Consider the following 72,089-nt stretch of genomic DNA (forward strand, 5'->3'; position numbering starts at 1 on the left):
CAAATTGGTTTTAGAAAAGGGAGGCATATAAAGGATAATATCTATACGGTAATAAACTTTGTACATCAATGTAAGAAAAGTCGGGGAGAGGCTGCCCTGCTTGCTCTGGACGCAGAAAAAGCATTTGACAGGGTATCTAGAGAATACTTATATGCTACACTGGAAAAATTTGGGTTTGGTGAGAACTATATCAGCAGGATTAAAAAATTGTATACAAACCAAACCGCATGTATAAACATAAATGGTTTTCACTCAAAGAATTTAAGACTGACAAATGGAGCTAGGCAGGGCTGTCCTCTCTCCCCTAGTTTATTTAATCTGGTACTGGAAACATTTATCCAGACTATACAGAAAGAAGAAAAGATTAAAGGTCTAAGAATGGGCAGGGAAGAATTAAAGATATGTGCGTACGCAGACGATGTAATTTTGACACTTAAAAACCCCGGTATATCTATAGAAAAAACTTTCAAAATAGCAAAAAGCTTTGGGGACCATTCAAATTATAAAATAAATATAGAAAAAAACCACGGCGCTCAATTTAGGCTGCAGTAACGAGACTAAAAAGAAAATTAGGGAACAATATAAATTACAATGGCATAATGACCATATTAAGTACTTGGGGATATACATATGTAGTGAAACTCGGAATCTCTTCAACAGAAATTTGGGTAAAGAATTGGAAACCTGTACTAACACCTTAAAAAAATGGGACTTACATTGCTTTAATACCCTAGGAAGAATAGATATAATAAAAATGAATTTATTACCTAAGATACTGTTTAAAGTACAAAGTATCCCGGTAGAAATTCCAAAAAACTGGTTCTCTGCGCTACATAGACTTTTCTCAAAGTATATCTGGAGAAATAAAGCAGTAAGAATATCATATAAAAAAATAACAATGGATAAAAAAAATGGGGGGTTAGCAGCGCCGGATCTATTTAAATATTATCAAGCTATATTATTGGGTAGAATGTTGGAGTGGAGACAAGGAAGATGTGATAAAATATGGATTATGATGGAACATGAGAGTGTGAATATGAAAGACGTATTGTCATGGAACAAAACACGAATCAGGCAAGTAGCGAAGAGGACAGATCATCCATTTATTACCCCCTCTCTTAAAGAAATTCTAGACTATATTAAATATAAAATTGTAGAACCCCCACCTTTAATGTTAATTGAAAATAACTCAGAATTTGCACCGGCAAGAGAACTAGGATGGCTAAAAAAGAATAAATTGGAGGAAGATACGAGGATAATTAATTTAGTACAAGGAATAAGGCCTGCCACTGAGTTTGGAAAGCTACAAATACAAAATTTCCTTGGAAGACAAAAACTAAACGATAGATTGATAAGAGATAAAATGAACAAATTAGAAAATTTCTTTTTAGAGAAAACAGTCCCACAGAATATGCTATCATGGCTATATGACCATCTGGGAACAATTGAGGATGAACAAAGCACAATTTGGTACCGTGATAAATTGGAAAAGGAGCGGGGAGAAAAATTAGAGGATTCGGAGTGGAAGAAGATTACTTCATATATCTGGCTACCCAAAAATACTAGCATTCAGTTACTACAATATAAAATAGTGACTCGATGGTACTTTACGCCTGAGAAACTCTTTCAAAAAAAATTAAAAGAAAACAATCACTGCTGGAGATGTGAGGCTGAGATGGGGAATTTGTCACATATGCTATGGGATTGCCCAGTAATACGATCCTTTTGGTCAGAAATACAGATATTCATAAGAAAATATGTTGTCCCAGATGGTGATATAAATGAGAGGGTAGCAATTTTCGGATTGAGCCAAAAAGGGGAAAACAAGACAGTGGAATTGTTATTTTATATTCTCTCACTGGCAGCCAAAACTATTATAATAAAGAAGTTTATAAATAAACCCTCAAAAAAAGAATGGTTGAATTTATCATCTTATTTGCTATTGACAGAATCAGGGGAGGAAGGAGTTCTGGAAGGCGAGCCACAGAAAAATTTTCAGACGGCCAGAAAGTTGTGGGAAGAGGCAAGGGGGAGATATGATGAGAGAAAGGAAGAATGAAGATTACGGAATAGCAAAGTGGGGAAAACTGGGGAGGTGTCGAGCCCTGGGAGCGGTGGATGACCTGAGGCACAGATGTGACTGTGGCCCGGAAACGGCCAGAGCTGATAGACCAGATATATGTTAGAATGGGTGGAGAAAGGAAAAGAGAGAATGTATAAAGAGGATGGGTACGAATGTAATTAGGGAAGGAGAGTGCGCATGTTTAGGAGACTGAATGGAACTTGGAGTACATAAATTTAGAATCTAAAGTGTGAAGTACGAATCTGGAGACAGGGGCTTTCTAGGTCACATGCCTCTTTTTGTCCTTTACTCATTTTTGTTCTCGCTTTATCGTTTAATTTTTCTTGTTTAACTATATATATATATATATATATATATATATATATATATATATATATATATATATATACAGATGTACGTATTCAAGAATTAATAAATTGTCAAACGATGATACAAAATAAACCCAACATAAGAGGGCTCCGGTGAAGCGCAGCTAACCTAGTTGGGGCCTAGTACAAATTTGTACGCTGAGTTTGAAAAAAAATAAATAAATAAAAACATTTCTAAACAAAATACCAAATATTCAGAACAAATGTCACCAGATTTCTACCAGATTATATGCAAGCTTAGAAATGTCCATCTTAATTCCATCATCACTAACTTCAATGGTGGCTCATTTGTGCCTTTTGAACCCTGAACGTTTAGCTCTGTTTGACTGGACTAAGCTAACTGAATAGAAGCATATAAAGGCAGTTTTCTTCAACATTATTAGATACAATCCGCACTTCCCAGCACTGAAAACAGACTAGCTAATTCTATATGAAGTGGTGACCACTATTACAATTACCTTAAAAGGTATTTTCTCTTTTTTCTTCCTCTCAGAAAATTTAATGGTGCAGGATAGATTGTAAATTTCTCAAATTTTTTTTTAATTAAAGGGGCACTATGGCTAATATCTTCCTTTTAAGTGCCTTTAACATAAGTATTAGTATGTGAAACATTGTTAATGACATTTATTTTGGCTGATCAAAAGGTTTTTTTTTACACTGCCACTAGCCATTTATTCCTAAGGAGGCACGTCGGAAGATTTACCTTCCTGACGCCGTATCGGCATAATCCATCATCATGTAGGAGGCATCTGTAACTGTAGAATGTGTTGCTAATACTCCCCCCCCCCCCCCCTCCGCTCAGCGAGGATCAATCCAACTGTAACTGCACTATCGTGCCGTTACTGAGATCTGTGTAGGCTGCAGCTGCTGTATGTCTTGTAATGATCCGCTCAGCTTTTGACCACTGTTCAGGTCTGCATTCTGCAGGTCTCTGGAAAAGAGGCCTTTTGTCAGTTTTGCAGCTTGCTGCTGCTGAGGAATTTTCATACGTTTGTCATGCAAAATGCCTAGCCGCATCCTTTGTAGGCTGGCTCTATATATACTATGTGATTCCACAGTACTTCGCTGGTCATAAGGGTTTGTCCTGTGAAACACTCCTGGAGTGTCAGCCATGCTTATTGTTTGAAGATTAGCTTAGAGTAATTCCTGGGACTGCGCTAGGCATCCTTGCTAGAGCAGTCAGGATTGTATTATTTGTATTGCCTGTTTTGTCTCTCTTGCTGTACTTGGATCGCACTTGCTCTGGCGGAAAGAGCAGTGGATTCAGCTCACTCTGTTTCTATACTTGGATCACACTCGCTCTGGCGGAAAGAGCAGTGGATCCTGCTAAGCTATCTTGCTATACTTGGATCACACTCACTCTGGCGGAAAGAGCAGTGGATCCTGCTAAGCTATCTTGCTATACTTGGATCACACTTGCTCTGGCGTAAAGAGCAGGGCATCCTGCAAGCTCTGTTGCCTTACTTGGATCGCACTCGCTCTGGCGGAAAGAGCAGTGGATCGTATCTCTCACTTATTCCTGTTTTCGTGTATCTGTCTGGTCTGATACGAACGCTTGCAGGAGGCTCGGTGAGGTAACCGTTAAGCATGCGCTCGCGTCCTCTGTTTCGTGTTTGTCTGTCGGTGGTTAGTTAGGCGTGCTTGTCTCTGTTGTGCTTAACATGTGGAGACCACGCAGTAAACGCGTTCGCTGTTGTGAATGAGTGCGGTGTTCGCGTTTAGTTAGCGTTTATTATTTTCCTTATCTTCTCATTGTATGATTTGCTGTGCCTTTGCTACTCTCGTGCTCTGCCTTGCTGTAGGCTTGTGTCACCTCTGGCAATCGCCTCTCTCGCGATTGCGTTCCTACTTCGTTTCTGCTGTTGTGTGTGCACCGTCGCGGGTTGGCGACTAGATTGGGGCACATACATACTGTACATTCTGTCCCTGTGCTCATTCTCTTTCGCAATCGCTTCTCTTGCGATTGCGTTCTCACTTGGTTTCCTCTGTTGTGTGTCCGCCGTCGCAGGTTGGCGGCTAGATTGGTGGACATACATACATTCCTCATCTGTGCTTATCGGTCTTGTGTCGCTGTTAGCAATCGCCATCTCTGGCGATTGTCTTCTCACCTGATCTTCATGGTTGTGTGTTCATCGTCACAGGGTGGCGACTAGATTGGTGGACACACATACCCTCTGTTGCTTTGATCTCTCTCTTTCAGGGCTATCTTGCCCTGCGTTTCTTCCCTTCGTGCAATTCCTGTCTGGCGTCTGTGGCAGGGCAGAGGAGCTGTTCCTCTGCACACCACAGCTCCACCTGCCGACAGGAATTTCCCTCTACAGGTGCGTTGCACCTTTTGCTGGGTTCCCTCAAATTATACGCTTGTGGAGGATTTCCGCAGTGTCAACGCACGTCCTGTGCGCTGATCACGGAGAGAATTCCACAAGCGTTACACATCTCTATTGCTTCACGCTGCCCACTGAGGACCCCTGGCACAGCGACAGACACCTATTATTGTCCTTTGCGTGCTGGTTACCACAAAAACGGACTACAATAGGTGTCCGTTGCTGTGCCAGGGGTCCTCAGCGGGCAGTGTGAAGCTACAGAGATGTACAGCAGCTGCAGCCTACACAGATCTCAGTAACGGCACAATCGTGCTGTTACAGTTGGATTGATCCTCACTGAGCGGACGGGGGGGGGGGATTTAGTATTAGCAACACATTCTACAGTTACAGATGCCTCCTACATGACAATGGATTATGCCGATTTGGCATCAAGAAGGTAAATCTTCCGACGTGCCTCCTTAAGAATAAATGGCTAGTGGCAGTGTAGAAAAAAACCTTTTGATCAGCCAAAATAAATGTCATTAGCAATGTTTCACATACTAATACTTATGTTAAAGGCACTTAAAAGGAAGAAATTAGCCGTAGTGCCCCTTTAAATTATGATCAAATTTCCAAATGTGTGTAACATTTGAAAGATCTTACTAATGTAGTGAATAGTGTAGTAGTAATGTAGTGTTTGATTTTTCCTGAATTGTGAAAGAAATGATTGAACACTCAGTCAAGAAAACTACAATTACCATTTAATTTTCTGAAGAAAATGTATCATAATCACAATCAACATTACGTTTTCTGAAAAATGTATCATCATTATCATCATTTTCCACCACAGCCAGTAAAAAAAAAATATATGTATATTTTTGAAAAGAAAATTTATATATATATATATATATATATATATATATATATATATATATATTTTTTTTTTTTTTTTTTCCCAATCCTTTTTATAGAAAATTCTAAATTGATTGTATCACGTAAAACATAAAATAACTCCTGCGCTAAAATAGTGAATAAACTTCAATTTTTAATAAAATGTAATATACATTATGCGTATTCAACAACGCTGGGCACTATTCAACCACGCATCTCACATCAACACACCAATCATAAAACTCCATGAATGTGCCTGAATGACCACAGTCATATGTTCATATGCAAATCCTCCATACATGGAAAAATGATCGTTGTTGATCATGTGTAGCTACCTTGAGCCTCTCAGTTTGATTTTTCATAGATGCATTAGTTCTAGCAAAAAGAGAGTGCAATCAAACTTTTGTGCAGTAAAAAGATGTGTGGCCAGCATAACATTCCATTTGATAACTGATTACTAAAAGCTTGCTGTGAGCCCACGTCACCACGTGCACTAACTTGGTGGCATGAGAAGTAACATAGTAAATATTTTTCTTTTTTTATATTTGACTTAAGTGAGCATCTATCTTGCTCTAAAAGCATTCTATAAATTGTTCCAAAATGTCCCCAGAAATTGCAATTGCTCCAAAAACTGGAACATTCTCCTGACTGTGTAATAATTTGTTATTGGTGGCAATTTGAAAAACAAGGTTTAATCTCACTTAAAATGTTTGACTAAAAAATCTGTCATATTTTGTACAGTTTATCTAACTTACAGTCAAATATTATTAAGGTTGATCATTTGTTTACTTCCATCTCTGAAAGGTTGTGAGATCCTGTTACTGTAGCTACATGAGCTCCTACTGTCTCCTAAATGGCACCCATTTGACTTGGCTGCTTTGGCCTCTTATTGAAAAGGCTGTTTCAAGCTAGTTAAAATAGAGCACTTCAAGCACTCTGAGCTTGGCCTTGTGAAAAGCAGGAAATCTAAGTTTATTGCACAATTTTCCTCATTGATAGTGCAGCAGCCTCCCAAAATAAAGGCAATTACAGAGAAGTGCCCTTGGTTAGTGTTTACGGTGAAGTAGAACCAGAAATCAATGCTCTGAAATATAGATCAGCCTTACCGAAGGCTGCAAGGCAATTTTGTTCCCTGAGAACTAGGATATCACTTTCCAGTGCTATACAAACTAATAAGTATTTTATCAGTACATCAGTCGAAATTGCCTTTTTTTTCCATTCCTGTTTTTTTTTTATCAAAACCACTAATATCTTGAGGACTGAAAACTTTTCCTTTTAAAACCGCAAAAACTACCTTTAGGGCCATTTCACTGTGAGTAAACTGTATTGAAATTAAATTGCAACACAACAAAGCCAATACGTTGCACCACGAAGTAGTATTGCAGTGCGACCATGCAGTGAGGCAAAATGCAATTATGCCTCATTCCCACTTTAAACACACTGTATCACAAGACATCTTGGGATGTATTCACAAAATTTTGGAAAAATGGCCAGGTGCTGAGAGGGATCAACAATTTATATGTAGCCAAGGTACTATTCAAATAGCATATTGAACGATACCCTGCAAGGGTCAGCACAGTGCAACATGGTGGCCTAGTGCTTAGCACTCTCACCTTGCAGTGCTGGATTTCCAATTTTAATCCCAGCCATGACAACATTTGCATGGAGTTTGTATGTTCTCCCCGTTTCTGTGAGGGTCTTCTCTGGGCACTAAAGTTTCCTCCAACTTCCCAAAAACATACAGATAAGTTAATTGGCTTCTCCCTAAATTGTCCCTAAATTGTCCCGAGACTACTATACATACACTACACTATACTTAAAAATTGGCCCTAGACTATGATACATAAATAGATATACTGTATGACTATGGTAGAGATTAGGTTGTGATCCCGTCTGAGGGACAGTTAAGTTACAACACAAAATTTAATCTGTATAGCGCTGCTGAAGATGTCAGCACTATATAAATATGAAATACTACTACTACTACTACTACTACTACTACTACTACTACTACTACTACTACTACTACTACTACTACTACTACTAATAATAATAATAATAATAATAATAATAATAATGTTATTATTATTATTATTATTATTATTATTATTATTATTTTATGATTAAATAATAATTAAATTAAAGGGTCACACTACCTAACCTTTGGAAGTACCAGTAAAATTGCTGTGTGCTCTCTGTGCATGCTGAGTTTACTGACTTGAACTAGTAGTAAATATGTTTCTACCTTTACATGCAGGAGGGGATGAAGTGATTCCAGTAGTTTAAACTATAAACAACTCTTCTTTCTGTCTACCTTCCCCTTTGGTTTATTATAGTGGTCCTTTGCCATGATTCACAGGGATGGACAACACAGTCAATCTTTTCACTCATCTCTATTGTCTAATTGGATTTCCATGTGGAACTGCTGTTTAACTAAATTACGACACTATGGTCCATATGCAATTCACTTTTTTCTCCTGAAATATCTCATAGGAGATAATTTTCATCTTCTCTTTAAAATAATATTTCAGCATTTTACAATTGAAAAAGTACCCAAAAGTTGGTGAAAAAGTACTACCAAAATGATTTTGAGTATTTTCTTGCTTAAATGCTGTAGCCATAAAAGCTAAAATGTTTTTCCTCCATGCACAGATCATGTCCCGTAGTCCTTTCTAAAAGCATAGGGACACAAAGCTAATCTGCCAAGCTTTTATAATACCCTCTGATGTATTTATAAGGCATCTTTTCTCCACACTAAATAAGCCCAGTGTATCTAACCATTCCTGGCAAATTAGAACTTCCATCCCTTTGATCAATTTTGTTGCTCGTCTTTGCACCTGCTCTAAAACTGCAATATCTCTCTGTAATGTGATGCCCAGAACTAAATTCCACATTCCAGATGTGGCCTTACTAGAACAATATGCTAGCATCCCAAGTTTGTATTTCTCTTTTTACGCTCGCAGTACTACATTTTCACACTTGGTTACTTGTTTACTTGTCAATTCTTAAACAGCACTTTCAGAACTTTCTGTGAGCTCTGCAAATTACTCTTGAATGCTGTTGCATTATTAAAGCCCAGTCTAACTCAGTTCATCATAGAACTTTTCAGGTTTGCTGACAGTGTAGTTGGAAGCCCTTTATTAATCAAGGTCAAATTAGGACATTTACAATGGTGAAGAAATTAGACAGACATTAATTCTCATCTATATTTTTTTCCTTTCATCATGGCTTTAATCCCTTTATTTTCCAGACAACACAAATCAATGAATACTTCATTCTGACTTAAATAAATGACTACAGCAGATGGGTTTTAGCATAGCATTATAAAAGCTATTAATCATTTTTTATAAAGGTTTTGTTAGAATAACTTCCCTTGTAGAGAGCATCCTGGCTGCATCCAAAGTCATTAAAAATGGTGCTGATAAATTACTTGCTGTTGTTTTTTGCTGACTTTATGTTCAGGAGAACTGTCAGACAATGAACTCTTAACACTTCTAAAGGCCAGACTTATGTTTTGTGGCATCATTTATAAAATTGAATTACCTTATATACTTGTGTATATGCCTAATTTTTCAGCACAAAAAATGGGCTGAAAAGTGACCCCCTCAGCTTATATGTGAGTCAGTGGAGCAGAAAAATTGTGGAGCATGTTTTGTTACTGGCATTGGAGCGTAAGGATCATGTGCTAGTGATCCTGCTCTGTCCATGCCCCCCATCCCCAGCAAAATGGTGTATAGAGTGCGCTGCTCAAGACTACCTGTGTTCCCTGGCTAGTGGAGCACGGCATGCAAGCAATGTGTCAGCGGTGCAATGATTGGGGATTCTTCCTGTCTGGCAAACGCTGTGTCTCATATCTATGACGCCATCTAGTGGCATCTTGAAACACAGCTGTATCATCCTTGTGGCACATCTGGCTATGGGGAGGGGTATTGACTTGTATTGGGGGCACATATGGCTACTATGGAGGGGACTATACTGGGGAGGAGGCTTATACATGAGTCCTGGTTTCTGAGGGAAAAGTGAGTGCCTCTGCTTGTATTCGCATATATACGGTATATATATGTGAATACACTTTTTCTGCTCTTGCTGACAACAGAGGTGATAGCTACCATTAAAATCATAGCAGGAACGAGAGCCAAGGGAACAAAATTTGTGATTTCTACTTATATTTCTACAATGAAAATGATACCGAGGTAAACTGTATTTGTATGAGAATAGAGTGACCAGATTTTCCTGGGCCCAACCTGGTATGGGGAGGTGGTGATGTTTTATTATATTATTCAATTATTTTAAAATAAAAATATCCAGAAAATTACCTCTTCTGCTTTTTCACTTAGGTGCATGTATAAGTGTGGAGTGGGGACATCTTGCAAACCTTTTATAGAGGGGATAACTAGATACCACCATAAGTGTCTGTTTTTTGATCACCACCACCTTCTCTGGGAAGTCAGGCAGGGTTTCTTGTTCTTTAGCATTTATACAATTGTGCTCTTTAAGGAGTGGGCAGGTCTGCTGATGTACAGATAGGAACGCTCTTGGTGTATTTCTGCTCATATGGCCAATACACTGTGCAAATAGGTATTAGTTGTCTTCAGCTCTAGGTGCTTCATCTTTGCACCAAAATAAAGCACCTAGTAATAAAAACAACCAATAACACCCACTGAATTACTAGTGCCAACGTTATACATGTTAGGCCGGATTCACAGTAATGTGTTGCATAATGCATGTATTAAATTGTAAACTGCAATGGAGACTGGACTCAGATGCTAAATCAAAGTCTGCATGCATTGAACTAGAATTAAGCAATCTATTGCAAAGCAGTACTGTGGACTGAGTCGGCTTGTCTGCTGAGAGCTTATCTGCTGAGAGTGTCTCACTATTTTTGGAGTATACAATAAAGTTATTGCCTGATACGAGACATCTAGAGTCAATGGGAAGGTAGGTCCACCACTACCTCTCATTTTTAAACAGTTTTTAGTACCTTTTAATCTTCCGAGCACATCTGTTTTTCTCTTTTTCGAGTACTGTGAACAGGTTCATAGAATTGTAGGGGCAGTGAGTTAACATGCAGAATTCTTCTGCAATACAACTGATGTGCTGTGAAGTAGCCCTTAAAGAGAAACTCCAACCAAGAATTGAACTTTATCCCAATCAGTAGCTGATACCCCCTTTTACATGAGAAATCTATTCCTTTTCACAAACAGACCATCAGGGGGAGCTGTATGGCACATATTGTGGTGAAACCCCTCCCACAAAGAAATTCTGAGTACGTACTCTTGGCAGTTTCCTGTCTGTGAACCCTGTTGCATTGTGGGAAATAGCTGTTTACAGCTGTTTCCAACTGCCAAAACAGCATGCAGCAGCTACATCACTTGCCAGCAGTAAAAATGTCACCATGTGATAAATGCCAGGATATAAATCAGGGTTTTAAAACATTTTACAATGGGCAAACACTGACTAAATCATTTATACATCATTTATTATTTATTACATTATTTTCACTGGAGTTCCTCTTTAAGCCTAAATTATGACTCAACACTGTTAGTACTGGCTATTGAAGATGACTGTATGTGAGTATCCATATCAGTTTGGGTTAGTGGACGAGGTTAGGCATCAAGGAGGAGGGTTGGGACTAGGAGGTAAGGGGAACGTGGTTTCTTAGTTTCAGTTAATAGGGTTACATTGTAAATTATGTTCAGATTTTAATTTCTTGTCACCCCAAAACAATATTTAAACAGCTACAAAGATCAAACACAGTTAGTTAATATAGAATTAAAACATCCACACTTTTTTCCAGCATACTCCCAAAGCATGTAGAAAGTAGCATTGCATTATTTTTGAACCTTCATCTACATTAATCAGCATAAAGCACATTAAAAGTTCTTAAGCACTTCTCATTAATTTCTCACCCTATATCGGCGCAAAACTCTCAATAAATATAATAAATGAGATAGCATGTAACCCTTTTTCTAAATTACTTTTTAGATCCTTTGAGAATGTGCTGGAAATAGTGTGAATGTGCTAATTGTATCCATCGGGGAGTGGTTGTTCTAATTACTGAACCCTATATTGTATGGCTGTCTGATCTTCGTAGTGTATATTCAGCTTTTCATATAAGCGACTCTTGTGGAGATGAGAAGTAGGTGGAGAGATAGAGAAATTGATTTTTATAGGATTTTTTTTACATTAAAATACATGAGAATGATCAATATATATACAGGATCTTCTCAAAAAATTAGCATATTGTGATAAAGTTCATTATTTTCTGTAATGTACTGATAAACATTAGACTTTCATATATTTTAGATTCAAATACACACAACTGAAGTAGTTCAAGCCTTTTATTGTTTTAATATTGATGATTTTGGCATACAGCTCATGAAAACCCAAAATTTCTATCTCAAAAAATTAGCATATTTCATCCGACCAATAAAAGAAAAGTGTTTTTAAAACAAAAAAAGTCAACCTTCAAATAATTATGTTCAGTTATGCACTCAATACTTGGTCGGGAATCCTTTTGCAGAAATGACTGCTTCAATGCGGCGTGGCATGGAGGCAATCAGCCTGTGGCACTGCTCAGGTGTTATGGAGGCCCAGCATGCTTCGATAGCGGCCTTAAGCTCATTCAGAGTGTTGGGTCTTGCGTCTCTCAACTTTCTCTTCACAATATCCCACAGATTCTCTATGGGGTTCAGGTCAGGAGAGTTGGCAGGCCAACTGAGCACAGTAATACCATGGTCAGTAAACCATTTACCAGTGGTTTTGGCACTGTGAGCAGGTGCCAGGTCGTGCTGAAAAATGAGATCTTCGGGGGCGTGGCTTGGCACCGCTCTGAGATGGCTGCTTGCTAAGAGAGCTCTGTCCGTGCACCCACCAAATCCTGGTTTCCAGCCAAATCCCAACGATGAAAGAGGACAAAAAGACTACCGGGACCTCTAAGAACCCGGGGGACTCCACAACCCGACCACCGAAAAACGTTCCGGAGATGTTTAGAGCGCAGAAGAGCGGAAACACAGGGCGCTCCTCTCCCATTATGGCGGCAATTTCGCCCAGCCCTTCAGAAGACTCTTCTTCAGGCACAACCCGGGGACAAAAAGACTCCAAGGTACTTGAGAAGCTAAATAACATGCCGACAGTGGCAATCATGAAAGAGATAGCTGCGGACATAAAAGAATCATTCGCCTCCGCCATAGCAGACCTCAGAGAAGATGTGACGCAGATTCACTCTAGACTGTCCTCTCTAGAGAAGGAGGGAAAAGACACTCGCACACAAGTAAGCGACTTACAGACCAAATCAGAAAAGCAAGATAATAGGATGTTTGAATTTCAGCAAAAACTGGAGGACTTAGATAACAGAGGACGTCGCAACAACATCAGGATAAGGGGCATTCCAGAGGTGGTATCCCAAGAATCCCTCCTAGAGGCGGTAATCGCCATCTTTAACCAACTCCTAGAAAGGCCCAAAGACAGCCCCATAGCAATTGAAAGAGCGCACCGTGCACTCCGCCCAAAGGGACGAGAAGAAGGCCCTCCGCGCGACATAATCTGCTGCCTATCGAGCTTCTCGCTGAAAGAAGAAATCATGAGGAAAGCTAGACAGCAAGATGAGATCTACTTTAAGGATGTCACCATCCACCTTTTAGGACCTGTCGATTATCACCTTGCAGAATAGGAGAGTACTGAAGCCTTTACTACAGATCCTAAGAGAAAACGGCATTGTTTATCGCTTGCGCTTTCCCTTCTGCCTACAAGCAACGAAGGGCTCGATCACTGCTAACCTGAGGCACCCCTTAGATCTGGAATACTTCTGCAGGGCATTCCATATCCCTACGGTTGAACTCCCAGACTGGCAACACCTCACAAACGGAGACGGACCCCCGACCCTGACAGCGGCCGACCGTATAGGATCCGCAAGGAGACGTGACCGCGCTTTGAGTAACTCCAGTGACCAACAACAGGCCCATAGGAGACGCTTCAGTCAAGTCTCTGAACCCGCTGAAGATGACTTACAGGAGGACAATACAAGGTCTGCATCTGAGGAGAGTGACGCTGATCAAGGCCCAGACCCACAAGACAACGCTGATGGGTGACTTTTTCCTCTTTTCCATCCCAGTACCCTGGTGAACCTTTAGACCATCTCTTGGCTTTATTTGCCTATTTAACTCCCGAGTAGACTCACTAGGCCAATGTTCACTTAATTCTTTTAGCACCATACCCTGCATAACAGATATGACAGTTAAATAGCCTTTTTGTTCTCCCCCCGTATACTTACCATCCCAGGATAGCAGAACTGGGTTATCCATAAAGAACCAAACAATGTTATACCTACCTTGCTCAAGGCGCAAACTACATTATACTTGTTATACTACTACGCACCCCCTGTTTATATGTGTGCCACAACGTTATAAACTTAAAGGTTCAAAGGTTAATTTAGTTTATAGTTCTACGTAGTTGGGTTAATTATTGAATATATACTAATCATCTGTCTAAGCTTTAATAAGGTACTTTCTTCCTTTCAGGGCGCGTACTTTCTCATTTGGTGCCAATAGTAAACTTGGGAGATGATCAGACCAGCAACTACGGATGACCTCAATATTAAGAGCTCCCTATTCCTGGCTCTGCTAGACCCTGGGTTCCCCGGGAATAAAACTACCTAAGGCGCACCTCTCATACGCACCCTGAAACCAGGAAACCGTGGTGGGTCGACACAGGATAATTCCTCGAGCTCCATTGACTCGATTCTTGTCGTCTTAACCCCCACACAGTGTATACAACTGCACTGACACTCAATCGGTTAACTTACTAGACAGGTCACTAGCTGATCTGTCTACACCGTAATTGCTTCTAATCACAGTTAAAGCACATAAGATTCTTCTGGCATTTAATTCACGCTAATTTGTGCTTGTGCTCATGTTAACTATCTCTCCTTCTTCCTTCATTTCCATTTTCATTCTTTGTTCTATCCCTCTTCTCTCTTTCTCCTCCAGTAGTGAAGAGGCGGTCAAGTGGAGTGGCAGCTTAATAGATCTCTACACAATGTCCTTACAAAAGGACTCAGTCCTTTGGACAGTAACATCCCACAATGTCAATGGGCTTAATACTCCTGAAAGGCGTTCAGCTCTTTTGCATCTTCTCCAAAGCCAAGACATCATGATCGCTATGATTCAGGAAACACATTTCTCCAACCGACATACACCCTATTTAAGGGATAAAAACTATACCAGGAGCTACCACTCCACTTCTCCAGCAGGTAAAACCAGAGGAGTATCTATCATTCTACATAAAAGGTGTGAACTACAGGTAAAAGACCACCTAGCAGACCCTGAGGGTAGATTTATATTTGCCAACTGCACACTAGGTAACAGAGATATCACTCTAGCCTTGGTCTATGCGCCCAATGACAAACAAGAGGCTTTCCTAACTACTACTGCTAACAAACTACTTGACTACGCTAAAGGCATGATCATTTGGGGAGATGATTTGAATATACCTCTGCACCCGCCAATTGACACCTCAAATGGCAAAACCCAACTCCCCTACAAAATGATAAAAAGGGTTAAAGACAAGCTACATGATCTCTCCTTGGTGGATGTCTGGAGGACTCTGAATCCCCAGGGCAAAGACTTTACATATTACTCTGCCCCACACGGGAAATATTCGTGCATTGATCACTTGCAAATTACTCAACTTGACATAGAATATGTTGCAAAAGCGTATATAGGCTCTATAGCCTTCTCTGATCACGCACCAGTGTTTCTAAAGCTTAAAATCCCCTTTCTAAAAACTTCCCAATTTAACTGGAAACTAAACCCAGAGCTTCTGGAAGATTTGGAGTCCTCCAGGGAGATCACTAGGATTTTATCAGATTACATGAAACATAACTTAACATGCGAAGCTTCGCCCCTGGCCATTTGGGAAGCCCATAAAGTGGTTGTAAGGGGAGAACTTATTAAGCTGGGAGCGCGAAAGAAAAGAGAAAAATACCTTCGAGTACAGACCCTACTAAAAGAAATTGCGCAATTAGAACAAGCTCACCAAAAGAACTCTAGGGAAGACACCCTTGCCACCCTCCACCACAAGAGACAAGACCTCAAACAGGTTTTAGAGAGGAAAGCACAATCCTCTATCCTCCAATCAGAAAAAGCCTTCTATGAATGGGATAACAAAATAGGCACCTTTTTAGCAAGAAAACTTAAACGTAGGAGGGCTAGACAACTAATATCAATAATTACCAACTCCAAAGGTCAGAACCATATCACTACCCCGGCAATCTTAGAAGCCTTTCGCAATTACTACCTGGGCCTATATAACCTTCACTCAGCTAGTAAAGATACACCTCCACAAGCAGATAAAAATAGGCTGATCCAGGAATACCTACAAAAATACGGATTCAGCCCGTTAAAAACGGATGTGGTGAAAGAATTAGAACTCCCAATAGACCAAGGGGAATTCCTGAGCATTGTTAAAAATCTAAAATCAGGAAAGAGCCCAGGGCCTGATGGGCTGACCGCCCAATATTACAAGCTCTTTGCCAAGGCCTTGGCACCTTGCTTCACTAAGGCCTTCAATAGTGTATCAGACCAAACTGTGCCCTCAGTGCAGCTTTTAGAAGCTCATGTGACGGTAATTCATAAGGAAGGAAAAGATTCTACTCTCTGTAACAATTACAGACCAATCTCGCTTCTCAATTGCGATATCAAGATATTTGCCAAGGCCTTGGCAAACAGAATCACACCACTCCTTCCACAGCTCACCCATCAAGACCAGGTCGGATTTGTCCCTGGAAGGGAAGGCAGGGACAACACGGCAAAAGCTATTGGGATTCAGTACTGGCTCGCTTGGCATCGGTCGGAGGGCTTTTTGCTGTCGACCGATGCCGAGAAGGCATTTGATAGGGTCTCCTGGAACTACATTAAGGCGGTACTTGCTAATCTAGGATTAGGCACGCAGCTCACCTACTGGATTAATTTGCTTTATAATAATCCATCGGCAAAAGTAAAGGCGAACCTCTCTCTCTCAAAGTCCTTCCCTATCTCAAACGGCACTAGGCAGGGGTGCCCCCTATCCCCTTTAATTTATATTCTCTGCTTGGAGCCCTTTCTAAATCAGGTTAGATCAAATGCTGACATTCAAGGTATCAAGATTGGTCGGGATGAATATAAAATAGCAGCTTTTGCTGACGATATGTTATTTTTCCTGTCAAACCCCTTAACCACTCTCCCGAACCTGATACAAGCCCTTCACAGTTTTGGTCTAATCTCCAATCTAAAAATCAACTATGACAAATCCTTTGCACTCAACATTACCCTTAAAGCAGAAACAGTGACGATTTGTAGAGAAAGATTCCCCTTTAAATGGGAGACAAAAGCAATCCCATACCTGGGTATCAAACTACCTGCGAACCTAGATGATCTCTTTGACCTCAACTATGGCCCTCTTAGAGATAAAATTCAAAAAGAATTAACAGACTGGAACAAGCTCAAAGGCCTATCTTGGTTTGGGAGGATGGCATCTATTAAGATGACAATCCTTCCACAACTCTTATACTTTTTTCAGACGGTCCCTGTCCACCTACCTCCAACCTTCCTGAAAAAACTGCAAACTTCACTCAACCAATTCATATGGGGATATAAAAAAGTAAGGCTTAACAACAGTACTCTTTCTCTACCCTTAGATAGAGGTGGCTCAGGCCTCCCTAACCTAAGACTATATCACCTTGCTTCACATCTAGTATGAATTATTGACTGGACATCCTCATTAGGCCAGAAAGATTGGGTTAAGATAGAGCAGGAGATTATAGGCACTCAAATAGGGGGCTTCCCATGGGTACCATCCAGTCCCACTAGAGGTAGTAAACTAGACCACCCTCTCATAGTAACAACAAAACAAGCCTTCTTGACATGCTGCAAAAAATATAAAATCTCCCTTTTAAACGGGCCTATGACCCCACTGATAGGACATCCTCTCTTTACACCAGGTAATGATTCAGCTTACCTTAGAACCTGGGCAAAGGTAGAACTCCCCAGGGTACACCAATTTATGGCATCCGGAAAACTTAAAACCCGGGAAATCATAGCACACCCTACTTCAGATCAACCCCTGCCTTATTGGACGTTTTTCCAGATCCGCCACTTCTTAGAGACACCTGTTCTTAAGCAGGGAGCAACCAGCAATCTCACACAATTTGACCAAAGATGTGAATCTAAAACTGTGAAGTGTCATATGCTCTCATGGAACTACAATCTTTTGCAATACGCCCAATCTCCACTTACTCCTATTTTCAGGAAAAAGTGGGATAAACTCCTAGGTTCACCATTATCAGAAGATCAATGGCTCACTATATACTCCAACACACATAAATCCTCAAGGAATACAAGAATTAGGGAACAGAACTACAAATTTCTCACCCTATAGTACAGGACCCCGGAAATTTTAAGCAAATTTATGCCCGACTTATCTAATACTGGCTGGCGTTGTGAAAAAGGCCCTGGCAACTTGCTCCACTTGATGTTTGACTGTGCTCTAATAAAGAGATTCTGGAAAGACGTCCACAGGCTTACCCAACAAATCTCGAGTTGCAATATGCCTTACAGCCCAGATGTTTTTCTTCTACACAACTCAACCTATTCCCCTGCCCAGTATAAGAAATCTATAGTCCCTCACATGATCTCAGCGGCCAGAGCAACTATACCAGCACTCTGGAAAACAAAACTTGTCCCTACCCTGAAACAGTGGTTTTCGAGAATCGAAAAGGTGAGAGAGTTGGAAGAACAGATCTTTATAGCCCAGGAACAAGTTGACAAAATCTCTAAAATATGGGCTTGTTGGTACGAGTTCAAAGATTCTGTCGAGTACAAAGGTATAATGTCATAACCTAACCCCAATCCCAGAGCCTTATCTCTGGAATACTTGTCGTCGCAGTTAAAATGCCACACTCCACTCTCCACCTCATAGCTTACCACACACCTACCTAAGCACTACTTTCCTCTGCTCTCCTTTTCTCTTCCTCCCTTTCCTTTCCTATCTCCTCTTATCTCTACCTACTCTTTTCTCCTTTTTCTCCTCTTCTCCTCGGCGCTGCACTCTAACTCTAGTAGCTCATTCTAAAAGAGGAGTGATACCCTAACTAACAAAAATGGAATTTGTAAACAATCTCACCTGAATGGCTAACCAACTGTGTTATAAATAATTTTCTTGCTCTACCATGTACACTGTTATAACCTGTTTGCAAATCTCATTCAATAAAATATATTGGAAAACAAAAATGAGATCTTCATCTCCATAAAGCTTTTCAGCAGATGGAAGCATGAAGTGCTCCAAAATCCCCTGATAGCTAGCTGCATTGACCCTGCCCTTGATAAAACACAGTGGACCAACACCAGCAGCTGACATGGCACCCCAGACCATCACTGACTGTGGGTATTTGACACTGGACTTCAGGCATTTTGGCATTTCCCTCTCCCCAGTCTTCCTCCAGACTCTGGCACCTTGATTTCCTAATGACATGTAAAAGTTGCTTTCATCTGAAAAAAGTACTTTGGACCACTGAGCAACAGTCCAGTGCTGCTTCTCTGTAGCCCAGGTCAGGCGCTTCTGCCGCTGCTTCTGGTTCAAAAGTGGGTTCATGCTTCCATCTGCTGAAAAGCTTTATGGAGATGAAGATTTCATTTTTCAGCACGACCTGGCACCTGCTAACAGTGCCAAAACCACTGGTAAATGGTTTACTGACCATGGTATTACTGTGCTCAATTGGCCTGCCAACTTTCCTGACCTGAACCCCGTAGAGAATCTGTGGGATATCGTGAAGAGAAAGTTGAGAGACGCAAGACCCAACACTCTGGATGAGCTTAAGGCCGCTATCGAAGCATCCTGAGCCTCCATAACACCTGAGCAGTGCCACAGGCTGATTGCCTCCATGCCACACCGCATTGAAGCAGTCATTTCTGCAAAAGGATTCCCAACCAAGTATTGAGTGCATAACTGAACATAATTATTTGAAGGTTGACTTTTTTTGTTTTAAAAACACTTTTCTTTTATTGGTCGGATAAAATATTCTAATTTTTTGAGATAGGAATTTTGGGTTTTCATGAGCTATATGCCAAAATCATCAATATTAAAACGATAAAAGGCTTGAACTACTTCAGTTGTGTGTATTTGAATCTAAAATATATGAAAGTCCAATGTTTATCAGTACATTACAGAAAATAATTAACTTTATCACAATATGGTAATTTTTTGAGAAGATCCTGTATATATATATATATATATATATATATATATATATATATAAATATATATATATATACAGGATCTTCTCAAAAAATTAGCATATTGTGATAAAGTTCATTATTTTCTGTAATGTACTGATAAACATTAGACTTTCATATATTTTAGATTCAAATACATACAACTGAAGTAATTCAAGCCTTTTATTGTTTTAATATTGATGATTTTGGCATACAGCTCATGAAAAGCCAAATTTCCTATCTCAAAAAATTAGCATATTTCATCCGACCAATAAAAGAAAAGTGTTTTTAAAACAAAAAAGTCAACCTTCCAATAATTATTTTCAGTTATGCACTCAATACTTGGTCGGGAAACCTTTTGCAGAAATGACTGCTTCAATGCGGCGTGGCATGGAGACAATCAGCCTGTGGCACTGCTCAGGTGTTATGGAGGCCCAGGATGCTTCGATAGCGGCCTTAAGCTCATCCAGAGTGTTGGGTCTTGCGTCTCTCAACTTTCTCTTCACGATATCCCACAGATTCTCTACGGGGTTCAGGTCAGGAAAGTTGGCAGGCCAATTGAGCACTAGAGTTGGGCCGAACCTCCGATTTTAGGTTCGCGAACCTGGTTCGCGAACTTCCGCGGAAGGTTCGGTTCGCGTTAAAGTTCGCGAACCGCAATATACTTCAATGGGGATGCGAACTTTGAAAAAAAAAAATAATTATGCTGGCCACAAAAGTGATGGAAAACATGTTTCAAGGGGTCTAACACCTGGAGGGGGGCATGGCGGATTGGGATACATGCCAAAAGTCCCGGGGAAAAATCTGGATTTGACGCAAAGCAGCGTTTTAAGGGCAGAAATCACATTGAATGCTAAATGACAGGCCTAAAGTGCTTTCAAACATCTTGCATGTGTATACATCAATCAGGTAGTGTAATTAAGGTACTGCTTCACACTGACACACCAAACTCACCGTGTAACACACCGCAAACAGCTGTTTGTGTAGTGACGGCCGTGCTGGACTGGTGCGCACCATGGCGAGAGTGCAGGTTTTGGTGGCTTTACAGCCCATATGGTCGCCTGGCTGATGTAGCTGAATGACAGAACAGTGACTGTCCAGCTGATCAAATTTGGTCTGACCACAATGAGGCAACGACCTTATTATCGTGGGTGTGCCCCCCGAGACACTCATCTAGGCGCCGGTCATTGCTTCATTGTGATACGCAAGCCCCTTCACCACGGCAAGGTAATGATCACGAAGGGGAATGGGCGCATGTACATGCCTTTTCTTTTGTTGTTGCAGCTGCCCGCAGTGCAGCCAGAAAAATTAGGCAGTCATGTACACACACCAGAAAAATTATTACAGCGGCCGCTGCTAGCAGCGGCCTAAAAAATTCAGCAATCCGCCTGGAGTCCCGGACCCTGTTGGTGGTGGCGGAGAAGGTAGTCAAGCGGCCTGCAGGCAGACATGCTGTGTGGAGGGACTGGCAGCGACTTAGTCTTCTTGGGGCAGGCCAGGCAGCCAGTCACACGGCGTGCAGGCAAAGATGCTGTGTGTGCGGGGACTGACTTAGTCTTGGGGCGGGCAGCAGCCCTCCGGGATCCATGCCTCATTCATTTTGATAAAGGTGAGGTACTTAACACTTTTGTGACTTAGGCGACTTCTCTTCTCTGTGACAATGCCTCCGGCTGCGCTGAAGGTCCTTTCTGACAGGACGCTTGCGGCAGGGCAGGAGAGAAGTTGGATGGCAAATTGGGACAGCTCTGGCCACAGGTCAAGCCTGCGCACCCAGTAGTTCAAGGGTTCCTCATCGCTGTTCACAGCAGTGTCTACATCCACACTTAAGGCCAGGTAGTCGGCTACCTGCCATTCCAGGCGTTGGTGGAGGGTGGATCCAGAAGGGCTACGGCGAGGCGTTGGACTAAAGAACGTCCGCATGTCCGACATCACCATGAGATCGCTGGAGCGTCCTGTCTTTGACTGCGTGGACACGGGAGGAGGATTAGTGGCAGTGGTACCTTGCTGGCGTTGTGCCGTCACATCACCCTTAAAGGCATTGTAAAGCATAGTTGACAGCTGGTTCTGCATGTGCTGCATCCTTTCCACCTTCCGGTGAGTTGGTAACAGGTCCGCCACTTTGTGCCTGTACCGAGGGTCTAGTAGTGTGGCCACCCAGTACAGGTCATTCCCCTTGAGGTTTTTTATACGGGGGTCCCTCAACAGGCAGGACAGCATAAAAGACGACATCTGCACAAAGTCGGATCCAGTACCCTCCATCTCCTCTTGCTCTTCCTCAGTGACGTCGGGTAAGTCAACCTCCTCCCCCCAGCCGCGAACAATACCACGGGAAGGTTGAGCAGCACAAGCCCCTTGCGATGCCTGCTGAGGTTTTTCTCCTGCCGCTGTCCCCTCCTCCTCCTCCTCCTCCTCCTCCCCCAAAGAAACACCTTGCTCATCATCCTCTGAGTCTGACTCGTCTTCTGCACACGACTTCTCTTCTTCCTCCTCCTCCCCCCTCTGTGCTGCCGCAGGTGTTGAGGAAACAGCTGGGTCTGATGAAAATTGGTCCCATGCCTGTTCCTGCCGTAACGGTTCCTGGTCACGCTCATTTACAGCTTCATCCGCCACTCTACGCACAGCACGCTCCAAGAAGTAAGCGTAGGGAATTAAGTCGCTGATGGTGCCCTCACTGCGGCTCACCAGGTTGGTCACCTCCTCAAACGGCCGCATGAGCCTGCATGCATTTTCCATCAGTGTCCAGTTGTCGGGCCAGAACATCCCCATCTTCCCAGACTGTTTCATTCTACTGTAGTTGTAGAGGTAGTGGGTCACGGCTTTCTTCTGTTCTAGCAGGCGGGAGAACATGAGCAGGGTCGAGTTCCAGCGAGTCGGGCTATCGCAAATGAGGCGTCTCACCGGCATGTTGTTTTTGCGCTGAATTTCCGCAAAGCGTGCCATGGCTGTGTAAGACCACCTCAAATGCCCACAGAACTTCCTGGCCTGCTTCAGGACATTCGCTAAGCCAGGGTACTTTGCCACAAATCTTTGAACCACTAGATTCATCACATGTGCCATGCAGGGTATGTGTGTCAGCTTCCCCATATGCAAAGCGGCAAGCAGATTGCTGCCGTTGTCGCACACCACATTGCCTATCTCCAGGTGGTGCGGGGTCAGCCACTCATCCACCTGTTTCTTAAGAGCAGCCAGGAGAGCTGCTCCAGTGTGACTCTCCGCTTTGAGACAAGACATGTCTAAGATGGCGTGACACCGTCTTACCTGGCATGCAGCATAGGCCCTGCGGAGCTGGGGCTGTGTAGCTGGAGAGGAGAACTGCCACTAAGCCAAGGAGGAGGAGGACAGCGAAGAGCATGTAGCAGGAGGAGAGGAGGTGGCAGGAGGCCTGCCTGCAAGCCGTGGAGGTGTCACAATTTGGTCCGCTGCGCCCCGCTTGCCATCGTTCACCACCAGGTTCACCCAATGGGCTGTGTAGGTAATGTAGCGGCCCTGCCCGTGCTTGGCAGACCAGGCATCCGTGGTCAGGTGTACCCTTGACCCAACGCTCTTCGCAAGAGATGACACCACTTGCCTCTCAACTTCACGGTGCAGTTGGGGTATGGCCTTTCTCGAAAAATAAGTGCGGCCTAGCATCTTCCACTGCGGTGTTCCGATGGCCACCTATTTACGGAAGGCCTCAGAGTCCACCAGCCGGTATGGTAACAGCTGCCGAGCTAACAGTTCCGCCACGCCAGCTGTCAGACGCCGGGCAAGGAGGTGACTGGCCGAAATTGGCTTCTTCCGCTCAAACATTTCCTTCACGGACACCTGACTGCTGCTGTGGGCAGAGGAGCAGGAACCGCTCAAGGGCAGAGGCGGAGTGGAGGAGGGTGCCTGTGAAGGTGGAAGGGAGAAAGCGGCAGAAGCAGATAATGCACCTGATGGAGGAGGAAGAGGAGAAGGAGGGTGGCTTTGCTTTTGTGTGCTGCTGCTGCTTTTGCTCAGGTGGCCATCCCATTGCTGTTTGTGCCTTTTCTCCAGGTGCCTTCGTAAGGCACTTGTCCCTACGTGAGTGTTGGCCTTTCCACGGCTCAATTTTTGTTGGCAGAGCGAACAGATGGCTTTGGTCCGATCTGAGGCACACACATTAAAAAATTTCCACACCGCTGAGCCACCCTGGGATGTGGGCACTATGGGGACCTCAGCAGCTGATGCTGAAGGGCAAGTTGGCTGGCTGTACATAGGTGGCGATACATGGTGCCGGACTCTGCCACCAGCTGTTTCTGACGAAGAGCTGCCCCAGCTTCTTTCAGCAACTTCTCTCCTCCTACTACTCTCTGACTCCCCCTCTGAACTGTCCCCCTCTTTATCTCCTCTATTGGGAACATACAGAGGATCCCTATCATCGTCATCATCGTAATCATCCTGCCCAGCTTCGCTTGCCTCAGACAAATCCAAACATGCACCATCAGTAGGTCCTTCATCCTCCTTACACGTTACATCCATAGTGTTGCCGGGTAACTCAAATATATGAGCTGGTGAAAATTCATCTGGCTGTAACAACAATGGCTGTGCATCAGTGATTTCAACACTAAATAATTCTTGCGAAGTGTCAAATGCAGCGGAAGTGGTGCTAGTAGTAGCGCTGGTGGCTGAGCAAGATGAGGTGTTCTGTGTCGCTAAATACTCAACCACGTCCTGACAATCTTGGGAGGTGATGGGACGTGCCTTCTTCCGAGCACTGTACTGTGGGCCAGGTCCACACGAAATTACATTTACACGACCTCGCGCAGACCTGCCGGGTGGCCTTCCTCTGGCTCTGGCACTACCTCTTCCTCTACCTGTTTTGTCCATATCGGGTATGCACGGAGTGGTATATCACACTGCGTGCACTCACGTAGGTAGGTGGGTTCACTTAACTGCACAGGTATGCGCACTGATGCGGTGGGTTCACTGAACAGAACAGGTATACAGTGGCGGGTTCACAGAACAGGTATGCAGTGGCAGGTTCACTGAACACAACAGGTATGCAGTGGCAGGTTCACTGAACACAACAGGTATGCAGTGGCGGGTTCACTGAACAGGTATACAGTGGCGGGTTCACTGAACAGAACAGGTATGCAGTGGCGGGTTCACTAAACAGAACAGGTATACAGTGGCGGGTTCACTAAACAGAACAGGTATACAGTGGCGGGTTCACAGAACAGGTATGCAGTGGCAGGTTCACTGAACACAACAGGTATGCAGTGGCAGGTTCACTGAACACAACAGGTATGCAGTGGCGGGTTCACTGAACAGGTATACAGTGGCGGGTTCACTAAACAGAACAGGTATACAGTGGCGGGTTCACTAAACAGAACAGGTATACAGTGGCGGGTTCACAGAACAGGTATGCAGTGGCAGGTTCACTGAACACAACAGGTATGCAGTGGCGGGTTCACTGAACAGGTATACAGTGGCGGGTCCACTGAACAGAACAGGTATGCAGTGGCGGGTTCACTGAACAGGTATACAGTGGCGGGTCCACTGAACAGAACAGGTATTCAGTGGCGGGTTCACTAAACAGAACAGGTATACAGTGGCGGGTTCACTAAACAGAACAGGTATACAGTGGCGGGTTCACAGAACAGGTATGCAGTGGCAGGTTCACTGAACACAACAGGTATGCAGTGGTGGGTTCACTGAACAGGTATACAGTGGCGGGTCCACTGAACAGAACAGGTATGCAGTGGCGGGTTCACTGAACAGGTATACAGTGGCGGGTCCACTGAACAGAACAGGTATGCAGTGGCGGGTTCACTAAACAGAACAGGTATACAGTGGCGGGTTCACAGAACAGGTATGCAGTGGCAGGTTCACTGAACACAACAGGTATGCAGTGGCGGGTTCACTGAACAGGTATACAGTGGCGGGTCCACTGAACAGAACAGGTATGCAGTGGCGGGTTCACTGAACAGGTATACAGTGGCGGGTCCACTGAAAAGAACAGGTATGCAGTGGCGGGTTCACTAAACAGAACAGGTATACAGTGGCGGGTTCACAGAACAGGTATGCAGTGGCAGGTTCACTGAACACAACAGGTAGGCAGTGGCGGGTTCACTGAACAGGTATACAGTGGCGGGTCCACTGAACAGAACAGGTATGCAGTGGCGGGTTCACTGAACAGGTATACAGTGGCGGGTCCACTGAACAGAACAGGTATGCAGTGGCAGGTTCACTGAACACAACAGGTATGCAGTGGCGGGTTCACTGAACAGGTATACAGTGGCGGGTCCACTGAACAGAACAGGTATGCAGTGGCAGGTTCACTGAACACAACAGGTATGCAGTGGTGGGTTCACAGCACAGGTATGCAGTGGTGGGTTCAATGAACAGGTATACAGTGGCGGGTCCACTGAACAGAACAGGTATGCAGTGGCAGGTTCACTGAACAGGTATGCAGTGGTGGGTTCACAGAACAGGTATGCAGTGGTGGGTTCACAGCACAGATATGCAGTGGTGGGTTCAATGAACAGGTATACAGTGGCGGGTCCACTGAACAGAACAGGTATGCAGTGGCAGGTTCACTGAACAGGTATGCAGTGGTGGGTTCACAGCACAGGTATGCAGTGGTGGGTTCACTGAACAGGTATGCAGTGGTGGGTTCACAGCACAGGTATGCAGTGGTGGGTTCACAGCACAGGTATGCAGTGGTGGGTTCACAGCACAGGTATGCAGTGGTGGGTTCACAGCACAGGTATGCAGTGGTGGGTTCACAGAACAGGTATGCAGCCAGACAGGAACAAGTTAAGCCTAACTAATCTTTCCCTGAGAGACAGTCTGCTCGCCCTACTCTCACTAACGCAGGCAGCACACGAGTGACCGTAATGGCCGCCGCTGCCTGCCTTATATAAGGGGGGGTGGGGCTCCAGGGGCTAGTGTAGCCTAATTGGCTACACTGGGCCTGCTGACTGTGATGTAGAGGGTCAAAGTTGACCCTCCATGTGCATTATGGGGCGAACCGAACTTCCGCAAAGGTTCGCCTGCGGGACGCGAACGCGAACCACTGAAGTTCGCATGGAACCGTTCGCAGGCGAACCGTTCGGCCCAACTCTATTGAGCACAGTAATACCATGGTCAGTAAATCATTTACCAGTGGTTTTGGCACTGTGAGCAGGTGCCAGGTCGTGCTGAAAAATGAAATCTTCATCTCCATAAAGCTTTTCAGCAGGTGGAAGCATGACGTGCTCCAAAATCTCCTGATAGCTAGTTGCATTTACCCTGCCCTTGATAAAACACAGTGGACCAACACCAGCAGCTGACATGGCAAACCAGACCATCACTGACTGTGGGTACTTGACACTGGACTTCAGACATTTTGGCATTTCCCTCTCCCCAGTCTTCCTCCAGACTCTGACACCTTGATTTCCGAATGACATGCAAAAGTTGCTTTCATCCAAAAAAAGTACTTTGGACCACTGAGCAACAGTCCAGTGCTGCTACTCTGTAGCCCAGGTCAGGCGCTTCTGCCGCTGTTTCTGGTTCAAAAGTGGGTTCATGCTTCCATCTGCTGAAAAGCTTTATGGAGATGAAGATTTCATTTTTCAGCACGACCTGGCACCTGCTCACAGTGCCAAAACCACTGGTAAATGGTTTAATGACCATGGTATTACTGTGCTCAATTGGCCTGCCAACTCTCCTGACCTGAACTCCATAGAGAATCTGTGGGATATTGTGAACAGAAAGTTGAGAGACGCAAGACCCAACACTCTGGATGAGCTTAAGGCAGCTATCAAAGCATCCTGGGCCTCCATAACACCTGAGCAGTGTCACAGGCTGATTGCCTCCATGCCACGCCGCATTGAAGGCGTCATTTCTGCAAAAGGATTCCCGACCAAGTATTGAGTGCATAACTGAACATAATTATTTGATTATTTTTACTTTTTTTGTTTTAAAAACACTTTTCTTTTATTGGTCGGATGAAATATGCTAATTTTTTGAGAGGAATTTTGGGTTTTCATGAGCTGTATGCCAAAATCATCAATAATAAAACAACAAAAGGCTTGAACTACTTCAGTTGTGTGTATTTGAATCTAAAATATATGAAAGTATAATGTTTATCAGTACATTACAGAAAATAATGAACTTTATCACAATATGCTAATTTTTTGAGAAGATCCTGTATATATATATATATATATATATATATATATATATATATATATATATATATATATATATATAAGAAAAAAAAACAAGACGGTTGAAGAAGTGGTATTGGATGTAGAGAAAGTATGTAGCTGAATGGAGAACTAGTTTATTTGGAAGTATACCCTATCACAGGATTTAGAAGAGTCAACAAGACAGCAAATGGTATTAGGGTAGACAAGGCCTGGGCAAACTTTGCACGGCCTGGGCTGCATTCTGCAGACCGTGGTCCGAATTCCTTGCTTCCTCCCTGCTCCCCCTCCCTCCCTGCAGAGTCGCGAGTGAGTGGTTAGAGGGAGTTAAAACTCACCTACTGTCCGCTTCCTGCATGACATGCTATCACACTCTGGGTGCCAGCGTGTAATACACGGCCATGTCCTGATGGCATGTCCTGTTCCCATAGAGACACAATGCTGGAATCAGCAAGCAGGTGAGTTTTAACACCCGCAAATCGCTCTTGATCTTGATTCTGCAGGGAAGGAGGGGAGGGGGGGGGGGGGAAGAGAGGAATCCAGCCCACTGATAGTTTTCTTAGCACTGGGGTAGACCCTGAGTTTTCTCACAAACTAAACTCAGGAAATATGATGGAACAAGTAGTTGTACAGCATCAAACGCACCTAGTCTTTCTAGATGATTAAATTAATGAAATTGAAGAAAGACTTACTATTTACTATTGCTTATCTACAGAAGTAATTAAAATGGATTCATATATCAAAGTCGCAGGAGATATAATTACAAAAAAAAAAAAAAAAACAATAGAAGAAAGGGAGATGGTTCGCTACATGCCTTGTCACCTCTTACTACACAATCACTGAGTATGAAAAGGGGCTGACGGACAGTGAGGAGGCTTTGAAGAGGAATCATAATTGAACAATGGCAAATTAATTTTATCATGAAATGCATGAACTCTATTTTGAGAAATAATATATTCTGGTACAATTAGACTTATAACAAGAAAGGGCTGTAGGCATTTAGAATGGAGATTGAAGTGATGGAAGATGTTTATAGATGACTGTTTCCTTATAGGAGAGAGAACTGAAACAAGTTTGAAATTTTTTTTTGATCATTTGAAAGATAACAATTGGAGTGTACAGTTACAGCACACCTGAATAGAGAGAAATATGGAGGCTGTCTTATGTATTTACTTTTAAACAATGATGATTGTCTAGTTGTCCTGCTGATCCTCTGTCTTTAAGGTGCATACAAATTACTTTCTGATGTTGCCGATCAGGGATCAGGAGCTGATCCCCTTGGGTGACATCGCTGGGTCGGGCTGCAAACACGCGAGTCAGCTGTGTAGCTGACGACGTACTGTGTTGCTGTAAGGAAACGCGGAAAGGCCGCCGTCTCTCGAAGTGAGGCGGCTGTTTCCGCGTCCAGCATGGCGTCGCAACGCGGAAAAAACGCTGCATGCCGCATAGGCAGTGCGGCGGAATCCGCATTGGTAACGGCGGAATCCGCATCAGAGGCGGCCCCCGCACTAGATACATTGCATGACAGTACTGGTGTGGCTGGGACTGATAGTCCACCAAGATTCAGACTTACACGCGCGCGAGCACAGAGGCAGAGTTTAAATAGCAGTTAGAAGGGAGTCGGCTGACCAGCTGGGTCAGCTGACAAATTCCACTGCTCCCATTGGACCAGCAATTAGGGAGGTCCTGGAAAGGTCCTAGAGTATATATACTGCTGGTTGTTCACTTGCTCTTTGTCTGGCATGCGATCACATACGTGGGAGCACCCAGATCCGTAGTCAGATCCGTTAGTGTGGCGGGACCAGCTGGAGCTGTAATCCTACACTAAGCTAGATTCTGTTGATAGCTTAAAGTACTAGTTTGATTGTGATTATCTGTTATGACCTTTGCCTGCCTTGACTATCCTTCTGAACTCTGATCTTGTACCTCGATATTTCTGACACTCTGTTGCCGACCCCCGGCTCGTTTCTAGACTCCGCCTCAGCCTCCTGATTCTGTACCTCGATATTTCTGATACCCCGTTGCCGAACCCTGCTTGTACTTAGACTCCGCCTTTGTCTCCTGATCTTGTACTTTATCTGTCTGTGTGTGTACGACCTGGCTTGTCCGACCTTGAGAACCGACCTTACCATTAGAGGCGGTTCCTCGCTCTGTTAGCGACCCTTCCTCCTGAGGGTCACTTCCAGACATCCTTCCTACTGTCAGTCTGACTCCTCCCGTCTTGGAGAGCTCAGGTCTGCGGAAGGAATCTGTGCAGTACTCCTTGCTGCACTGAGGCCTAATCCTCAAAGTGTTACTGTTACACCAAACACTACACTCTACTCAGGTGAACAGAGGTTAGCTAGTATATCGGATTATCGGTGAGACTGCAGATCACTTATAATCTGGTATATATCTGTATTCCCAGTGATACTGCAGATCACCGGTAATCAGATACTCTCTGTGCTCACCGATCGTTACAGAACGCCAGACCAAAAAATGCAAATGGACGCACACACTGACCGTCTGGGCGCACTTGCCACTTCGGTGGAAAACATCAACCAAGTGCTGGGTAGCCACAAGACTATGATTGATGTCCTATCAGGCTCTGTGCGAACCCTCCAGACGTCAATTGATTCAGTGCGATCCCCTCCTAGTGCTGACATACGTATGCCCGTACCAGATAAATTTTCCGGCCACAAGTCTGACTTCCGGAATTTTAAGAGTAGAGTGTTATCGTACTTCGAGTTGAGACCCCGATCTTCGGGGACTGAGACCCAACGGGTCACCTTTATTAAAACTTTGCTGACTGGTGACTCCCAGTCATGGGCATACAACCTGCCTCCTACCGATACTGCTCTGACCTCGGTAGAGGAATTCTTTAAGGCCATGGCCATAATTTACGACGACCCTGACCTTGCGGCAACCTCTGAGCGGAAGCTCAAACTTTTGCGGCAAGACAGGGGTTCAGTCGAGGATTACGCGGCAGAATTTTGCAGATGGTCAGTCACGGCCAGATTTGATCATTTTGCCCTCATGGATTACTTCTTGTCTGGGTTGTCGGAGGAGGTCTCCAATTTAATGCTAACCTTGCCCGAGCCCAGGACAGTCGATGAGGCCATCACATCGGCCATTCGAGTCGACCGTCGATTACGCCATCAGAGGCAGATTCGGGGCAGTCACCGTGCCAGGGTAACATCATATGTGGCACCCTCCGCTGCACCCTTAGTAACGCCATCTCTGTCTGTCTCATCTGAGGCAATGAGGCATTTGGATTCTAGACTACTCCTTACGGATTAGGGCCCCTAAAATGCCAGGGCAGAATAGGAACCCCACGAGTGACCCCATTTTAGAAAGAAGACACTCCAAGATATTCCGTTAGGTGTATGGTGAGTTCATAGAAGTTTTTATTTTTTGTCACAAGTTAGTGAAAAATGACACTTTGTGAAAAAAACAATAAAAATCAATTTCCGCTAACTTTTGCCAAAAAATAAAATCTTCTATGAACTCGTCATACACCTAACAGAATACCTTGGGTGTCTTTTTTCTAAAATGGGGTCACTTGTGGGGTTCCTATACTGCCCTGGCATTTTACGGGCCCAAAACTGTGAGTAGTCTTGAAACCAACTGTCTCAAAATGACTGTTCAGGGATATAAGCATCTGCAAATTTTGATGACAGGTGGTCTATAAGGGGGCGAATTTTGTGGAACCGGTCATAAGCAGGGTGGCCTTTTAGATGACAGGTTGTATTGGGCCTGATCTGATGGATAGGAGTGCTAGGGGGGTGACAGGAGGTGATTGATGGGTGTCTCGGGGAGGTTAGAGGGGAAAATAGATGCAATCAATGCACTGGGGAGGTGATCAGAAGGGGGTCTGAGGGGGATCTGAGGGCTTGGCCGAGTGATCAGGAGCCCACACGGGGCAAATTAGGGCCTGATCTGATGGGTAGGTGTGCTAGGGGGTGACAGGTGGTGACAGGAGGTGATTGATGGGTGTCTCAAGGTGTGATTAGAGGGGGGAATAGATGCAAGCAATGCACTGGCGAGGTGACCAGGGCTGGGGTCTGAGGGTGTTCTGAGGGTGTGGGCGGTGATTGGGTGCCCTAGGGGCAAATAGGGGTCTAATCTGATGGGTAGCAGTGACAGGTGGTGATAGGGGGTGATTGATGGGTGATTGATAGGTAATTAGTGGGTGTTTAGAGGAGAGAACAGATGTGAACAATGCACTTGGGAGGTGATCTGACGGCGGGTCTGCAGGCGATCTGATGGTGTGGGTGGGTGATCAGATTGCCCGCAAGGGGCAGGTTAGGGGCTTATTGATGGGTGGCAGTGACAGGGGGTGATTGACAGGTGATTGACAGGTGATCAGTGGGTTATTACAGGGAAGAACAGATGTAAATAATGCACAGGCGAATTGATAAGGAGGGGGGGGGTCTGAGGGCAATCTGAGTGTGTGGGCAGATGATTGGGTGCCCGCAAGGGGCAGATTAGGGTCTGATCTGATGGGTAACAGTGACAGATGGTGATAAGGGGTGATTGATGAGTGATTGATGGGTAATTAGTGGGTGTTTAGAGGAGAGAACAGATATAAACAATGCACTTGGGAGGTGATCTGACGGCGGGTTTGCAGGTGATCTGATGGTGTGGGTGGGTGATCAGATTGCCCGCAAGGGGCAGGTTAGGGGCTGATTGATGGGTGGCAGTGACAGGGGGTGATTGATATGTGATTGACAGTTGATTGACAGGTGATCAGTGGGTTATTACAGGGAAGAACAGATGTAAATAATGCACTGGCGAATTGATAAGGGGGGGGGGGGGGTCTGAGGGCAATCTGAGCATGTAGGCAGGTGATTGGGTGCCCGCAAGGGGCAGATTAGGGTCTAATCTGATGGGTAACAGTGACAGGTGGTGATAGGGTGTGATTGATGGGTAATCGATGGGTAATTAGTGGGTGTTTAGGGTAGAGAACAGATGTAAACAATGCACTTGGGAGGTGATCTGAGGTCGGGGCTGCGTGAGATCTGATGGTGTGGGTGGGCGATCAGATTGCCCGCAAGGGGCAGGTTAGGGGCTGATTGATGGGTGGCAGTGACAGGTGGTGACAGGGGGTGATTGATGGGTGATTGACAGGTGATTGATAGGTGATTGACAGGTGAGAATAGATGTATACAATACACGGGGGGTCTGGGGGGGTCTTGGGAGGATCTGAGGGTGTGGGGGGTGATCAGGAGGCCCCAGGGGGCAGTTAGGACCTAACCTAAAAAAATAGCGTTGACAGATAGTCACAGGGAGTGATTGATGGGTGCTTAGGCGGGTGATTGGGTGCAAACATGGGTCTGGGGGGTGGGCAGGGGGGTCTGAGGGGTGCTGTGGGCGATCAGGGGGCAGGGGGGTGGAGATCAGTGTGTTTGGGTGCACAGTAGGAGGGCTGCAGCCTGCCCTGGTGGTCCATCGGACACTGGGACCACCAGGGCAGGAGGCAGCCTGTATAATACGCTTTGTATGCAATACAAAGCGTATTATACGCTTTGTATGCGGCAGATCGGGGGTTAACATCCCGCCGGCGCTTCCGTATGGCCGGAGGGATGTTGCCGCGGGTGGGCGGAGCCAGTTGCCAGGGGAAGCGCGCGTCATCAATGACGCGATCGCTCCCCCGGCATGCCGAAAGGACGCAACGCCGATGGGCGTATTGCGGTCCTTTCGGCGTCCACTTTGCTGCCGCCCATCAGCTGTGGGCGGTCGGCAAGTGGTTAATATGTATTGAAGACTCAAACAAGTGTGAAGGAAGCTCAAATAATTCAAATCTCAAGAAGTGATCAACACACACTGTGTTTGGCTCACTATTCATAAAGAAAAAAAATAGTATATTCTTTATTTACTGGAGGTGCCATGATAATGTTGTAGAATGGGTCTAAAAGTGCAATGGTATTGTTCAAACTATGTTCCATTATCTATCTACTAATATATTTTAAGCATACTTAAAAAGGAACTTCAGCCTAAACAAACATACTTTCATTAAGTTACATTACTTATGTTATTTAAAATAGATAGGTAATGTGGGCCATATGCAATTCACTTTTTCACCTGAGTTTTCTCCTAGGAGATAATTTTTCATCTTCGATTTAAAATAACTTCCAGAACTTTATAATTTAAAAAGTACCAAAAAGTAGGTAAAAAAGTACTATCAAATTTATTTTCAGTATGTTCTTGCTCTCTAGTGGCTTAAAAGGCATTTTATTGACAAGTTTAAAATGATCACCTAGGAGAAAACTCTGTTGAAGAAGTGAATTGCATATGGGCCATAATCTCTTACCCACCCTGTTTTAAAAGAATAGGCAAATGTTTGATTTCATGATGGCAGCCATCTTTTTGGTTGTAATGAGGTGACAGGGAGTATGATACACAGTTCCAACTGTCCTGTGTCCTGATCACCCCTCCCAGTTGCTAAGCAACATGAATAACAACATAGCAAATTCCATCATGCTCTGCACAGCATCAGGGAAAAAAGCCCGTGCTATTTTTCTTTGATGGGTGGAGCTTAGATAAAAATACAGCAAAAAATTATGCTTTGGTAAGAAAAACAAAGTTCTGATGCTGCAAAACTGTTAAAGAAGCACCAAGCCTTTTCAGTTCTGCTGAGTAGATTTTTAGTCCAGAGGTTCACTTTAGTATAAATATGGCAATACGGCAAGAACCTTGTTGCTGGGCATAAGTGCACTATACAACATTCATTATAAATTAAATCAGGCCTCCCATACATCACATTAGCATACTCATGGACACTTTTTTCACATAACCTTTTTACTTTGATGCCCAATAAGCCATTAGTGTAAATAGATAGTGCCTCGTAAACACAGAGGTTCTGCAGGCAGCAGTGGTGAGGAGATGATGTACAGCAGAATGCACCTCTTTGAACCAAGAACAGTGTGAATAGGTACTAAACACCAGCACATAGTTCCGTTCAGTAAATCAGACTAAATGTTATGGCACATGATTGTACGGATACGGAAATTACTTATACTATACTTTTCTTTATTACAGTTGACAGGAATAAAACATCCCTCCGGGGCTTACAGAAGAGAAATGTTGCTCTCGGCAGTGACAGGCTAAACCTGTATGTATTTTTAGACTGAACATCCGGCAAGTCATTACATGGAGCTTGTGACATGGTAATTAAATACTAAAGCAACAGACAAGTGAAGTATTTATTTTAAACCACAATGTCCCAAGTCATCCGGGATGTCATGTAGACTTAGTGGACAGGATTTTGCATATTTCTGCATAATTTAGCGATGTTACAATGCATCTTCATATAGTTTGTGCAGACGCTCACCTAGTTTCACCTTTCTGAACTAGGCTTTAAGAACACTGCTGCCAGGTGCAGATAAACATTAGTTTAAATCAGGGAGCTCACATCTATAATAGCATTTACGGGATGGTAGCAATTCATGTTAGTCACGTGAGAAAGCAATCTTGTTTTCTGAAAAAGCAAGAATCATATCCATAAGTATGAAAGCATATAGCTAAAGCTGGTATGACTTTTTCCGAACATAATATTATACATTAACATGAATGTTTACTCAGAATCATAATTCCATTACTATTCTCTGTAGAACATCATGTCAACACTGTTCAGACCTTACAAACTGCTACAAAGAAAACTCTATGACCAGCGGCATAACTAGAGGAGTCTGAGGGGAGCAGTACCTGAAATCGTAGAGGGGCACAGACAGGGGCGTAACTAGAAATCACTGGGCCCCCCTGCAAAAATTTGGATGCCCCCCCTGGGGCCCACTCAGGGCTGTTTTGGGGGGCAGAAGCTCTCCCCTCAGCGCGCTCCCCTCCGCTGAGGTCCGCTCTCTAAGTGCTACACGCTACATCCTGTTTATCATGGGAATAATAAACAGGAAGTAGCATGTAGCACTTAGAGATCGGACCTCAGTGGTGAAACACACAGGTATTTCTGTGTTCCTGCAGCAGCTGCCCCACCTATTTCATGCAGGAGGGGAGTGTGCTGAGGGGAGAGCCCAAGGTGAGGGAGGGAGGGAGTGGCCCCCTCCCCACCGATGTGGGGTCCAATGCTCTCCACTCATGCTGTGACCCCTCCTGTCCCCTAAAACGGTCCTGAGCGGGCTGGACCCCGGGCCCCCCCCCATGGGTGCAGGGGCTGAAGCCCCTATTGTTACGCCAATGAGCACAGAGCTGTGGGGGCCCCAACTACTAACTTTCCCTTCCTCTGATACACGGGCCTATACTTCAGATCAGGTGTTTGTGTGGCTACACTTGTTATGGGTGTGATGATGGCCACACTTGTTTTATGAGCCTTGTGAGATGGGCGCCCAGGCTGTGAGGATTAACAAGAAATGGCAAAGGAAGGGTTGTAAACTTTAAGGGTCCCCATCAAAGTTTTGCTTGGGAACCCCACCCTTTCCCACCCCTGGTGACTCTCACAGCTTGGGGGTCCATCTTGCAAGGGTCTTAAAACAAGTCTACACATCATAATCTTCACACCCAGACCAATGTAGCTATAAACACACCTGATCTGAGGGATGCGTTGCTTTATCAAAGGGAGTAAAGTAGTAATTGGGGCCCCCTTACAGCTCTTGCCCCTTCTGCAGTTGTAGGAGTTGTAGGAGCAGCTCCCCTGTCGTCAGGCTCGGACTGAGCCACCGAAGCACCAATTTTTCCATTGGGGGGCCCCGGCCGCCCCGCCTCCCAGAGACCCCAGTGCTGAACAGGAGGGGGCAAAGCGCAGGAAGGGGGAAAGTGGGCACAGAGTGGCGGGGAGGGGGGGAAGCCTCCCCCCTCCCTCAACTAGGGCCCTCCCTTCCGCGCTCCCCCCCACCTCCAGAATTGCAGCCAGCCAGCCAGTGGAACGGCTTACGAGAGCGATAGCTCTGCGTGCCGCTGGTCTGGTCTTCTGTACTGACACTGTCCAATCACGCTCTCGCAGTACTTTCTGTGAGAGCATCATTGGACAGTGCAGTGCAGGACACCAGACCAGCAGTGGCACACAGAGCTCTTCTCTTGGTAAGTGATTCCCGCTCACTGCCGCTGCTGGCTGCAATTTTGGAGGGGGTAGAGCTTGGAAGGGGGGGCCCTACGTGAGAGAGGGGGGAGGCTTCCTCCCTCCCTGCTGCTCTGTGCCCACTGCCCCCCCTTCCAGCATGGGGACACTCAGACCTGTCTACCTAAACTGGGGGGGGGGGGGGGTTACAGAAGGGGGGGAGGCCTAGGTGAGGGAGGGGGGAGGCTTCCCACCCTCCCCGATGCTCTGTGCCCTCTGCCCCCCTTCCAGCATGGGGGCCCCCACTAACTGGGGACCTGCCTACCTAAACTGGGGACACCTATAGACCTGGGTATATCTATACTGGGGACACCTATATACCTGTTTACCTAAACTGGGAAATCTGTCGGCTGCCGCCAATCTGATTGCATTTTGTGGGGATATCTGCCTCCAATCTGATTGCATTTTGTGGGGAAATCTGATTGCATTTTGTGGAGAAATCTGACGCCAATCTGAATGCATTTTGTGGAGAAATTTGTCGCCAATCTGAATGCATTTTGTAGGGAAATCTATTGCCAATCTGATTGCATTTTGTGAGGAAATCTGCCGCCAATCTGATAGCCTTTTGTGGGGAAATCTGATTGCATTTTGTGGAGAAATCTGCCACCAATCTGAATGCATTTTGTGGGGAAATCTGTTGCCAATCTGATTGCAATTCGTGGGGATATCCGCTGTCAATCTGAGTGCATTTTTTTGGGGAAATCTGCTGCCATTTGACTACTTGACGACCCTGCCTGGTGTTACACCCCTGCTAGAAGAGTTAGGAGGGCAGAGCCCAAATCCATTAACATGCTGACGTGTGTGTGTGTGTGTGTGTGTGTGTGTGTGTGTGTGTGCGTGCGTGCGTGCGTGCGTGCGTGCGTGCGTGCGTGCGTGTGTGTGTGTGTGTGTGTGTGTGTGTGTGTGTAGGGGGGAGCAGATGTGCTTGGCACAGTTGCCAGTCAACAACCATGACTTTTTCCTGTTTCATTTCATAATGAGGCTACCATTCCACAGGAAAGGAGGTTATGGCAAGGGGAAGGGGATGTGCTTTAGAAAATTAGAGACCCTGTATATATTTGTAGCAGAATTTTGCCTTCTTAAAACAGAAGCTATTTGATATTATTCAGGAGGAGTGAGCATTTGAGGTGCTCCACAATGCATCACCTCCAAATATGCAAATCACCCCTTTGTTGTTGCAGATAGCTAAAAAAAATACCTCGAGAACTGATGGAATGCAATGATGTGTCAGCTTGTCAGTACAGAGCCAAATTAACCACTTCAGTCCACAGGCCACTTTACCCTTACTGCCAAAAGCCATTTTCACCTGTCAGCGCTCCTTCCATTCATCCGGCCATAACTTTATTACTGCTTATCACACCTGAATGATCTATATCTTTTGCCACAAATTAGGCTTTTTGGGGGTAATACTTGTTTTCAGTAATTACTTTATTTTCTATGCATTTTATAGGGAAAAACAAGAAAAAAATACACTATTTCTCCAATTCCAACTCCTATAGTTTTAAAATAATCAATGCTATGATAAATAAAATTCACACATTGTATTTCCCTAATAATCTCGGTTATCACGACATTTAAATTATGTTCCTATTACAATGTATGGCAACAATATATTATTTTGAAAAAAAAAGTGTATTTTTTTCTGGTTTGGTTTTTTTTTGTATCCGTCCAATAATTACAAGCACTTATTACTAAAATAACAATAATATACCCATTACATACATATAAAAAAAGCTCCGTCACTACTTTTTTAAACTGTTATTTATTTTTTTTACAATGTTTGGTAACTGGGGTGGGGTAGAGGCTTTGAAAGGGATTACTTTGATTAACCTCCTTGCCGGTTACCCCGAGCTGAGCTCGGGGTAACCTGAGCAGGAGGATTGCTCAGACCCCGCTGGGCCGATTTTCACAATTTTTTATTGTACGCAGCTAGCACTTTGCTAGCTGCGTGCATAACTCGATCGCCACCGCTCACCGCTGATTCACCTCCGATTCGCCGCTACCCGCCGCGCCATGCCATCCCCCCCAGACCCCTTGAGCAGCCTGTCCAATCAGTGCCAGGCAGCGCTGAGGGGTGGATTGGGATTCCCTCTGACGTCACGACGTCGATGATGTCTCGTCGGTGACGTCATCACGATCGTCACCATGGAGATGGGGGAAGCCAAGCAGGAAATCCCGTTCTGAATGGGATTTCCTGCTTGCGCAGATCGCCGAGGCGATTGGAGCGGGTGGGGGGACGCCGCTACTCAGCGGCTATCATGTAGATAGCGCTAGGCTAGCTACATGATTTAAAAAAAATAAAATTAAAAAAAAGTGCTGCGCTGCCCACTTGCCGCAATAATTGGAACGGCAAGGAGGTTAATTTATTATTTACAAAATGTATTGTAACTGCAATTTTCTGGGCCACTAGAGGGTGCTAGAAACACTATCCTGGGTAACCATGAAGTGTTCAATTTTTTTCCTGTTTTTTTTTTTTTACTTTACTTAGTATGAAAGGACATAGCCGTGAATGGGGTCATGTCCATTCATTACAGACACTGCGATTGGCTCAGGGAATACTTGCTCCCCTTCACCAATTGCCACCTCATAAAAATGGCTAGAAATGAGTGGCGGGTGCGTGCTACTGTGCAGGCACATACCGTAGTAACGCTGGATGCAAATATGTGTCCAGTTAGAGTTTAACAGCTTCTATCTGGATGACTATAGTTTGTGAGACTCCAAATGACTATAGTTTGTGGGATTCCAATTTCCGCCAATGCCAACTTCTGTTTTTCTGGTTTCTGATTTTCTGTTTTTTCGGATTTTCCATTTATCCAATTTTTGAGGTGTGTTCTATTAGTAATTTTTTGCATCATAGAATGCAAAAAATAAAAAAAAAAGATTATAAAAATGGAAAATGGAAATCAGAAAAACGGAAACTGGAAAAATGGAATGTCTTTGTAATTGGTCTAAAATTACCACGAAAAACCAATTTTTGCAGAAAAATTCAGCATTCTCTGATTGGTCCATTGCTTCTGAGTTCTGTGATTGGGCTAAAATTACAGAGTTGTGGTAAATTCGGATTACTGCGTAATTGCAATTACCGTTTTCTGATTACCGAATCCTGATTGTAATTGTGGAAATTTAAATTCCGCTGAATCTGAATGAGCATCTTTATATGAAGCACCCAGAGTTATAGATTATCGAGCTAGCTCATGGCGAACCTGAACTATTAGGTGTGTGTAAGGAGCTGAAAAAGATCAAAAAGCCTCATTACTGAAATGCTATGTAAAGCACAAGTGTGCCTGCCATGAAGTTCTCGTTCACCATGAGCTTTTTCTGTAATCTGAATATATTTAGAGAAACCCATGCAGTCTGCCTGGTCGCAAGACGTACTGCATTATTGAAACAATAAAGGATTTTACATCTATGTGTAGCAGTTGCTAGTGCTAAATCAGTGATCAAAGGAGGGGTCATACATGTTTTTCTGCCCTTACCTAGACAACGGGGACCGAATTTGCCCCAAAACATTTGTCAGTGTACGGTCAGATGTCTGTACGTGTTTTGAAGGAACATCAAACTTGCATCATTCCTAATTGAAGTCTGTGTGCAGATCCCTCCTTTGATCGTTTGTACTGCTTTATCAGACTGCATGAAGTACTTTACTAAATTTGAATACCTTAACTACTTTACCCCCAGTGGTACGGATTTCTCCGTCTCTTTTTCCATCCTGTTACCACCAAGGGACGGAGAAATCCGTATCTGCACCCGCTCCCGCCACAGTCCGCGCTCCCGCTCGCCCGTCCGCATGCCCCCGCGCTTGTGCACACCGCCCGCTCGCCCGGAGATCAATGAATGGGAAAAACCTTTCCCGTTCATTAATCTCTGCTCCCCGCAATGATCAGCTGGTTCTACAAGAAGCAGCGATCATTGTGAGAAAAAAACAGTGTCCCAGCCTCCTAACTCTTCCTGCAAGCGTACTTCCTGTACGCTTGCAGGTCGCATAAACAAAAACTCACTGTGGCCATCGTGTGGCCAAATAGTAAAACTACACCCTAAAGCATTTTTCATATACAAATACATTACTTTTACACAAAAAATTAACTAATTACTTTCTACACTCCCCAATTTTTTATTTTTTGCAATTAAAAAAAAAAATTACAATTAAAAAAAATACATAAATAGTTACCTTAGGGACTGAACTTTTTAAATATTTATGTCAAGAGGGTATAACACTGTTACTTTATAATTAGGGATGGACGCAAAACTGAAAAAAAATGCACCTTTATTTCCAAATAAAATATTGTCCCTAAACATTGTGATAGGGATATATTTTAAATGGTTTTATAACCGGAACAAAATGGCAAATACATTTCATGGGTTTTGATTACAGTAGCATGCATTATTTAAAAACTATAAAGGCCAAAACTGAAAAATAATATTTTTTTTCCACATTTTTTCCTATTAAAACACATTTAGAATAAAATAATTCTTGGCATAATGTCCCACCTAAAGAAAGCCTAATTAATGGCGAAAAGAACAAGATATAGTTCATTTCATTGTGATAAGTAATGATAAAGTTATAGACGAATGAATGGAAGGAGAGCTGAAAGGTGAAAATTGCTCTGGTGCTAAAGGGGTAAAACCCCTCAGTTGTGAAGTGGTTAAAATCCTTTTTATTTATTTTGCACTCGTATTTTGAAAGGATTACCATAAAAACACAGTAATGTTGTTCCACCCCTAATACAATCTTATACACATTCCACAAGAATACATATGGGGCTTTGAATGAACAATTAGTCTTTTATTCTTCCTTTAAAGTTTCTTCAAGATTGCGGACAAACATGTGAGCACAATTTCGGAATTCCAAATCACAAAAAGACTGCCTGACACGTGTTTCACGGTCGAAGACCACTTCCTCAGAGGCACACAGTATACACACACATCTGTTAAAAAACATATACAATAAAAATCGTACAAATTATTACATACCAGCCAAGGTCTATGTGTATATCAGGATACAGGAACTAGATTAAAAAGCTTTGTCTTACCAACTGTCGACCCTCACAAGATATGAACCCGCAATCTGCAAAAATTGCATAAATGCCATAAATACTTATGCGTGAAAAGGGCCTATATAGGTCACAAATGAAAGGGATAAAAATTCCCATCCACCTTCAATATATAAATGAGGAGAAGAGATGGCCCGAACCCCCGATTTTAACCTCCCCCGAAAGTTCGGTTCACGTGAACTTTCGCGAACCGCAACAGACTTCAATGGGGAAGCGAACTTTCAAAACTAGAAAAATTTATGCCGGTCACAAAAGTGATGGAAAATATGTTTCAAGGGGTCTAACACCTGGAGGGGGGCATGGCAGAGTGGGATACATGCCAAAAGTACCGGGAAAAAATCTGGATTGGACGCAAAGCAGCGTTTTAAGGGCAGAAATCACATTGAATGCTAAATTGCAGACCTAAAGTGCTTTAAAACATCTTGCATGTGTATACTTGGATCAGGGAGTGTAATTAGAGTACTGCTTCACACTGAAATACCAAACTCACTGTGTAACGCACCGCAAATAGCTGTATGCACAGTGACGGCCGTGCTGGACTGGTAAGCACCATGGCGAGATTGCTATTCCTCACTCAGTGATGTCAGGTAATGTCTGACTGCCTTATCAACTTTCGATGGTTCTTTCTCTACCTTGTTCTGCTTGCTGTTCAGTACCTGCATCGAGAATCCTTTATGGAGGGCAAGTCTGCCATTGCGAGTGACCCCGAGTAATGGCCGGGGAATCCTGGTTGAATTCCGGTTCGGAGTGGGAGCCTATGAAACGGCTGGTCTGTCCACAATGAAGCAGCGACCTTATTACCTTTGGTGTGCTACCCACCGAGACACTCATCTAACAGGTGGTCTTTGCTTCATTGTGATATGCAAGCCCCTTCACCGCGGCAAGGTAATGATCATGAAGGGGAATGGGCACATGTACATGCCTTTTGTTTTGTTGTTGCAGCTGCAGTGCAGCGAGAAAAATCAGGCAGGCATGCACCAGAATTTTTTTTATAGTGGCCGCTAGAATCCGCCTGGAGTCCTGGACCCTGTTGGTGGTGGCGAAGAAGGCAGTCAAGCGGCCTGTGGGCAAAGGTGCTGTGTGGGGAGTGACTTAGTCTTGGGGCAGGCAGTCACACGGCGTGCAGGCAGAGATGCTGTGTTTGGGGACTGACTTAGTCTTCGGGCGGGCAGTAGCCCTTTGGGATCCATGCCTCATTCATTTTGATAAAAGTGAGGTACTGAACACTTTTGTGACTTAGGCAACTTCTATTCTCAGTGACAATGCCTCCAGCTATGCTGAAGGTACTTTCTGACAAGACGCTTGAGGCAGGGCCAGACAGGAGTTGGATGGCAAATTGGGACAGCTCTGGCCAAAAGTCAAGACTGCGCACCCAGTAGTCCAAGAGTTCATCGCTGCTCACAGTGTCTACATCCACACTTACGGCCAGGTAGTCAGCTATCTGCCGGTCCAGGCGTTGGTGGAGGGTGGATCCGGAAGCGCTAAGGTGAGGCATTGGACTAAAGAATGTCCACATGTCTGACATCACCATGAGATTGCTGGAGCGTCCTGTCCTTGCCTACGTTGACATGGGAGGAGGATTACTGGCAGTGGTACCTTTATTGCGTTGTGCTGTGACATCACCCTTAAACGCATTGTAAAGCATAGTTGCCAGCTTGTTCTGCATGTGCTGCATCCTTTCTGCCTTCTGGTGAGTTGGTAACATGTCCGGCACTTTGTGCCTATACCGAGGGTCTAGTAGCGTGGCCACCCAGTACAGCTCATTCCCCTTGAGTTTTTTTATACGGGGGTCCCTCAACAGGCTAGACAGCATGAAAGACGCCATCTGCAAAAAGTTGGATCCAGACGTACTATCCATCTCCTCTTGCTCTTCCTCAGTGACGTCAGGTAAGTCCTCCTCCCCACCCCAGCCACAAACAATACCACGGGAACGTCGAGCAGCACAAGCCCCCTGCGACGCCTGCTGAGGTTGTTCTTCTGCCACCGCCTCCTCCTCCTCCAAAGAAACACATTCCTCATCATCTGAGTCTGACTCCTCTTCCCCACATGACTCTTCCTCCTCCTCCCCCATCTGTGCTGCCGCAGGTGTTGAGGAAACATCTGATTCTGATGAAAATTGCTCCCGCAACTGTTCCTGCCATAACTGTTTCTCTTCACGCTCCTCCACAGCTTTATCCACCACTCTACGCATGTCACGGTTTCGATCCATCAACCTCTGGGTTATGGGCTCAGCACGCTTCCGTTGCACCACTCTGCTGCCACACAGGGAATGCTTTATTGTAGGAAAAAGTGGCGTTAAACTTCTTGGAGCAGACTTACTTCCTCCCTCTAAACGACACACATACATCCCCATAAAATCATTTAGCAGCAACTGCATGCACAGTCTCTGTTGTGCAATTGGTTAGTGCATTCGGCTGTTAGCTGAAAGGTTGGTGGTTTAAGCCCACCCAGGGACTGCCTTCTCTTTTGTGTTTAACAGTTGTCTGAAGAGAACACCAGATAGCCATGTAGATTTATGGTATATCACAATGGTACATGCTAGGCCGGCTTCAGCAGGCAGTGTTGGTGGTATAGTGGTGAGCATAGCTGCCTTCCAAGCAGTTGACCTGGGTTTGGTTCCTGGCAAATGTATGTGAGTGGGCTTTTGACATCCTACAAATCCCTGGAAGACTAGACAAGGGAGGAGGAGGAAGAGAGAGGAAGAGGTTTTCAAAACGTTTGGAAGCATTTTAAAGAGCACTTCTGGTTTTCAATCCGGATATACGAATCCGACCGGATACTGGGGTCGGATATCCGATTCGGATTGAAAAATTTTGATCCAGATATGAGAGTCTGCAGCAGCAGCAGCTGTCCCTTGTCTATTTACTGCAGGCACATGAGTGAGTATAATGGCCGGCGGTGCCTGCCTTTTTTAAGGGGGGGAGTGGCTCCAGGAGGGAGTGTAGCCTGAGTTGCTACAATGTGCCTGCTGACTGTGATGTAGAGGGTCAAAGTTGACCCTAATGGTGCATTATGGAGGCAAACCGAACGTCCGGAAAAGTTTACGGTTCTCCGCGAATGCGAACCATCGGAGTTTCGCCAGGAACCGTTCGCCGGTGAACCATTCAAGCGATCTGTAATGAGGAGCCGGTGCGCCGAAGTAAACCACCAATTACCACATAGGGTTCTATCTTGTGAGGGTCGACAGTTGGTAAGACAAAGCTTTTTAATCTAGTTCCTGTTTCCTGATATACACATAGACCTTGGCTGGTATGTAATAATTTGTACAATGTTTATTGTATATGTTTTTAAAGAGAATCTGTATTGTTAAAATCGCACAATAGTAAACATACCAGTGCGTTAGGGGACATCTCCTATTACCCTCTGTCACAATTTTGCCGCTCCCCGCCGCATTAAAAGTGGTTAAAAACAGTTTTTAAAAGTTTGTTTATAAACAAACAAAATGGCCACCAAAACAGGAAGTAGGTTGATGTACAGTATGTCCACACATAGAAAATACATCCATACACAAGCAGGCTGTATGCAGCATTCCTTTTGAATCTCAAGAGATCATTTGTGTGTTTCTTTTCCCCTGTTCTCATGCACTGAAGTGTCAGGCTGTTTCTTACTGCAGAGTGCAGACAGCTTTGCCTGTATGTAATTCCTCAGTATGTGAAAGCCCAGCCAGCTCAGAGGAGGATTTATCCAGCTTGTAAAAGATAAGAGAGAAGAGAGAAGCTGCTCTAATCCTAAATAACACACAGGCAGTGTGCATAGAGGGGCCTGGGAGGGGGAGTTCATAGCAGAACCACAACACTGAAGAACTTGGCAGCCTTCCAGACACAGGCCGACAAGTCTGACAGGGGAAAGATACATTGATTTATTACAGAGAAGGTGATAGTATAAAGTGCTGCAGTTAGCCAGAACACATTAGAATAGCTTTTGGAACTTGTAGAATAATAAAAAACAGGATGCAATTTTTGTTACGGAGTCTCTTTAACAGATGTGTGTGTATACTGTATGCCTCTGTCAGGCAGTCTTTTTGTGATTTGGAAACCCGAAATTGTGCTCACATGTTTGTCCACAATCTTGAAGAAACTTTAAAGGAAGAATAAAAGACTAATTCATCGTTCAAAGCTCCATATTTATTCTTGTGGAATGTGTATAAGATTTTAAAAGGATGCATATAAAAATAGGATTTCAAATTCATTCCAAAACAACAGTATAGTCGACTGCAGACTGTCTCATAATTACCTCTAAGCTGGCATCCCTAAAGATATCCATAATGCAGTAAGTGAATAATTGGCACAATTAAAACAAATGTCAGAAATCTCCCCAGGGAAGAGATGAATTTATAGCAAATCCATCTCGATCAGGAAAATTCTGTTGCTGCCTATAACACAGAACTAAGAAAACAAAAGTGGGACAATGTGGAGAAAGGACTTATCATGTAAACTTCAGTTACAAAGTAAGAGTTCCTGCGTCAGCTAATTAACCAAGCCCAGCAACAAACAAGAATATAAAAAATACTTCATTACATATCTGTGTCCTCACCATGTTATTAACTATGGAAAAGTATAAAATACATCAGAAACTTCAAAAATAGTAGCTAAGTTAAAGTTATTATTCTTCTATTTGCATAGTAATAATGCAGCAGGAAAGCTAGTTGTGTATGCTTTGCACTTACTATTACTTTCAAGTTCAGTATTCACACACACACACACACACACACACACACACACACACGCACGCACGCACGCACGCACGCACGCACGCACGCACGCACGCACGCACGCACACACACTCCAAATAGAGTTGAGCCGAAATTTTCGTAATTTCGCATTACTATAATTACGCATGCGAAATTTGCGATTACGATGCAAAATTACGGTAGCGTAATTGCCATTAAAATCGTAATTGAAAATACTGTAAGCGTAATTTTCAACGCGTAATTTCGCGTTTCGTTCATGCCGTAATTTCGCATTAAACGCTACCGTAATTTCGCGTTAAACCGTAACGCTCCGTATAATATAAAAAAGCCGCCGACTTTAAGGGTTAATAGCAAAGCCCCCTTAAATGCTAAGAGCCTCAAATTTGAATATATTAAGGAGATCAGGAGGAATAAGAGGAAAATTTTTTTTTTCAAAAAGACCTTATAGTTTTTGAGAAAATCGATGTTAAAGTTTCAAAGTAAAAATGTATACATTTAAAAACCCGCCGACTTTAACGACCCGCCGACTTTGCTATTAACGACTTTTAATAGCAAAGCCTGCTTAAAGTTTAGGGACACCAAATTCCTAGGGTATATTAAGAGGATCAGTGGGAATAAGAGGAAACATTTTTTTTCAAAAAGACCTTATAGTTTTTGAGAAAATCGATTTTTAAGTTTCAAGGGCAAAAATGTCTTTTAAATGCGGAAAATGTCAGGTTTTTCTGCACAGGTAACAATAGTGTATTATTTTCATAGATTCCCCCAACTGGGAAGAGTTTTACTTACTTCGTTCTGAGTGTGGGAAATATAAAAAAAAAACTACATGGGGTCCCCCCTCCCAGACCTCTTTAACCCCTTGTCCCCCATGCAGGCTGGGATAGCCAGAATGCGGAGCACCGGCCGCGTGGGGCTCCGCACCCTGACTATACCAGCCCGCATGGTCCATGGATTGGGGGATCTCGGAAGGGGAGGGGCAGCCAAGCTTTCCCCTCCCCCTCCGAGCCCTTGTCCAATCCAAGGACAAGGGGCTCTTCTCCACCTCCGATGGGCGGTGGAGGTGGAGGCCGCGATTTCCTGGGGGGGGGGGTTCATGGTGGAATCTGGGAGTCCCCTTTAAAAAGGGGTCCCCCAGATGCCCACCCCCCCTCCCAGGAGAAATGAGTATAGAGGTACTTGTACCCCTTACCCATTTCCTTTAAGAGTTAAAAGTAAATAAACACACAAACACTTAGAAAAAGTATTTTAATTGAACAAAAAACATAACCACGAAAAAAGTCCTTTAATATTCTTAATTAACCATCAATACTTACCTGTCCCCTTAAATAAATGATCTCTCGCAATAGCCTCGGAAATGTTCTATCAGTTACAATGTAACAAAGTTATTACAATGTAACAACTTTGTTACATTGTAACTACGCCACACCCGATGTCACTCGCCGCTTAATATACCCTAGGAATTTGGTGTTCCTAAACTTTAAGCAGGCTTTGCTATCAACCGTTAAAGTCGGCGGGTTTTTAAATGTATACATTTTTACTTTGAAACTTTAACATCGATTTTCTCAAAAACTATAATGTCTTTTTGAAAAAAAAATTTCCCTCTTATTCCTCCTGATCTCCTTAATATATTCTCCAAATTTGAGGCTCTTAGCATTTAAGGGGGCTTTGCTATTAACCCTTAAAGTCGGCGGCTACCTAACATTGATCCATGCGTCAACTTTTCCGCTTGGGAGCATGGCCATACGCATTAATTTCGTAATACCCACTGTAATGCGAAAATTACGCGAAAATTACGCTTATGCAAAATTTCGCGAAATCCTTCTTCATTCCGATTATGTACTTACGGCCATAATCGTAATTACACTAATTACGCGAAATTTCGCGAAATCGTAATTACGTCATTACGCTCATCTCTAACTCAAAAGTCAAATGAAAATAATTTTAAAATATACTATTTTTTTTCAGCTAGAGAATACAAAGCCAGGTACAAACGAACCAACCAGCAGCCTGGTTAGCAATAACATCTGACTTTAGTCTGTTGGATGATAATCAGGCATGCGTACATGTGCAAGATACTTGATGAGCAACTGATGACAGGCTGTTTGCTTGACCCAACTGTCGGATCTATGTCAGTCTGATATTATGCAGTTGGTGCATGTGTACAAGTTGTTTGAAAGACTTGTTTTGAATGTGTAGTCCGTCATTCCTCTTGAGTGCACATTATGTTAATTGAGTTGGTTGTTTAGCAGTCTAGGCGTGTGGACATACAGGTCATGTGGTTCGTCAGGTTGTGTGGTTTGTCATGTTGGGCGTGTGGTTGTGTGCATGTTGGACGTGTGTATGAGCCTTAAAGAGAACCTGTACTGAGTAAAATTATTTAAAATAAACACATGAGGTAACTTCAAATGAACATTACATAGTTACCTTGCTATTAGTTCCTCTCAGAAGCACCATTTTCTTCTGACAGTGATCGCTTAGTTCTGACAGCATTTTGTAAGAATTGAAATATATCAGTTGCTGTCAGTTATTTATCAGTTGCTGTCAGTTATAGCTGAGAGGACAATTGATGTGGCCAAGTAATGTCCATGTTTCCCTATGGCTCAAGTGGGCAATATGACAGTTTAACAGTGGGCTGACCAGAAAGCTGTTATGGGGTAATGACCATTTTCAAAATGGAGGACGGAAAATTCCCTTGATCACAGTGGACAAACAGGACGCGGGAAAGGAGTAAGACACTGAGGAGTAGACTACATGGAAGGTAAGCATGACTTGAGTATGGTTATTTTGACTTTTAATTTTCAGTTCAGGTTTTCTTTAAAACAGACCTACAACAGATCTGAGGCACATACACCATAATCTCAAACCAATATAACTACAAATAGTGTCTTAAAAGAAGAACAGCTGGAAAGGATAAGATAGATTAAGACAGATGTAGGCTTGAAGACAACCAGCTGTATGAAAAAAAAATTGAAGCTGACATTTTCCATAGTAAAAGGCAACTCTCCTCAAAAGATCTGTGCACTAGTAGGCTAATATCACCCTGTTCCTCAAAAGACTATGAAAATAAAGGTTGAGATCAAAGATGAGATGGGAAGAAAATAGAAGAAAGAACATTGAATCAAGGAAGGGGATGGATCAGAGAACAAAGGGGTGGAGAGGAAGAAGCATAAAGAAAATGAAAAGAGGGGGAAGAGGTGAGAAGGGAAAGAATATGGGTAGAGAAAATTAGGTGAAAGGGAGAAAGAGGAAGAAAGGAGGGGAGGGGAAATAATGGAATACATATGCAAAGTAAAAATCAGCATGGAAAGATGGGTTCAGGCATGTGAGAATTTGGGAATATTTACAGCCTTTGCACTTTTTTCAAATTCTGATTTCTGAGTAGTCTTTTTTGGTCATTTTTTTTGCATTTTCTGATTGGCCAAATACTTCCAAGTTGACTCTACATTCTCTGATTGGTCCAATGCTTCCAAGTTCTGTGATTGGGCTAATTAACGAGTTGCAGTAATGTGGTATTAAATCATCCACTTTATATATTTTAAATTTTTCATGACTGAAGTCCTTTAAAGCACACCTGAAGAGAAAGGGATATTGAGGCTGGCATGTATATTTCCTCTTAAACAATGCAAATTGCCCGACTGCCTTTTTTAGCCATAGATTATATATATCACCAACATCCTCCACAGTGCTGTACAGAGGCAATTTTCCTGTCACTAAACTGACCCTCAGAGGGGCTCACAATCTAATACCTAACATGTTCATATGTCTATGTATGTATCATGTAGTGCATGCCATGCTAGACAAGTCCATGCCAGGCGATTATCATAAAAAAAGTGTGATTAATCATAAGTAGCACATAATGGTTGACTCCAACATTTCAAGCAATACATAATATTCACTACACATTCAATATTTTAAAGTATGACTGCTAGGTGAGAAAGACCCTAAGAGAAGTGTGGGTTCCTAATTGCCACTGCAAGTGTCAAAACTGAACACGTTTTTATCTTCATATGTTACTGATATTAATGACCAGATGCGTATCTACAGGGGTGCACACATGGCACGTGCCCTGGGCGCCTCCCCCTTCCAACAACATGGGGGGCGCAGTGATGCATGATTATATTTACATCAGCTGGCCCCAGGAACTGCCGGGAGGGAAAGAGGCAGAGCCAGCGCAGAGCGCGTTAACAGCAGCTGCTGAAAGTGACGTGAGCTAGCCAGGAGGAAAGGCAGCCCTGTATGGTGAGAATATTAGAGGTCAGGATTCAAGGTGGGCCTGGTGCTGTAAGGGGAAAGCTCCAGCAGTATGAAAATCTTGCACCCAAGATGTGCCTGTCTTCAAGTTTATAGGGAAGGAGATGACGGTGGTAGGGAAGGAGAGGGCCCCCAGTAGAGGGAGGAAGGAAATAGTCTGGGCCCCCCTCTCATTTTTTTGTGTTAATTAAGGTTGGATGGCAGGTGGAATGGATGTCGTAGTCTTGGTTGCTCTGCCCAGGAGGGGTTAGGCGGGATGATGTTGCTTGGGAGAAGCAGTGAGGGGGCGCAATTTTTGTGTTTGCCATGGGCGCTATCGTACCTAGATACGCCTCTGTGAACCATTCACTGATTTCTATATAATACACGTCAGCTAAATTTATTTGCAGCTTGTCTTTGTTATTTGTGGGAAATATTGTCTGCATTCCCTTAGTACTGCCATTCATGCAGTGTTCTGCCATTTCAATCATTTATTCAATAAAGTCATCCACAGTCCACCCCCTGCCTAGTATTTGAGTACTTATTAAAGAGACTCCGTAACAAAAATTTCAGCCTTATTTCTGCTATACTATAAGTTCCTATACCTGTTCTTTTTTTTTTTTTTTTTTCTTAATCTTTTTATTTCAGGAAAAGTATCAAATAACATACATTGCAAAAAGAGAGAAAATCACATTTGGCTTATAATGATTGTTACATAGTCAATCGCGATTTAAACACATCAGAAAGAAAAGGATAACTGTTTAAGATTGTAAAGAGGCTGTTTTCTAGGTAGAAGAACATACTTAGAATCGCTGTACACCAGGGAGTTCAGAAATTTTTTTTTTCTAAGCTACAGTAAGCGTCTGAAAAGGAGTAATCCATTACTGAATTTACTATTTTCATATGATCCACTAGTGCCAGCTTTGTTAATCTTAAAACGTTAAAGACTAGAGTGATGAGCCCCAGATGACTTGTGATACCTGAAGTTTTGTATTATCGCCCCCCCTTCCCTCCCCCCACCCTCAGAACCCTCTGAATACGTCCATGCAGCCACCATGTTCCTATCAGCCTTTATATGCGTATATTTCACTATTGCAGAGAATGAACCATCAACAACCAAGGTCAGGTCAACATTGGTAGCTAATGGACAGACTAGCCACTCCTTAGTGCCAGTTCGAATTCCTCCGAGTGTCTGTAGAAATTCCAGTACGCCCAGGTTTTCTTATATATTTCGGGCTTATTTATTGCAGTAAATGATAGGTCCTCCATCAGCTCAGTGTTGTCCCATTCCCTAACTAGTTCTTCAATGTTTGGCAGTATAGCGCTTCCCCAGTGCCTAACTAGTAGACATTTGGCTCCATTGAGGATGTGCTTGACTACTGACCTTTTATAGCTTTTCATGGGCCATGAGTTGCAGTGTAGTATGTAAAATTCTGGGTCAAAGGGTGTCTCCCTGTCTGTTATTGCCTTGATAATCCTCTCTATTCTTTTCCAGTAATCAATAAGCATGGGGCAGGACCACATTAGGTGTAGCAGTGTACCCTTGTGTAAATTGCATCTCCAACAGTTATCATCTCTATCAGGATACATTGATTTAAGTTTCACCGGCGTTAGGTACCAACGGGTGAGGAGTTTGTAGTTAATTTCTTGTACTCTAGTTGCCCTAGATGATTTATGTGTATATATGCAAATCCTTGAGCGCTGCGTCTCTGTGAAGGGCCTTCCCATTTCCTCTTCCCATGCCTCAAAAAAGGGCATCGCAGGGGTTGCAAGATCTGAGAGAATTAAGTATATTTTAGAGAGGGTTTTGTCTGTTCTCCCTTCCTCCATGCATAACAATTCAAAGTCTGTGAGGGCTCTAGTTGAGGTAGGGCCAAGGCCCAACGAGATCAGTAGATATCTGTACTGGAAGTATTCCCACCAATTGAGATTTGCGCCTGTCTCCCCCTCCCTCAAGTCGGAGAGTGAGGCCCAGCTCCCTTGTTTACATATGTCTTTTAGTCTAATGTTTCTTGTCCTTCCGACTACAAGGGACGACAACAGCTCTCCTTTCCCCTCTCGGTTAGGGTGCGTGGATAAGGGTAACAAAGGGGATGGGAATGGAGATAGCCCCAGACGTTTATTTACTCTATGTGCGACCAGTAAGGTGATGTGTGACAAATATGGCAGGCCCCATGATTGTTTGGGTTTTAGTGTTGTCCACGTCAGATCCCCCAGTGGGAAATCTGCAAGGGACATTTCCATGTTCACCCACTGTTTATTTTGGCTATGTCTGTGCCAGTCTACTATACGAGTCAAGACTGCTGCCTCATAATATCTAATTACACATGGCAGAGCGAGACCTCCTTCCTGCTTGGAGCAGTATAGTATGTCTCTTTTTAATCTCGGAGGTTTGCATCTCCAAATGTATTTATTAAAAATAGATTGCATCTGTTGGAAAAAAGAGAGGGGTATATCAATCGGGAGTGTCTGGAACAAATAGAGGAGTCTGGGCATAACATTCATTTTTAAAATGGATATTCTTCCTAACCATGAGAAATGGGGAAGATCCCATCTTTTAAGGTCAGCGTTCAATTTCTGAAGCATGGGTGGAAAGTTATTTTGGTATAGGGTTTTGGGCGAGTCAGAAATGTTGGTTCCCAGATATTTAATTGCTTTCGTATTCCATTTAAATGGAAAATTAGCTTTAAGTGACTCTTCAACCTCTGGAGTTAGGCCTGCGTTATAGGCTTCGCATTTATCCAGGTTAATTTTGAAGAAGGAGACCTTCCCAAAAGTGCGAAGTTCCTTTATCAAAATAGGTAGGGTGATTGATGGGCTCGTCAGGAAAAATAGGAGGTCATCCGCGTATGCTGCTATCTTATGGTTGGTCCCCCCTATGGTGAGTCCTGTTATGTCTGGGTTATTTCTAATCTGGCTCAGGAAGGGCTCTAGGGCCAGTGCAAAGATCAGCGGAGAGAGAGGGCATCCCTGTCGAGTACCGTTTTTAATCTCCAGAGCTTCCGAGAATATGCCATTCACTTTGACTTTTGCTGTTGGGGTTGTATATAAATTTCCTATACATGCCATCATTCGTTCCCCCAAATTTATGTGCCCCAGTACCTCCCTCATCCAGCTCCAGCATACCCGATCAAAGGCCTTCTCCGCGTCAGTAGAAAGCAGCATACAAGGGATACCCTTCGATCGGGCATACCGGAGCAGACCGACCGTCCTTATGGTGTTATCTCTGGCCTCTCTCTAGGGAATGAAACCCACCTGATCCCAATGTACCAGGTGTGGCATATGGTCAGCGAGTCTAGTAGCCAGGACTTTAGCAAATATTTTCAGGTCCGAGTTCAGCAAAGATATGGGACGGTAGCTCCCACAAGCCGAAGGGTCTTTTTGGGGTTTTGCTATAACTGTTATATGTGATTCCAATGACTGTCTGGGGAGAGATAGCGTACCTCCTCCCTCCGCCAGGGCATTAAATAACCTGGCTAGGTAAGGCGCTAGGATCGCTCTGAATTTCTTATAATACTCGGCAGGGAAGCCATCCGGACCCGGTGCCTTCCCGGATTTAGTCTCCAAAATCACTTTGTGTATTTCTAATTCTGTGAATGGCTCCTCTAAGGAGGCCTTCATGTCATCATTTAATTTTGTCACATTTGCCTTTTCTAGGTATTCCTGCATGAGGCGGGGGCTAGCTTCCTTGAGTGTTCTGTCGGGTAATTGAGTTAAATTATATAGTTTATGATAAAAGTTTTTAAAAGTCTTGGCTATGGATTTATTTCTGATATGTTTTTTCCCTTGTGAGTCAATTATTTGTGAGACATAGGTGCGCTGTTGTTGTAGCTTTAGTGCTCGTGCCAGCAACCTACCTGATTTGTTTCCATGCATATAAAATGTATGGTTGCATCTCCTAGCAGCCCATTTGGCTGAATCTTGGAGTATCTTATTTAATTTGTGCCTAGCTTCTGTCAGATTTAGTAGATCTATCTCATTATGATGTTTTTTATGGATACCCTCTAGGACACGGATTTCCTCCAGTAGATGTTTAACCGTCTCCCCTTTTTCGCGTTTGAGTTTGGTGCCCCTCTTAATCAGGTATCCTCTAAGGACGCACTTATGGGTCTCCCACAATATGGGTGCCGAAACATCTCCCGTATCATTATTCTGGAAATAATTCTGAATTTGGTCAGCAATTTTAGCTTGGGAAACATCATCCTGTAGCATAGTTGTGTTCAGGCGCCAGGTAAATGGTGTGTCTTTTTTGGCTTGGCAGTTAAGGGTCACAGAGACCGGGGCATGGTCCGAGTAGGTGATTGTGCCAATTTCTGAGGAGATATGTTCCGTCAGTAGGTTGTGGGAGATCCAAAGGTAATCCAACCTTGTGTAAATCTCATGTACATTTGAGTAAAATGTGTAATCTTTATCTTGGGGGTGAGTCACCCTCCATGTGTCAACCAGCTGCCTCTCATGTAATGCCTTTTTAATTTTGTTTAATTTTGCATATGGGACACTCGATCTCCCATGGGATGTGTCTAATGTAGGGTTGAGAGCAACATTAAAATCTCCTCCCATGATCACACTTCCATCAGCGAATGAATCTAGTGCAGTTAAGAATTTTAGGAGAAATTTGTCCTGGTCACTATTTGGGGCGTAGATAGAGCATAGGGTGTATTTTTGATCCATAATAGTGCATTTCAGCATGACATATCGCCCCTGTGGATCTGATTGGACGTCAACTTCTACTAGAGGAAGTGTGCTACTGATTAGTATCGCTGTCCCTTTTACTTTGCCCATCTGCGTGCTGCTATAGAAGGCTCTGGGAAAGTGTCTGTCATAGAGCTTCGGGTGTGAGGGACCCTTGAAATGCGTTTCCTGAATGAATGCTATCTGTGCCCTTTGTCTCCACAGGTCCTTAAGCAAAACGCGCCTCTTTTCAGGCGTGTTGAGACCCCTGGCGTTGATGGTTACTGCCTTCAGATGTGCCATAGTGGAATTTTACTATTCATGGTGGCTGCATGGAATTGTCCCAAAAGCAAGAGAATAAGAAAAAAATAAAACCCCGTGTTTTTGTGTGCATCTGTACGCGTATGTTGAGTTCTCTGTACCTCCTCAAGCTGTACAGAGAGAAAAGTTAGAATGATGGTCATAGACCTAAGCATGACCTGCAACGGCAGGTCAGTCCTATGTGGGAATAAGAGAGCCATGACCCAGTGTAAGGGGTGGCGAACCTCCATCCCCCTCCCCCTCACAATGAGTTCAAAATGTTGCGTGACTTTCCTGTAACATAAAAAGGGCCATTTGAATGGCAATATGAGTGCTTACTGCATTTGAGCGGCACGCTGGAGGGTGACGCATTTCATAGCCAATGTAGTATCATGTGCTATGGTGTCAAACCCGTCTATCTGTCTTCCTATATGAGTATCTATGAGCTTCTAGTTAGGGGTTCAAGCAGTGTAAGAGACTCCACCGGGGTATGCGATCCCCCCTCCCACCCCTGGGATAATGGTATTTCTCCCTTATAAAGAGAAAGAAGGAAATGGCCAGGGGGCGAGGTCGATTGAAAAGCAGGGTAGGGAGGGAAGGAGAGGGCTCTGAGCATCTAGGGGCGACAGGGGGTCGTAGTATTCATAGTCCTCTGTAGCCATTTTAGACCACAGTGTGAGGTCTGCTGCGGTGAGGCAAATGTGGGCTATCTGTGTCGCCTCTGGTCTGGTGATCTCTAGGTAGGGTACTGCAGGTGGCGCCATTACAGAAGCATCCTCCTACTTCTCTCCTAATTAAAAAAAAAGGGGGGGGGGGTGTTTGTTAAGTGTGTTCAGTGGCCCGTGAGTGTCCCGAATTAGGTTAATATGGGGTCTATCTACGTTAGGGAAACCGTTTCTGAGGGTCTGTCATTTGGTCACTCCCCAGCTTCCATGGTTTGTTTCTAGCGAGACGCTACAGATCAGGAAGAGGGGGACCCCCTCCCCGAGCTGATGCTGCAGTTAGCTATCCATGACCAATGTGGTTTGTATTGTTAATTCCTATCCTCCAGTGTCATAACATTTCCACTTCTTTTCCCATATCGGTGCCAGAGGAGCCCACACAGTGGGCATACCCCGGCGTGTTGTCATGTCCGCCTCGCCATAAGCGACCTGACCGCCCAAGACCTCTGTCCCGAGCCGTTAGGGGGGCATGGCGCCACGCCAGGGAGGCCGCAACCAGTTTCATCATGAAACACCGGTCTCTCAGGTCATTACCCCTAAGCCAGCCTGTTACACATTCAACATATCAGTTTGTTCACAGTCCCCATAACAGTCTCGTCCCCCCCGACCACCCCTCCATTCAAGTATAATCATACAGAGCATATGCAATACATGTATTTGTGGATGTAAGATGGGTAAGGTTTCTTTATGGCTTCCCTGCAATAGCAGACCCATATATTTTCTCCTTTAGTTCTTCAGGTTTGCGGGATTAAGTCAGCGTATTGGTTATAGATAGAATCCTTAGTGATGAGAGGCAGATGCAATAGGGACAGGAAGCCCCATACGCTGGGTCTTTTATAAGGCTCAGTAGTAGAGAACTTAGGCGAATATAGAAATTGTCCCCATCACTCTCCCGAGACCCCCCTCCCTCCTCCCAGAGACTCCATGGTGGCCCCTGGTGCAGGATCCACAGGAAAACATATATAGTCTCCTCGGCGTATCAAAAGTAGGTGAAGTACCACATCCCCAGTGAAGATTAATATGCAAGGCCCCTTAGAAGTAAAGGATGATACTTAGCTGCGTGTAGACAAGTCCCAGTCCCTCCAGCGCAACACCCGTTCTGCTTAGAGATAAGAGACAGGGCCTCACTCCGCCTGCGGTGGCCTCCTTCCCGCGTTTTGCCTGCGTTGTCGTTGAGGGAGGCCTATGCCAAAGTTGTCCGGCTGCCAGTCGGGAAGTTCCACTTCAGGTATGCCGATATCTGTAAAAAGATCCGCCAGCTCCGATGGTTGTCTCAAAGTAAAGGATTTGTCCCCTTTCATTACGTGCAGCTGGAAGGGGAAGCCCCATTTGTATGTAGCACCTTCTTCTTGCAGTACTTTGAGCAGGGGTTGTAGTGCCCTTCGCTGTGACAATGTACTTGGCGCCAGGTCTTGAAAAAAGAGTAGCTTGCATCCCTCGTGCTCAATGGAAATGGCGTTCCGAGCTGCTTTCATAATTGCCTCTTTCACAGTAAAGTAGTGGATGCGGCATATCACATCTCTCGGGGGGTTCCCGTTCAGAGGCTGTGACTTCAGAGCTCGATGTATGCGATCTATTTCCAATGTAGCATTTTCTAGCTGCTTGAGAAGCTGGTTAAAGATGGCGACCATAGTTGGGCCCAGTTGTAAGGCAGCGACCGTCTCCGGCAGGCCTCGGATCCTGATATTACACCTTCTGCTTCTATTTTGTGCGTCTTCCATGTTCACCCTCAGAATAGTGTTGATTGTTTTCTGTTTTTTATTCTGTGTGGTCAGCGCCTGGATTTCCGCTCTCATAGAGGCGGCCGCTGCCTCCAAGGCCACGAGTCGGTCACCATGGTCTCTCACCTCCTCCTGCACCCCCAAGATTTCAGCATGGGTGGCTGAGGTGATCCGGACTGCTAGGTCATCAAGGTCCGCTTTAGTTGGTAGGCTGTGCAGGAAGTCCCTGATCTCACTCAGGGACTTAGCAGTAGCGGATTCCTCCGATGCTCTCTGCGGTGTGCCATTAGGGGAGGGCGCCTCCGCCGCCATTTTAGCCGGGGTCTGAGTAGCCTCGTTCCTCTGAAGGTAACGTGTAACTTTGGATTGCACGGCAGACGAGCGCTTTTGGTTTGATTCTGTTGTGGAGGTCCTCTTGGATCTCCCTGACATGTTCAGCTCTCAGTTTGGTTGATGGAAAGCCACATTTATCAAGATAAAGGGTGGAGGGATGCGGGAGCTCCTTCACCACACGTCCTCACCCGTCCATCGCAGACTCCGCCCCCCCTATACCTGTTCTAATGTGGTCTGTCTTACTGAAGCCTTTCCTAGTTGTACAGTGGCTGTATTATCTCTGTTATATAATCTAATCTTCTTTCCTCTGATGGCTTTGTCGGGCTCAGGCACTCAGGCAGGAATGTGTTGGTCTGCTTGTGATAGGATAGAAGCTATACACATCCTCTCCACGGCCCCCTGCAGGCTCTGTGTGAGTCACAGACTAAGCTTCTCTCAGCCTATCACATGCTGGTTAGCAGCCATGTCTTTTGTTTGTAAACACTGCCTAAAACTGGCAATTACAAGCCAGGATTGCAGCAGGGAGTGGCAGAAACAGCACAGAGGGGCCCAGGAGAACATAATGAATATAATGGTATGCTTTTTATTGTAAGAATTTTAGCCCCTCAATCGAGTGGTAAATTGGAATACTGAGAATTACGGTACTCTCCAATGATCGGTGTGCAGGCATTTCTATTATGTGATAAATTGATGAAAAATAAAGTCAACCAGCAATATAAAAACCTTAGGAGAGAGGAAAGAAAAGCACCACTGGTTTAGAATGATGATTTTTTCTATGTTTAGGTTAAGTAAGGGAAGACTAAAGAAAGCACTGCGGAAATGTAATTTGCATTGCTATTCTTGAAAATAGACTTTCATTAAATAGACCACATTCTGTTTGACCATAAATTGTTTATGAAAAGATTGTGATGGAAATGCAGCTTTGCACTCACCCCCCACCCCCCAGCCCCTAAATAGATGAAAACAATATATATTGGAATTCCTCCTGCTCTATAGTATTAGCACTGGATACATACAAATTGCTCCATCAGTTTATAAACAAATAATGTAGCAATTGTAGAGGCAAAAGGATAAAAAAAATATAATAAACAACTGAAATAAAGTGGTTTATTCAGCAAAAGTGACTACCGCTGATGACGCAGTGCACATTGGGCTTGATTCACAAAGCCGTGATATGCTTCGCGCGCGGGTTAACGCATGTACAGGTTTGCGCGCATAAAAGTAAAGAATTGCGCGCATTAACTTTCCCTGTTCACGCGCTAAACCATATGTTAGCATGTGAGCGGGGAAGTTAATGCACGCAAACCTTTACTTTTATGCGCGCAAACCAATACGCGCGCTAACACGCACGCTAAGCATATCATGGCCGTGATATCATTTATCACGGATTTGTGAATTGAGCCCTTTGTTTAGCATTACTTGCATTACCTAGTAGTAGTAGTAGTAGTAGTAGTTACTATGATAATGCAAAGCAATCTGTTACACTAAATTACATAATATCATGACCCCCTGCAATTTTTTATCAGTCTAGTATATGACACTACTTCTTTTTGAGTATTTGAATGCCTCCTCCAGCAGTGTGAACCCCAATTCACAAAATTAGTATGGCCATGTGTGGATGAATATGCCCTCATATGATAATTCCAAAGCACACAGGTTTTGAAATGTGCATGTAAGCCTAGGGATGGATGGAAAAGGTGATTTCTGATTCAGGTCAAAATTCTGATTTCTGCCAATACCGATTCCACGGATTTCCAATTTCCTGATTTCCTTTTTGCAAGGAGTCTTTTTTTTTGTCGTTTTCTGCCTCTCTGATTGGCCAAATACTTCCAAGTTGGAGTATTGGACCAATCAGAAAATGCAGAATGTTACTGCGGTGATTGGAACACCACAGACATTTTAGACCAATCACAAGAGTATCCGTGTCTTGTGAATGGTCTAAAATTACGCAGTAATCAGACTTTCATGGAAAGATTCTGCATTATCTGACTGCAGAAACTTCAGTTCCGTAAAATTCAAATGAGCATCCCTATGAAGGAGTCAAGTTTTATTGAGGCAACACAAGATTATAAAATATTTAAATACATGTATAGTGCCATATGGGTTTTACAGTGGACATGTAGTCATTTTATAATTATATTTCCATCAGTCAGTCCTGCTGAATAGTGATGAAACCATCACTTCACAAGCAACAAGGTTCACATCTGTAAAAATGAAGGCCAAAAAATAATGTCCCTAACTGATCAAGCAACTGACATGGTGAGATATCAGTTGACAGTTTTAGTAATGCCTTCCTTCTGACTATTCACCTTTTTATAGCATGGTAAATGAAAATGTATGGTTTAAAATAGAGCATTGGAAATCTCCGGTAGTGCATATCTTTAACCTAACTTTATAACATTTTATGGCATTACAGGGAACACAACATCCTGTCATTATTGACATAATTTACAGTGTAAGGCTCAAAAGTCACCAGTCCAAAGACTTACCTTGGGATTCCTCCAGCCCACCGTAGCCCACGAGGTTCCTGGCATTCTGGCCATCTCCCCAGTCATGCTGGCAGCTCCGGTAATGGGCTGTCTTCAGGCGAAGTCGTGCATGCTCACCCCCGCTGCATAACCATCATGCCAGCCGCCATAAGAGTCTTGTGCAAACTCAGTTCTGAAGTGCACAGGATTCTGGGCGGCTGGCTTGATGACGCGATGGGTGCTCAGTGAGAGTGAGCATATGCAACTTCACCCAAAGTTGGCACATTACCAGAACCACCAGTGGGACCACGGAGGGGGCTAGGAGGATGCCAGGGACGTCATGGGCTATGGTGGGCTGGAGAAAGCCCCAGGTAAGTCCCATTTGCTTTTGTAGGACACCACTCAGGATCCCTTTAAAGCGGAACTGAAATAACCTTTAAAAAATAAGGATTTCACTTACCCTGGGCTTCTGCAGGCCCCCTGCAGCTGACCTGTGCCCACGCTGTCCTGGACTGATCCTCCGTTTCCCCGCTGCGGCTCAGTTTTCTTCACGCAAGTGAAAGCTGACTTCTAAGTTGACGTCCACTGCACCCTGGACACGCATATCATCGTACGAGTTCCCCTAGTCAGGAGCAGTGCAGGTGCAGTGCACTCCAACTGCGTAAAGTGACAGTGAGCCAGGGCGCAGGAACGGAAGATCGTATGGTGACTTTTTGGGCAAATGTCAGCTGCAGCGGGCTGACAGAGGCCTCAGGTAAGTGAAACTCTTATTTTTGGGGGTTATTTCAGTTCCACTTTAAGTGAGTGGGAAGATCACCTATTCTCCCAAAGTGCTCTGGGGCAGAAGGCTGTGTGACATCATAGTCTAGGCTAAATCCAGATTTCAGCCCCTTGTTTGATTGAGTTTGGCACCCCTGTTCTAAGCAGCGATAGACCCAACAACTAGGAACCATCTAGCGTGTGTACAAAGTGTTAAAGTGCTGTAGGGATTAGATTGTAAATTTATCTGAGAGACAGTTGGTGGTGTGACAAATGTACTCTGAAAGAAATGAGGAAGATGTGAGTGCTATATAAATAAAAACATAACTACATTTATAAATAATAATAACAATAATAGTAATAATAATCAACAAGATGAACATCTGTGCCGGCCATGTTTGTAAAAAACCTTTCTGTCCTGCTAGAAACAACCACACTGTAGCAATAATTATAAGGCATTATACGCATTATACAGAATAACAATAAAACCTACATTCTTATTTTACTTACCACTGACAGCAACTGTAATAATGAATGCCTTTCAGGGCCGGCCCGCCCATGAGGCGGGGTGAAACGTTTGCCTCAGGTGGCACTTCTGGGGGGGCGGCACCCGCCTGTCCGTGGGTGTGGAGGGCCGCCCGAGCTGGAGGGGATAGCGGGCAGGAAGGGGGTATTGGGCCTAGCGGCGGGGAGGGGGGGGGAAGGGTCGGACCCCCCCTCCCTCGCCTGGGTCCCCCGTCCTCCGCTCCCCTCCAGCTTGTTACGTCGCTGGCTGCAGCTATAAGAGGCAACGGGCGGGGATCACTCACCCTTCCTCGTTCCAGCGTGCGCTCCATTGACGTCACTTCCTCAGGCGTAGCAGGAAGTGACGTCAGTGGAGCGCAGGCTGGAACGAGGAAGAGGCAAATGATCCCCGCCCGTTGCCTCTTATAGCTGCAGCCAGCCAGCGACGTAACAAGCTGGAGGGGAGCAGAGGACGGGGGACCCAGGCGAGGGAGGGGGGGGTCTGACCCCACTCCCCGCCGCTAGGCCCAATACCCCCTTCCTGCCCGCTATCCCCTCCAGCTCGGGCGGCCCCCCCACACCCACGGCTTGGGGGGGGCGATTTCTTTAAAGTTTGCCTCAGGCGGCAAATGGTCTAGGGCCGGGCCTGATGCCTTTTTCACAATAACTGTCAGTAAAAGCCTATCCTGAGTTTATTGTGTTGGAGGATGCTTACTTAGGTAGTAGCAGCTTATTGTAGCCTAAAAAATAAACAGGCCGAGAACATTACTGCAGAAGACAGAAAAATATGTGCCAGGAGCAGAAAACATGTTATGTATTGCATCTTTAAAGATAAAAACAGCCTAGGTAATATCACAATGCATAAATCTCTCCACTGAGAACTCATTGGTTTAACCTTTTTCTGCATCCTCAGTTATTGCAAAGCCAACACAACTACCTAGATGTCATTGATGTAAATTCTTACAGGCTGGTTCCTTTGTACTTTCTAACAGCCACATGTTACAATCACCCCTTTTCCAACTGATATTATACTGTCACTTGATGGAATAGAATTGATACCTAGTCCCTTGAGAGACTCAATGAAGTACTGTGTTACTGAGGCTTAATAATAACAGCTTCTTTCTTCTGTAAGGTGTTTGCCATCTACTATTAAGCTGGCTGTGTAGCTAAACACGCTTTTACTTTTTTTTTTTAAATCCTTTTCACCTATCACTTCATAAATACATGGCCTTCTGCAAAGAAAATAAATGCAGTAAGTATCTATATCTATGTTTTTTTTAAAAGCAAACCAGAGGCAAATTGGAAAAAAAGGGGATTCACCTAAATCCCAATGTAGACAGGTAGATTGTTGTGGCCGGCAGGTAGTGACAGGTAGATTGTAGTGGCTGGTAGATAGTAATAGGTAGATTGTAGTGGCCAGCAGGTAGTGATAAGTAGACTGCAGTGGCCGGCAGGAAGTGATAGGTAGATTGTAGTGTCTGGCAGGTAGTGATAGGTACATTCTAGTGGCCAAAATGTAGTAATAGGCAGACTGCAGTGGCTGGCAGGTATGGATAGATAGATTGTAGTGGCTGGCAGGTAGTGATCGGTAGATTGTAATGGCAAGTAGGTAGTGATAGGTACATTTTAGTGGCCAGCAGGTAGTAATAGTAGACTGCAGTGGCCGGCAGGTTGTGATAGGTAGACTGTAGAGGCCAGCAGGTAGTGATAAGTACATTCTAGTGGCCAGCAGGTAGTAATAGGTAGACTGAAGTAGCCGGCAGGTAGTGATAGGTAGATTGCAGTGGAACAGGCAGGTACATTCTAGGGGGCAGCAGGTAGTAGTAATAGGTAGACTGTAGTGGCTGGCAGGTAGTGATAGGTGGATTGTAATGGCTGGCAGGTAGTGATGGGAGATTGTAGTGGCCAGCAGGTAGTGATGGGTAGATTGTAGTGGCCTGCAGATAGTAATTGGTGGATTGTAGTGGCCATCAGGTAGTGACAGGTAGATTGTAGTGGCCGGCAGGTAGTGATAGGTAGATTGCAATGGCTGGCAGGTAGCGATGGAAGATTGTAGCAGCCAGCAGGTAGTGCTGGGTAGATTGTAGTGGCCGGCAGATAGCAATTGGAGAATAGTAGCGGCCGTCTGGGAGAAGAGAAGATAAGCAGAAATGACAATGAGAAGTGACAAAACAGAAGGGGGTCACAGGCAGCACTTACATTCTCTGGTTGTCCATGGTGGCATCTGCATGGAGTAGACTCAGGAGAGTGGAATGACAGCATGAGGCAGGGAAGCTTCCTTCTTTGCTCTTCATCCAGCCGCTGTCCTCTTGTCTAGAGATGGACCGCGAATGCAAACTTCCGCAAAAGTTTGACTTTACGCAAACCGTGATGGAAAATTTGTTTCAAGGGGTCTAACACCTGGAGGGGGGCATGCCAGAGTGGGATACATACCAAAAGTCCCTCAGAAAATTACGCATTTGATGCAGAGTTGGGTTACAATCCCTAAAGGGTAGAAATCGCATTACATTCCTAAATTGGAGGCATAAAGTGCTTTAAAATGTCTTGCATGTGTATACATCAATCAGGTAGTGTAATTAATATACTGCTTCACACTGACAGAACAAACTCACTGTTTAATACACTGCAAACAGCTGCAAAGGGTTGTCAGGCAGACAGAGATGACACCACTTGCCTTTAAACATCACGGTACAGTTTGGGTATCGCCTTTTTGGAAAAATAATTGCGGCCTGGTATCTTCTACTGCTGCGTCCCAATCGCCACAAATTTTCGAAAGGCCTCAGAGTACACTAGCTTGTATGGTAACAGCTGGCAGGCTAACAGTTCCGACAAGCCGGCTGTCAGATGCCAGGCAAGAGGAGACTGGCAGGCATTGGCTCAAACATTTCCTTAATGGACACCTGGCTATGGGCAGAGGAGCAGGAACTGCTCAAAGTGAGAGGCAGAGTGGAGGAGGGTGGCTGTGAAGGTGCAAGGACAGCAAAGGATAAAGCGGCTGAAGATGCTGGACCAGAAGGAGGAAGAGGAGGCGGAGGGGGGCTTTGCGATTGTGTGCTGCATTTCCTCATGTGCTCATCCAATTGACATTTATGATGGGAGATGATGTGCCTTTGTAAGGCAGTTGTCCCTAGGTGGGTGTTGCATTTTCTACGACTCTTTTTTCATTGGCAGAGATTACAAATGGCATCGCTGTATTCTGAGGCAGAGACACAAAAAATGCTACACTGGTGAGCTCTGGGATAACGGCATTCTGGTGGTGGCAACAGCAGTCGTTGAAGGGCGTGTTGGCTGGCTGACCCTCCTAGGTGGTGATACATGCCGTCGGACACTGCCACAAGCTGTGTGCGACAAGCTTCCCCTGCTGCTTACTGCAACTCATTTCCTCCTCTCTGTCTCCCCCTCTGAACTGTCCCCCGTTCATCTCGTCTTCCGGGATCCCATGTGGAATTCATTCCCACATCATCATCATCCATAGCTTTGCTTGTATCAGACACTTCCAAGACTGCACCAACAACAGGTAGTTCATCATCATCATCACACCTTACATCCATGTGTGTTGTGACACCTAACTGAGACATATGAGGTGGTGTTGGTGTAACATCCTTATCGCCATCATCTTATAACAGTAATCGTTGTAGAACAGTAAATTCATCACAGGAATGTGTGAATAACTCCTCCGACCAACACAGTGAATCCAGCGCAGGAGACTTGGGCGCACAGGGAGTAACTTCAGTGCCATCAGAAGATGGAGTTGAAGTTACTTTTAAAACACAATAATTTGTGGCGGCCTGGAGGGGGAATAGTATTTAACACAGCCGGGAACTTGTGCAGCAGCATCAGCCATATACTGGCTGTATCCTGCGCCCAAGTCTCCCGCAACCATTCCTCTTGTACGCCCTCCGACAGCTCAAGTGGAGTGCCTGTGGTGCTAGTAGTAGTGGTGGTAAGTAGTTGTGGGGTGCCCGAATCAGAGCAGGAGGAGGAACATACGTCACAGTTCAATGTGGAAGCTGAGGAAGATGAGGTGTGCTGCTGTGTTAACCAATCAACTACATCCTCAGAATTTTGGGGGTTGAGGGTATGTGCCCTCTGAACACTGTGCATTGGTCGAGGGCCATATGAAATCACAGCAGCACAACCTCAAAAAGACCTGTGGGGTGGCCTGTTTCTGCCTCTGTTTGTCATTTTTTCCATATTGGGGTATGCAGTAGTACTAACAATATTCAATAGTGGTAGACAGTGTGATCACAAAGAGTACCACAATCAGTGGCAAATACACAGCAGCTGTGTGTGTGTATCACTGGGCTGTGTACTTTAACACACACAGAGAGATATGCAGCTGTGATATTACAATGGTTGTAAAAAGGTTTAAGTGCTGTAAAAGTAGTATGCACAATCAAATGGCTGCATGGACTGTGGGCTGTATGCAGTTTGTCACCCGCACAGAGAGATATCCTATAGTACATTTAATCACAATTATAGTTGGAAGATATGCACTGCTAATGATACCGTGCTGGCAGAATAACAAGGCCCAGCTGTGACTGTAGGCTGGGCTGTATGCAGAGTGTCACACAGATATGCTATACTTTGATCACAAATACAGTTGGAAGATATGCACTGGTAATAGTGTGCTGGCGGAACTATAAGGCCCCGCTGCCTGCGACTGTGGGCTGTATGCAGCGTGTCACACACAGATATGCTATACTTTGATCACAAATACAGTTGGAAGATATGCACTGGTAATAGTGTGCTGGCGGAACTACAAGGCCCAGCTCCCTGCGACTGTGGGCTGTATGCAGCGTGTCACACTCAGATATGCTATACTTTGATCACAAATACACTTGGAAGGTATGCACTGGTAATATTTTGCTGGTGGAACTACAAGGCCCAGTTGCGACTGTAGGCTGTATGCAGCGTGTCACACACCAAAAAAAGCACAGCAGAAGAATATTAGCCTTCAAAAAGGCTTTTTTTGTGGTGCTTTCAGTAATAAATTTCAGTGAGGAGCAAGCTAAACAACAGCCTAGCTAACTGTCCCTGTCTCTGCAGCAACCTCTCCCTTCCTCTCACTAAAGCAGCAGCCGGAAATTGAGAACATGGCCGGTGCTACTGTGTTTTTATGGGGGGGGGGGGGGGGGGGTGAAGGTTCTGTGGGGAAGTGCAGCCTGATTTGCTGCCATGTGTCTGCTGACTGTGATGTAGGGGATCAAAATTTAGCCCAATGACGAGGTATAGGGGGCAAGTCGAATGCGCTTTATGTCTGCGTCCCGCCGCGGACATGAACAGCTGAATTTCACTGGGAACTGTCCGCCGGCGAACCGTTTGGCCATCTCTATTTTTGTAGCATGTGTGTGTAGCAAGGGGGCGAGGCCTATTGGCAAATCTGGAGTGACATGTGGCTGAGAGGCAGGACCTAATAGATGTGTAGGCCTGGGAGAGTGACTTAATAAAATCTGCCAAAAGCAAGGCCTAATAGCCTTGCCACCCGGGGGGCTACATGACTGCCATAATCCTTCCATGGGTGCACATGCTGGCCACAGAAGACCATGGATTGCAGCTGGGGCCCATGTACCACTGTCATTGTTTGGGTCCCGACTCATTTCAGGCCCCATAGACCTGTCCTCCTTGTGATGCCCTTGGTGTTCCATTATGTGTAAGACAAATATTTTGTGAATATACCTTAAAAATTGCATCTACTGATCATGAATGTCAATATGTGAACAAGGCACCCAGTTAGTTATGTTATTAAAAAAATAGTAAAAAAAAAAATCCTTAAAGAAAGAGAACATGAACTGAAAATAAAAAGTCAAAATAACCATACACAGGTCATACTTACCTTTTGTGTAGTCTACTCCTCAATCTCTTTCTCCTCTCCTGAGTTCCATTTGTCCACTGTGATCAATTGAATTCTCCATCCTCCATTTTAAAAATGGCCATTACACCACAACAGCTTCCTGGTCAGCACACTGTAATATCACCCACTTGAGCCATAGGGAAACATGGACATTACCTTGCACATTCAGTTGTAACTGACAGCTGCGCATATATAACTGATAGCAACTGGTATATTTCAGTTCTGACAAAATATTGTCAGAAATTAAAGAGGAACTCCAGTGAACATTTTAGTGTTGGCAGGTGATGTAGCTGCTGCATGGTTTTTGGCAGTTGGAAAAAGCTGTATTAGCTATTTTCCACAATGCAACAAGGTTCACAGACAGGAAACTGCCAAAAAAAGTACGTACTTTTCTTGTGGGAGGGGTTTCTTTTGGGAGGGATTTCACCACAATATCAGTCATACAGCGCCCCCTGATGGTCTGTTTGTGAAAAGGAATAGATTTCTCATGTAGCTACTGATTGGGATAAAGTAACATTTTTGGTCGGAGTTTCTCTTTAAAGGGATCACTGTAAGAAGAAAATGGTGAGCTTCTGAGAGGAACTGACGGTGAGGTTAGTATGTAATATTCATTTGCAGATATTTCATGTGTTTATTTTAAATAAATGTACTCCCTTCAGGTTCCTTTTAAGGATTTTATTTTAACCAGACAATGTAACTTTAACCATAAGGTGTGTTTTCTTACACTGCGAATGAACTTACTCCATACCTTTCTGATCAAAATGCATGTACATAAATACATTCTACAACTTGTTTTCTGTCAGCTTTGATTCATGTGTGATTTAGAAGTGTGTGGAATCACTAATTGAGCTTGAAAACGTTATTTTAAATCAAGTCTCTTAATTCCTGCGGTGGTAAACATGGGCTATGTATACATTACTGATTTACATTACCTAGATCAACTTTTTCCATTTAACGCTGCCTTGGGCCAATAAGTGACATTTACGCTTTTTAGACCATAAAATGAAATTACTGTGGATCAATTCTAATATTTTCCTAGTGACATTCTGCGTGTCTGAACAAATAAAACTAATGATTTGTTTCCCTGCAAGGCTGACCCAAAAGCAAATTCCCATCTTTCCTAATCAATAGAAAACGCATCCAATAAGAACATCAGTAGAAAAAGAACAGTTTTAATGAGGACAAAATATTGGATGTTCAGATAACAGACAAATGGCATTAATCTGACAGATCAGATCTGAATCATAACCTTACTAGAGATGAGTTAAATTGTCTGTTTGCATCTTGTGTATGTTTTTATGGTAACTGCAGAAGTTTAGCAAACAATGCATTTTTGGACTTTATTTTATACACAATGCATTAAAAGGGACTGCAATACAGTTTCAGTTTGTATGTTTCTATAAGACAAGGGTTGGAACAGAGGAGGCAGAATAGGGTAAAAATGTTTAAAAAACATTTAAAAGAGGAGATAGTGGTGGACTTACCTTCTCAGTAAGTAGACACAGATTCTGTCATTTTTAGTCAACATTTATTCAAGTACTCCACAAAGCAATGCGTTTTTCAGGTTCAATACTGCTTCATCAGGCAGTAAACAGAGAAAAAAGCTAGTGTAGGTCAGTCTTAGAGCCAAGTTCCTCTTGGCTCTTTAGTCTCATACTCACCACAACGATCCAGAAAGATAGAAAGATGGATCCAGCAACATCTCCCTCATGACAGGATGATCCCCTGACGATGGCGGAAAGACTAAACCAATCGGGACCGGAGACTGGGCATTTGTTGTTTAAACAATTGATGTGTTTACTGTGTATTTTGTATACACAATATGCGCTATACATACTAAGGGTCCCTGTTACAAGGACCCTTGAAGTAAGTCATTGTATATTTGTTTTTTAATGATCTTTAGGAATAAATTTGACTCCTAGCTATGGTGATTCTGGTATGGCCAGAGTTAGGACACTATGATTACCTGGGTACTTCTGCACAGTGTAGGTGACTATGCAAGGGAATGCATTTGTTTGCACACTAAGACCACGGCTTTTAACTTAGCTGTAGAGTTGGGCCGAACGGTTCGCCTGTGAACGGTTCCATGCGAACTTCAGTGGTTTGCGTTCGCGTCCCGCAGACGAACTTTTGCGGAAGTTCGGTTTGCCCCATAATGCACCATGAGGGTCAACTTTGACCCTCTACATCACAGTCAGCAGGCCCAGTGTAGCCAATTAGGCTACACTAGCCCCTGGAGCCACTCCCCCCTAATGAAAGACAGGCAGCGGCGGCCATTAAGCTCACTCATGTGCCTGCGTTAGTGAGAGTAGGGCGAGCTGCTGCAGACTGTCTCTCATAGGGAAAGATTAGTTAGGCTTAGCTTGTTCCTGGCTGCATACCTGTTCTGTTGCATACCTGTACTGTGAACCCACCACTGCATACCTGTTCAGTGAACCCACCACTGCATACCTGTTCAGTGAACCCACCACTGCATACCTGTTCGGTGAACCTGCCACTGCATACCTGTTCTGTGAACCCACCACTGCATACCTGTACTGTGAACCCACCACTGCATACCTGTTCAGTGAACCCACCACTGCATACCTGTTCAGTGAACCCACCACTGCATACCTGTTCAGTGAACCTGCCACTGCATACCTGTTCAGTGAACCCACCACTGCATACCTGTTCAGTGAACCTGCCACTGCATACCTGTTCTGTGAATCCACCACTGCATACCTGTACTGTGAACCCACCACTGCATACCTGTTCAGTGAACCTGCCACTGCATACCTGTTCAGTGAACCCACCACTGCATACCTGTTCAGTGAACCTGCCACTGCATACCTGTTCTGTGAACCCACCACTGCATACCTGTACTGTGAACCCACCACTGCTTACCTGTTCAGTGAACCTGCGACTGCATACCTGTTCAGTGAACCCACCACTGCATACCTGTTCAGTGAACCTGCCACTGCATACCTGCTCAGTGAACCCACCACTGCATACCTGTTCAGTGAACCTGCCACTGCATACCTGTTCTGTGAACCCACCACTGCATACCTGTACTGTGAACCCACCACTGCATACCTGTTCAGTGAACCCGCCACTGCATACCTGTTCAGTGAACCCACCACTGCATACCTGTTCAGTGAACCTGCCACTGCATACCTGTACTGTTCAGTGAACCCGCCACTGCATACCTGTTCTGTTCAGTGAACCCGCCACTGTATTCCTGTTCAGTGAACCCGCCACTGCATACCTGTTGTGTTCAGTTGAAAGTTGTGGAACTCCGCTCAAACCTCTAACCACCGACAGTGCAGGGCAACAGGCCGCTCCGACCCAAAATCCAAGGCAATAGAAAGTGAAGTCCGCACGATGTCGGTATGGTCAAACCGGCTTTATTGTATCAAACACATGGGCTAAAAACAACACCAAATGCTGACATGTTTCGGACGTCACACGTCCTTAATCATAGCATGGGTGCAAGTGAACAAGGGTGGTCTTTAAATAGAGTTGCACCACACCCAGTATCACAAGCTCAAGGCTCCACCCTCACAAAGGAGTGTGTCGCATACATCTTTGGGAAATACCCCAAACACAATAGTAGGATAAAAACACATACAAAGTATAAAATATAAATACATATGATTAAATACATTGTAAACCTATTGCAGCAATAGATATGGCATATAATAACACAGTACTATAGATATTGCACAAAGACAGACCAAA

This window comes from Hyperolius riggenbachi, chromosome 6 (assembly GCF_040937935.1).
Source record: "Hyperolius riggenbachi isolate aHypRig1 chromosome 6, aHypRig1.pri, whole genome shotgun sequence".
NCBI lineage: Eukaryota > Metazoa > Chordata > Amphibia > Anura > Hyperoliidae > Hyperolius > Hyperolius riggenbachi.